At 41.8% G+C, this 72,089-nt stretch overlaps 1 protein-coding gene across 1 annotated transcript; it reads right to left on the bottom strand.

Annotated features, from left to right (window-relative positions):
* Positions 1–20,300: 20,300 nt before the first annotated feature.
* LOC126253479 (dehydrogenase/reductase SDR family protein 7-like) lies at positions 20,301–71,374 on the bottom strand. The gene is made up of 6 exons (XM_049954840.1): positions 71,118–71,374; positions 38,620–38,763; positions 27,303–27,522; positions 21,106–21,190; positions 20,863–21,023; positions 20,301–20,577 (listed from the first exon to the last, which is right to left on the bottom strand). Exons 1-6 carry the CDS (start codon positions 71,265–71,267, stop codon positions 20,390–20,392), a joined length of 948 nt encoding a protein of 315 aa, XP_049810797.1. The 5' UTR covers positions 71,268–71,374; the 3' UTR covers positions 20,301–20,389.
* Between the last annotated feature and the right edge of the window lie 715 nt (positions 71,375–72,089).

Here is a 72,089-nt window from a genome sequence, read left to right as displayed (position 1 = left end):
ATGAAGACGCGTGTCGTCCTTAGTAGTCCAAATCTAGCAGCAGTAACGATACGAGGAAAACCACTGTGAATGGGCAGAAGAAATGCAAACGTCATGCATTCCAGCAATTCGTCATCGAATAAAGCAAGCCCCTACAGTTTGATTACGGAAAAAAGGCGGCTTGTTCTTCCTGCAATGTCGGCATGTTTGTTGACTTTCGTGTCGTCTGTTCTCTGTTCCTCAATTATCCATATGCCAAGATCAGCGATCTAACACTATAGTTCAATTCTTTTATCTTGGCGGTTTGCGCATGCCCGCCCAGACACGGGAGATTGCTGCGTTGCCAGTTGTACGCGCCAAGAGAAGCAGCGCCATAGTATAGTTCGCAAACTTACGTTTAGGGGGGGGGGGGGGGGGGGAGCGCACAGTTTATGAAGTAAAGCCACCAGGGCCGCATTAACCCTTTAGCTGCTACAGAGACGTGCTCCCCGCATTCCGTGCTGTGCGCGATTTTGTCATCACTGCACTGTTCGCCTGTGCAGACACATGGTGTTTCGACTGCTTTGACACACTTTATCATTCGATTTCACAAAAACTATTTGGCCCAAACATTTGATTTTTACACTTCTTCTTGACTGATACTCCCCCCCCCCCCCCATAAAGGACTTAATTTAGTTTCGATGTTCAGCGCAGTTATTGTGCAGCATTAGATGTAGGAAACCATTGCACGAAATGTTGAAGAGTTTGCAGAGGTAAAAGTCCATAGCGTATACTTTCTGTATGGTCGATTTTAGTTGCCACTCGAAATTTCACAAAATTACATTGAAACGAATAAAATTCATGAAGTAAGACACTTCGATATTGTTTTTAAATAAAGAAAGTATTAAGCACCGTACAAGGTTTCAACTCAGAACCTTTCGCTTAGCAGCCATTCACTTTAACCATTACGCTAACGCAACTCGTCATTTAATAGATCTCCCGGAGGACTTTAAAATATCACACAAAATACCGACACACACACACACACACACACACACACACACACACACACACACACTGTTGGTATGACTATGAATTACTCACGTTTCGTCGAAGTACAACAGGAAATAAACAATTACCGCTGTACTGTATTACGAAAAATCGGTTAGTGAGAATGATACAAACACCTTTCCTTGCTATCGCCTGAATTAGGAGGCTTATTGCTTGTTTGGTTTAATTAATTAATAGAATATGAAGCAACTGGTATAAATAATGCTTTTTCCAAACTTTCTATAAAAGAAAGTCTGCTATCAAGAAATTGCTTTTGTTCAATTACTTTATTTATGAATGAACGTTTCTAAAACTGAAGACGCTCGTCCATGCTCTGCACTGCAGTTGAGCTCTGGCAACGTCGTTCTTTGTTCATTGGCTGACTGTTTTGTGACGTCAGATGCGCAGAACGAACCTAAACTCGGCCGCAGTCGTAAATGACGCGCACTTTAGTGGATGTTTGGGATCGTTGGATTACAACAGCCTTAATTTAAATTCACATGTTCTGCTACAAAAGAAGTCCGATACCGCATCTGACGGTCACCGTCTATACAATAAGTGCGTAAACCCTTGTTACAACCATTACATACATCGTAACTGCTGTATGGCACGAGGTGCGCGTATCCGTTAGTTGCCAGCACTGGCCCTTTCACCGCGACTGTCCGTACATCCTATTTCCCCCACACGGTACCCACCTGCCTTCTTTGCATAGCCAAATTGTGTATTTGCATTAATTTTTTGCTTTCCTTCCTGGCTGTTGTCTCATGCATGAATGATTATGTCCACAATATGTTGAGAGAAAAGTAATGAAACGTTTATACAATTTTAGGGTCATAAAATTTAAAATTAACCTTTTTTGGGGGGGTTCCCTACAAAGGATTTTGAAAATTGTGGCCATTATTTAATCATATGAATTCAGCATTTCTAAATCTTTCACAATGCATGTCTCAAGGTTCTGTGCTGAGCTCTTCATTGTTTCTAATTTATGTTATCATGTAAATATTTTCTTTACACCAATGATACCCCTTTCACTGAACTGGAAATGATAGAGGACTTAAAGGAACAAAGCAAACCCAGCCTAAGAATTTCCAGTATCTGGCTTGAGAAAAAACGAATTAACTGTAAATCAAAGTAAAGTCGAAAATGTAACGTTTAGTTTATGCAATACTAACACTGACTACATGGCTGTTAAACTTCTTGATGCACACTTTGATTCTGCATTAACTTGGGACTACTATAAACACTGAATTAAGTAATCAAGGGTTACATACTTATGTAAACTTAGAGCATGCGTGAGTGAAAACATGATGCTTACCTATTGTAACACCGAAAAGGCAGATAAAATACCTACTGCACCATCCAATTTTATTTTTTTTGCCGTTTAATATATGTTGATAACTTGTACTGTACTTCTAATTCTGAACCTGTAATCTTTATTATGGAAACTGTAATGTGTAATGGATGTAATAGTGTATTTATTTGTGGATGTATATAATTGATTGTAATTATACTGTAAATATTGCAAACTGCTGGGTAATCACCAAGGGAACTTCGTTTAAATGCATTGATACCAACAGCCATATGGCAGTAGCTGTGCCATTGTTTATCTTCGCATACAGTGAGTCTGTTGTGCTGTGAGCAGAGAGAGCACTAGAGTCATGAAAGAGTGCAGAAGTGTTTCTTTGGTGCTCCTGCAGATGCACCTACTTCCTTAACCTGCGAGTTTTGAGAGCAGGGTAGGAGTGAACAGGTGGAGGAAGCTTCAGTTCCAACTACTGGCTGCCCCATAATTACCTGTGGCTCTGGAGAGAACTCATAGTTGTCAGCCACCAGCGGCAACATTAGGAGCTCAGCATTGTCATCAGCTACAGTCTTTGTCGCCTGCACAGCTGTAACATCGTAATACTGTTAACCGAGAGTGTAACTAACATGGTCGATTATCCCATGGCATTTCTTTCAGTAACTTTAACTTTCTTGAATAATAACCAGCAAGAGTTAAAACTTGTAGGGCACGTATGTTGTGATTGCCCTCCGACATTATTACCTTGCAATCACAGAGTGTCAAAAATATGAACATTTGTTAATGTTTGTTTGATAAAGACCAGTTTCAGTCTAAATTTTACTGTGTCAATAACTATTCATTCTTGTACTGCATGACACAGGCTTAACAAATTTGCAATTGTAAGTATTATCTTCACTCACTCAGTAACCTAAAACTTCACTGGCCCCTAATAAGTAAAGATAAAGCACAAATTAAGAATGCCCAATGTCATTTATTCTGTATTTAGCTTATCGAGCGACTTCTGGCTTGGTACGTATTGTTGCTATGTCAAAAGTAAAATCAATTGCTCATTTGATAACAGTAAATTCAATTCAACCTTTCAATAATTAAAGGTAAACGACTTTGCCTTTTTCCAAATCTGTCATTACGTTATGCTGAGGTTACTGAAAGTCATTTTTCTACATAACGAAATTTCAGTTATAACCAAGCATTTGTTTAACCAGCAACTTCATTTAACTTTACTTTAAAAATTTAATATTTCAGAACAAGTAACTGCAAACTCGGTGCTTTCTGATTCATTTATTTTCTCATTAACTGTTGTGTTATGGAAAAGCATGACAACCTTCTGTTGCCATGCCAGTGATTACTTAATTTTCTTTACCATTACCTTTCTCAGGATTCTGGATATTCATTGCCCTAGTGGGCTGGTGACTAATTATACTTTTTTGCTAACCACTATTTTTCTGTATTCAATATTACGTGGTACTCATTTTCCCTGTGTGGTTTGTGAGTGATTTCATGAAATTTCACTCATTTCAAAATTATTACCGTATTTAGATTAGGTTTAGAATAGACTCTTCCTCCAGAAGTGTCTTTTGTACACTTTCCTCCTACTATCAAGTATTATTTTCCTTTGGTAATGATAGCCTCACTCACTGTTAAATTTCATTAAGCATACACAATCACAGTCAACTATATCACAGTCCAATAGCCCGATTAGGAAGGGGGATGTTACACTATTACAAATTTTCATAACCAAATAACAGGCTCCGTACTGCTTTGGGGCAGCTCCACTGGGGCAAAAGAGTTTTCATGAAGCAGGAAAAGGAATCACATGCGCAGCAGGTTTTTCAAGAAACTGCATGTCATGACAGTCTCATCATTATTTATGCTTAGCTGCCTAGTCTACACAAATTAAAACCAAAAGGCTACAAATTATTGCAGTCATTTCATTATCATCACACACAACACAAAGAAATCATTGATGAGTCCCTTACTACGCTTTGTAAGTGTCATATTAGCTATAAATACCTTGGAGACTCAACTGTTTGATGCACTGCCTCACTGAAACCTTCAGAACAAAACTGGCTTAAGAAGAAGGTTTTTTGGGGCATAGTGCAATACTTTGTTTGAAAAAAATCTTAAATTTTAACTTATACTCACAGTATGTGTATTATTATATTCACAAACTGCTGACATCAATAGCACAATAGGATGCAAAATGTTCGAGGATGGAAATAAATATTCAAACAAAATCAGTACACACATGTGAGGGGGAAAAACATCTCTAAATATGCAAGTAAGCACAATTCCTTTCACACTTTTAAATTTGGAATCACACTGGAGCTCTGACGTTACCACTGTAGAAGCTGATTTCATCCCTGACTCATTGTCTTTAGATAAGACACACCCAGCCCCGTTAGACTTTCTAAAGAACAAGTCACAAATGATTAATTGCAAAAGTTGACTGTCAAACATCTCTCTGAACATTGGGCTGGCAATAGCATTTTTGAATAACCACGAAAGTAATGGCCAGAATGGCTTATTTGCGAGAATACAGCCTGTCTCCAGTAAGGACTATAAGGCTGAAATTAGCTCTTGGTCAAATTTTATCTTGCTAAATCGTAAATATGTGTAACCAATAAAGAACAAATCGAGTTTACATAACTCAGTTTTCCCCTTTTACTAAGTAAATGAATATCTCAATTTTTACAAATAATTTTTTAGTTTCTATGGTGACTACTTGAGGGTTTTATTCCACACCATGGGTTGCCAACCTGTTACCAGATGTGTAGAACAACTGGCAGTTGAAGTTTGGTATGTGGCCAGGTAATCCACTACATGCTACTATAGGTAACTACTGTGTCATTGTATGGAAGAACCTCAAACATTGTAAACAAAAACACAAATTAGTACAAACAAAACTTATGAAACTTCCTGGCAGATTAAAACTGTGTGCCCAACCGAGACTCAAACTCGGGACCTTTGCCTTTTGCGGGCAAGTGCTCTACCATCTGAGCTACCGAAGCACAACTCACGTCTGGTCCTCACACTTTTACTTCTGCCAGTACCTCGTCTCCTACCTTCCAAACTTTACGGAAGCTCTCCTGCGAACCTTGCAGAATTAGCACTCCTGAAAGAAAGGATACTGCAGAGACAGCCTGGGGGATGTTACCAGAATGAGATTTTCACTCTGAAGCGGAGTGTGTGCTGATATGAAACTTCCTGGCAGATTAAAACTGTGTGCCCCACCCAGACTTGAACTCGGGACCTTTGCCTTTCGCAGGCAAGTGCTCTACCATCTGAGCTACCGAAGCACGTCTCACGCCCAGTCCTCACACCTTTTAAGTAACTTGCTGATGTTTTCTTGGTGCATTATAGTTACTGACCTTATTTATAGATTATTGTGTATCACTGCTGCTGTATCTTCTGAATTGCCTTTTCTTTTGCTGCTTTCGTTACTATATCTGCTGTAGCATTGTACTGTTGAAACTATTGCTTTTGCCAAGCTAGCTGTAGTTGAGCAAGCATGTAATCTTGTACTTTTCCAAACAGTGATCAGTTGTTTTATAGTTACTGGTCTGCAGTGCATTTCTTATTACACACTAGAAAGAGAAGTTTAAATAGTTTAACTGTACCTTTTCTTATCATAAAGAGGCTCACAACAAATATGGATTGTTTATGTGAGATATTTGAACATGAATAAACTCACTAGCAGAATGATTACCTGATGCATTCTTTCCTTTGTTGACCAATGTTTGAAAGGCAGAGGTGCCACAGATAGACTTAAGACTGTCTATATACACCTCATCATGCTCGCTCTCTTTCAGAGAATATTACACTGACCTGTAATCTTGTATGTTTTTGGGGTGTTCACTATGTTTGGTAAATTGCAACATTTTTGGCAGTTTGCATTTGGCAAATAATTTAGAAAGATGTGTCAATAACTACATATACTGACCAGCCAGAGCACCGTAAGCATCAATTATAGTGTATTAATCCATCAACTGCATGCAAATGAACCACAGTTCATCAAGACATAGACTCTACCAGCCATACTGTGTGTGCCTGTAGGTAGATGACAGTAAATGAACATACAGTTTTGGAGTTCCTGTAGTTGCAAAGTATTGTTTTGTTTTGCTGTAGGGTACAAAAAACAACTGGGGTCATATGAGCCCAAGTGAAAACTATAGAACACGAACACAGAGAAGAGTTAAACGACTCTACATCAGACCCAACGGACAAAATAGGAGACAGCTAAAAACAGGCACTTAGAAAAAGGGCTAAAAAAAACAACATGCAGAAGTGGAGGTCCAAAACTAAAAATTAAATGGGCTGCACCATATTGCTTTGGTGGATAAAAAGCAAAACATGGTCAACAGCCCTTGCGTCATTCGCCAAAATGGCTGATAAATCAGGCAGCAGACCCAAGCTGGAACGTAAATGGTTGAAAAAGGACGTTCCAGCAGGAAGTGGGGGACAGTTAAAATTTGGGTGCAATGTGTACAAAGTGGTGGGGGTAGCGCAACTTAGCAAATGACGATGGCTAAACAGGCAGTGCCCAATACGCAGCTGAGTTAAAATAAGCTCCTCCCGGCGGGAGAGCCGAGAGGAGGTCATCCAACATGCTGGGAGAGGCTTAATAAGCTGAAGCTTATTCCCCTTGGCGATGCCAAAGGGACACCACCTCCTGACAGACAGCAACGCAGCAATCATCGGAGGGAATATAGGTACTCACAGGCTGGGGTACAAGGACCGAAGCCTTGGCAGCAGCCTCATTTCCTGGCAAACAGACGTGACCAGGGACCCACAGAAACATCACACTGGCTCCTCCAAGAGTGTGCAAGTGACAGTTTCCCTGGACCCGCTGCACTAAGGGATGGGCAGTGTACAGCGAACATAGATTTTGAAGGGCACTGAGTGAGTCTGAGCAGACGACACAATTGGAAAGGCTGTGTCACCGGATGTACTACATGGCCTGATACGAGGTGAAGAGCTTGGCTGTAAACACTGAGATGTGTGCTGGAAGCTTATATCAAAAGGGTGCCAATGATGAAGGCACACCCGACCCCACTGTCAGTCCGAGAGCCATGAGTGTACACAAAGATACTATCGTGAAGTTCCATGCGAAGGTTGTGAAGCTGGAGGCGATAGATCAAGGCTGGAGTAGTGCCTCTATGAAGCGAATGAAGGCCAAGGTTAACATGGACTGCTTCACGAAGCCAAGGTGGTGAAGGGTTCACACTCACTGGGAAAGTTGCAGGTAGTGTGAAGTTAAGCCGCCATAGCAAGTGGCAAAAGCGGACACCAGGAGGTAACAGAGAAGAGGGACAAGCCCCATGCTGACGATCAAAGGAATCGTCAAAGGAGCCATAGGAGGGGTGGCCATGTGTGACAGACAAACAGCATGCATACCTGCTGAGGGAAAAGTCATGGCGATAGGACAAAGGTAGTTCAGCAGCTTCAGCACACAGACTCTTAACCAGGCTGTTGTAAAAGGCACCCATGGCCAAACAGATGCCATGATGGTCGATCGTGTTGAGATGGCGTAACAGGGATGGGCGTGCAGTTGCATACACAAAGCACCCATAGTCGAGTTTTGAACGGACAAGGGACCGGTACAAATGGAAGAGGGTGGTTCTATTGGCACCCCAGGAAGTACCATTGAGGGCGCGTAGTAGATTGAGGGACCGTGTACAGTGGGCTGCCAGGTAGGACACATGGGAGGACCAAATGAGTTTCCTATCCAGCACGAGTCCCAGAAATTTTGAAGTTTCAATGAATGGAAGGGCAACAGGCCCAAGATAGAGAGATGGTGGGAGAAACCATTTGCACCGCCAGAAATTCAGACAGACAGTTTTGTCAGTGGAAAAGCGAAAGCCACTGTCGATGCTTCAGGAGTAAAGACGATCAAGATAGTGCTGAAGACACCACTCAGTGAGACAGGTCTGTGGAGATTGCAGTAGATGGCAAAACTGTCAACAAAAAGAGAGCCGGAGGTGTGCGGTGGGAGACAGGCCATTATAGGGTTAATGGCGGTAGCAAAGAGGACGATGCTCTGGACGGAACCCTGAGGCACACCATTTTCCTGGATAAAGGTTCCAACAAGGCAGAACCCACACACACAGTGATAACTCAAGTCTTGTAAAAATGCCCACAGAAAACAGGGCAGGTGCCCACAGAAGCCACACATATAAAGAGTACGGAGATCAGTTCTCCAGCAGGTGTCCTAGGCATTCTCCAAATCAAAAAACACAGCCACAGTCTGGAATTCCTGCAGAAAACCATTCATGACATTGGTGAACAAAGTAACGAGATGGTCAAATGCAGAACGCTGTGCTCAAAATTCACACTGTGCATTTGTTAGTAAATGTCGAGACTCGAGCAACCACACCAGCTGGGCATGTATCATACATTCAATCACCTTGCAAACGCAGCTGGTTAGAGAGATGGGGCGGTGGCTAGAAGGAAAGTTTTTGTCCTTACTGGGCTTAGGTATGGGTAAGACAGTGGCCTCATGCCAGCATTCAGGAAATGTGCCCTTGGCCCAGATGCGGTTGTAAGTGTTAAGCAGAAAGTGCTTGCCTGCAAGAAAAACGGGCTGCAACATCTGAATGTGGAAAGCGTCTGTCCCTGGGGCGGAAGATCGGGATGAACTGAGTTCATGATCTACCTCCCTCATAGTAGAGATGGCATTGTAGCAATCACAATTCAGAGAAGAGAAGGGTATCACCCGAGCCTCCTCCACTCATTTCCAATGGAGGAAGGCAGGGTTATAGTGGGGAAGAGCTCGAAACTTCCGCAAAATGGCAGCCCAAGGAGTTGGAGATAGCAATAGGGTCCACGATGAAATCGTCAGCGACTGTCAGGGCGGAAATTGGGGAATGGATCTTGGTTCCAAAGAGCTATCGTAGGTTGGTCCACATGGAAGAGGAACGTGTGGAACTGTAGCTAGCTCTTTTGCTGTCCTGAAGAACATGACACTTTGCAGGCATCAGTTTATAATGAATGCAATTCGCCAGTGTAGAGTGGCAGTTAAAAACACGGAGAGCTCGTTGACGTGCATGAATTGCGTCACGGCATGCCTCAGTACACGAAGGGACTGGGACATGATGTAATAGAGAGGAAGTGCGGGGGATGGAACCTTCTGCACTAGTAAGGATAACAGTACTGGTTAAACACAGTCTACCTGAGCCCCCATCTTACTCTGTTACTCGCTCCTGTGAACAGGAACGCACTATGCAGATCTTGATGCCTCTTGCGTCCATCTAGAAAAGATAACCTGAAGATGCCTAAATAAGGCAAAATGAGTCGTTGAAAAATAAAAAACTAAAATTGCAACCAAGACTGTTTTCAACCAATACTGTTACACACAGGTTTGCTGTATGCCACATATGGATTGGAAGAATTTCTATAGTAAGGATAACATTTGAGAGATATTCCACCTGGTCATCACAACTGGGGAAATCCTGTTCTTCGAAGGTCACCAGGGTGGAGTAAAGCTGCCATTTAGGCACGCATGTGGATGGGGTAGGAGTCAGCAAACAGACAGCACATGGGCAATAGTCAGATGAGTAGGCATAAGAAAGAATGGACCACTCAAGACGACATGCAAGCTGGGCAGTGCAGAAGGATAGGTCCAAATGGGAATAGGTGTGTGAGGAGTCTGAAAGGAAAGTCGGTGCCTTTTCTTGACTCTTTGAGGGGCAGGTAAGTTTATTAAAATGAAAACACATGATTTGTTAAAATTATAGAACTTCTTACCGAGCAAAACAATTTATTTTAATACAATTTTACAATATTTTGCTTACTTTTTAAATTACAGTCAATTCAATTGTGGTTACCTCTGTTAACCAAGGCCCATAATATTCATTAGTTAGTTATTTGTTGAGAAATTTTGAGAGATAAAATTTTGAACAGTTTTCTTAGGAAATTATTTACACAAACAACTCAAGAGTATATCATTATTGAGAATGAAATGTTTGAAAGCAAGTTTTGCCTTTTCGTAGACAAAGAGGCACATTACATAAACACACCCACACTGTTATAACAGGAACAGCACGTGTGCTGCATACTGCACATCTTCTTGATGTGGCCTATTTTGGCTGATGTGCACTACCTTCCAATCTGATTTGTTTGTCCATGTGTGGTTTATGTTTACTGAGAGTTATGCTCTTCCCTTTTTTGACTTAGACCACTGCGATGGAAAATTGCTTTGGCAAGCAGTCCTTCGTATGCTTTCCTTCGGAAGTCTTTATTTGTGAATTGTTCCATTTCAATTTCTTTGTGTATGATAAACACATTCACTACACACTATCAATAAAGTGGGGAAAAATGCCTAGGCCACCATTTTTTACTTTTGCGATCACAACCAGTCTCCTTTTAGACGATCAAAATTGTCGACAAAATTCATGCTCCTATTATAGTCACTCAATACACGAGGACATGCAACTACAGTAGTTGATCCATCATTTTCCTTCCTATTTACACTTGTGGTGTCACTAGGATCATGCATAGTAGAGATCAAATTCATAGCTCGTTTGTCCATCCACTTGTAAAATGCTACACCATGATTGCTGACTTTGCTGTTAAAGTTCCCTTGTTTCATCATCTCATCTTCCTTCAGTTTTGGGAGGAATTTACGTGTAGGGTTCACAGTTCCAACTGGAAATGTTTTCTGGGCTTTTAGTAGGACAAATAGATTATATGATGTGAAGAAATTACCCATGAAAACAATATGATTTTTGCATTAAAGTCCTTCACATAAATCTGTTACTACCCATGCACCCAGTCCCAGTTCAGACTTCTCTGTAGCTAATCTTCCAGTATAAATTTGGAACTTCAAATTATATGCAGATTAATCACACAGCATCCATATTTTATAGCCTCTTTTCACAGGCTTGTCCCTCATGTATTGCTTCATTGAGCTGCTTCCTTTAAATTTTGCCATTGGCTCATCAATTGCTACTTTTTGATGAGGCTGATAGCATTGTGGAAACCTTTTATTCAACATTTCTACAAGAGGCCTTATTTTAAAAAGCTTGTCAAAATTGGCCTGTCCCCTTTTAGGCATCATTGAGTTGTCATTTGAATGGATATGACTGAGAAGAAAACCGAATCATTTTACAGTCATCAAGTCACATATATAGGACTCATTTAAATCTGGAGATGAAGGCCAATAATCTCGATAACTTGGCAATTTTTTGGCACTCATAAATAAATTGATGCCTAAGAAAACCCTTATCTCACCTTCAGTAGTTGGGATGAAAGGCTTTTCTTTTTGCATGCTGTACAAATTGGCGTGAAATGTAATGTTTTACCATTTCATCAGTAAAAAATTCACAAAATATTTTGTGGTGATGGATTTGACATCTCTGTAAAAACAGCTATAAGGCCTGTTTTTTCCACAAAATTAGGCAGTGCTTCAACTCTGAAATTTTGGCTCCATTGTGGAGGATCATCCTGAACAATGGGTACACTTCCAGATCCACTAGAGGTACCAGAATGATTTGGGATGTTTGGCTGTATATGTGAAGAACTAACTGTCACAGATATTTTTGCTTTAGCCAATGGTGATCTCTAACGTCTAAGCATGGACAGAGAAAGTGATTCAGAGGCTGAAGAATCATCATTTGATGGAATTTTAGCCATGCAAGGTTGTTCATTATCGCACAAGTGATGATTACATTCTGGTAAATTATCATCTGCTTCATTGCTACCTCTTCAGAACATGATAACAGAATAATATCACAGTCAGCATCATATGCAGGATCAATGTCAGAGTCTTCAAACAAACTTATTTCGCTATCCGAGTCTGATGGAAGATCCCCGAAAAGTTGTTTTCGTATTTCATCATCACTAAGGCACCTCCTAGCCATATTGAATGAAAGCTGTATCCCACTTGTGCGGTGGTTAGCAGCACTAACCAAGATTAAAGTAATAAAAATATGAAATAAACTTGTTTCATGTAACTATTGCACTGAAGGACATTAGCATGAACTAAATTTACATACGGAAATACTTGGAAATGAAAGTAGTATACATGTGTCAAATTTGTTCTTCAAAACATACACCAATTAAACGGCACGAAACTGCTGCAAGGCAACAAACGAACTGTGCTGTACCAATAATAGGAAAGCGAAATGCGTGATATCCAATGCCGTGCCATCTAGGAAGAACTTCCTCAATCAACTGTGTGGCTCGCAGTGATAACTGCTGCCCCATTCGGTCACCAGGTGTCGTAAAATAGGTGGTTAACATTGATTACCACCACCCTTGAAAGAGAGAATGCCTGGTGATAGCCACTGCCCATGAAAGAGTTAAGGCAGAAGAGTTTAAGTTGGTTAAGAAGGTCAGCCAAGAGGGCACCTCTCTGACAGATCCTGAGAGAACCCCAAAGGGGATGATGTACATTGAAGTCACCGAGTAGCAAAAATGGGGGGCAGTAGCTGCCAAATAAGTGGAAGGAAGTCTGTCCTGGTGACAGCAAATGATGGAGGGACATATATGAAACAGAGGGAAAAAGTCAGGTGGGGAAGTAAAAGGCGAACTGCAACAGCTTGGAGATTGGTAGTCAGGGAGATGGGTTGATTATGAATGTCATCCCTTATGAGCATCCCATGAGAGGGAATGCTGACCTCAGGGGGAAGATCAAAACAAATTGGTAAGAAATGTGAAAGCTCAAAACGGTTGTGAGGGTGCCATTTTGTTTCCTGAAAGCAGAGTATAGGTGGACGCTGCGACACTAAAAGCAGCCAGAAATCCTCATTGTGGGATCTAAGGCTGTGAATGTCCACTAAAAGAGAGTCATGATGACGAAGAGACGTAGGGGTGTTACCTCGGCGGCTGCCAAGTGACAGCTGGGGAAGAGGCACTACTACAGGGCACAGAAGCACGAGGATCCTGCTCCATGGGGTCCATAGAAGCATCAGCTTGCTTGTGCAGTCGGTTTGTGGAGTCCATCATCAAAAAACGGTTGTTGGTGTGCACCAGTGACATGGAGGCTGGCTGGGCTAAGGTATCACGTGCTGACACCATCGAAGAGGATCTTCTAGGCAGCAGGTTGGAGGGACGGAGGAAGTCTTCATGGTCTACCGGTTGTGTAGCTGATGGCTTTGCCCCTTGAGGCGAGAGTTTGACAGCTTGTTGCACAGCTGGCTGGGGGGGATGGCATGTGACCTTGACACTTGGTGATTTCACAACACCACAGCTTAATTGCAGGTTGCATGTCTGCATGGCCACGTGCTTCATGGAGTGAGGGGTAACAAGAACAGAACTATAGGTACCAGACTGTAGAATGCAGGGTTTGTGACTAGCCAGTAACTTGCAAGCGACTGGATAAGGAACCTTTTCCTTTACCCGGATCTCTTGAACAGTCCGCTCATCAAGATAAAAGGGACACTGGGACACTCCTGATGGGGGGCGGCATGGCCACCATTGCAATTGATACAGCAGGGAGAAGGAGGTGCACAACTGCCCTCGTGCACATCCCTACCACAGGTGACTCATTTGGCTGGGTGTCGACAAGACATTCTAGTGTGGTTGAAACGATGACACTGGTAGCAGCGCATCGGGTTTGGAATTTATGGCCTGACTGTGATAATTTCATAGCCTGCTTTGAGCTTGGACAGAAGCACCACTCTATCAAAGGTGAGAAAGAGTGCAGGTGGGCACTAAGGAGGAATCTACCTTTTTCATTACACGAACAGCAATGACACCCTGATCAGAGGGGTAAGATTGTATTTCAGCCTTGGTTAGACCATTGAGCAGCCTGGTGTAAATTACACTATGGGAAGCATTCAAAGTCCTATGGGCCTAGACACGAACAGTGTAACCATAGGGAAGCGAGGCAGCAAGCAGTTGTTGTGCTTGAGAGTCAGAAGTAGTCTCCAAAAGCAAAGTGCCATTCCGTAAATGAGAGCAGGATTTCACAGGGCCAGCAACTGCATCTACATCTTTATGAATAATAAACGGATTTACCGTGGCAAAGGACTGACTGTCTTCAGCATGTGAGACCACGAGGAACCATGGTGCAGTGGGAAGGGTATTTGAATCATTAGCCTCACTCGTTTACATTTGGTAGACACCGAGTGGGAAGATGATTGACTCATTGCAAGGAAATCCTCATGATTGCCAGCATTTCCAATGGTGCACTCCTTCCAGCAGGGGCCCCCTTCACAAGTGGGCACACCCGCCTTAGGTGATTGTTCACACCTCAGGTCATACCTCCCAAATGCCTGACGGAGGGAACAAGTGGCAAATTGGGAAGGTTACAGCTCAGGGAATCACCCCTCCCTGGGCATGGTCTGTACCAGGGAAGACATGCGAACCCTACCTGTCAAGCTGGGGCTGGAAATTACACATTACCCAGTCACCTGTTATGTGTCAGACACATGGGCTGGCCTTCAGGACCACACAGGGAGGAAGAAGAAAGAAAGAGGATCCTCAAACGCTGAAGCGGAGGAACGAGGGGAGAAGGGAAACAAAGAAAAGGGAAGGGTGTGAAAAACAAAGGGGAGACTGTTCGCATGTCAACAACAGAGTGCAGAACATTCCCCCAGGGAGGGGGGGGCACGGGGGAGTTGCGAAGTGGTGGCTTATGAATCATTAAATCATTAACTGGTGCTATATGACGTCCCAGTTGATATTTACCCTCTTCCTCCTTATATACAAGATATTTTTAAAGGTGACTCAGGGTGAAGGGAGTGGGGGGTGAGAAGAGATCAGGATGTCAAATAGAATTCATCATATTCAGCTTTTGTAATGTCTAAAATTGTAAGCAGTTGTTTGTTTCATTTATTAAAATTTTGTGTTTATTAGGTTTCGAGAGTTGCAGGCACACTACCCAAATGTCAGTGTGCACTACACTTTCCGTATTGGCCTGACTTGCATACGCTGTTTGCTGTAGGTTTAAACATTCCCAGTGTCAACTCACTGTCATTAACTAATGGATTATAGTCTAACAGTTTAGAATAGTCTGACCGTGTGCAACTGATAAAGGCTGATCGGTTAATATTTGCATGGGAATTGTTTCATACCAAAGCCAACAAAGCTAAGTATGATGTCAGGAAGCAATAATTGGTACACACTTTGTTGTCAAGGTGCCATACAGACTGTCTGAACAGCACGAATGAGGCACTTACTCCCTTCATATGACAAAATAATAACAGTTAACTTATCACATGTCACCTATTGATATCATCACACGCCAATTGTCTTCATGTAGCATTGAATGAGCAATCCGCACTGCAGTCAGCGTTGGTGCCCGGCGCGGGTGTCACATAATCACAGTGCACAAATGAACACACAAAACACATAAACAAATCACTCAATGCCATTTCCGTATTTGCTGGGGGTCAGGCCCATGGTGTTGGGTGACACACGCAGCCGTTAAGCCATTGTAACTGTGGTCGGCTGTCCTGCCAAAATCCGTAATGCTCGCTTGGCAGTGAACAATTACTTTCTCTGAGTCTCAACACTGATTATTTGGCGCACCAGGCACTCTACTATCCATAGTACTTACTGTGACCTGAGAGAGGCAAAGATGTATTGTACTCAGTACGTAAGGAGTGGTTGACCCCTTACAAGGTGTCGAAACTGGACATTGCTACACTACTTCTTCCTTACAGGGGCAAGGATCAGATGCTGTCATCCACATTGCTGTGACTGAAGAGATGTCCATGGCAGGGCAGAGGGCAGCAGCCAAAGGTACAAGAAGTTCCCGATTTGCCGGGACTGGTGCGTATGGATGAAAGCGAGTAGACCCTTGCCGCCTGTGGACACTGCAGCGACTGGCTGACTGGTACACAGGACAGGTGACAGGGGGTGGGGGGGGGTGGGGGGGGTGGGTGGGCGGACAGCATAGACAGTGATAGCAGCAGATTGGAGATGAGAGGCTCTGGTGACGGAGACCTGGCTTCTGTTTCCACTGATGGTGGCACCTGCTCAGCAGTGTCCACATGAAGCCCTGACAGCTGAGGTAGGTGGACACAACCAGGTCTGCTTGACCTCCGGAACCAGGGCCCATGAGGAACGAGGCATAGGGTCATGGCCAGAGAACGGACCCTGGAATACCACTGGTTGTGGTGCCATGCTAAGAGTTTACCTTTGGTGCAAACAATGAAGACGTTATGACCACGCTGGTTGTGGACGACTGGTGGAGTCCTGTGAAGGAGCCATCCAAATGCTTGATCCACACTGGATTGCCGGAGGCAAACATCGACAAAACCAGTGCAGCTGGGAGATGCCTGTCCGGCAGTGAGAGGATGAGCAACATCCAAGGCAGGTGACTGTGTAGGAGCTTGTTGGGACCCTTGGCTCCAATTGGTGTCATTCTGTAAGTTAAAAAAAAGTGAGAACTTCCATAGCTGGGGTATCTTCTAAGTACTTGTGTATCTCCATCAACATTTGGACAAGGTGTACCACCTTGCTGTTCGGTTGCAGATGGAAAGAAGGTGCCACACAATGTGGCAAATGCCACTGTGTGCACAAAAGTCTTTGAAAGATCGCACTACAAACAAGGGACCATTATCTGAAACCAGGGTGCAAGACAAGCCTTCAATGGAGAATATTTTCAACAGGGCCTTGACAGTCCCATCTGTTGTCACAGATAGGCAAACGGACAACATAAGGAAAATGAGAAAAAACATCACTTTTCAATTACCAGAAAGTGTCTAAAAAGGACTAGCAAAATCAGAGTGGTCTCTTTCCCACGGCTGTGTAGGGGCTGGCCTTTTCGACAAAACAGTGCGCAGCACTGCCTGCTGATCTGAATATTTGGGGCAGACTGCGACAAGGTGTTCACCTCCCGGCCAAAAAACATGGCCCACCAGAGGGCCACTGGAACAACATGGAGAATAATGCCATCTAAGATGGAGGGGTGATGGCACAATGCGTAAATTCTGAAGTGGGTCTGATGCTTGTACCAGTGGATGGTCAGGCTGCCCATGTTTTATCATGCATACGACCTGGTAGAGCACCAGATCCACCACTACAGCAGAAACAATAGGGGAACATGGAATGAGGAAGCGATCTACCGTGCACCTTGCCTCTGTATCTGGTTGAAAATGAAACACTTCTTCCTTGTCAAATGAGGATTCAGAGCCCATGGGGAGCCAGGGCAGGGCATCTGCATTTGCATGTAGCAGTGTGTTGATGAAAAAGGCTCCCACAATTATGTCAGGACAAGAAGAAAGCCCAATGCTTTGTCTGGTAAGCTCGCCAACAAGCTAAACAGGGAAACAAGGGCTTATCATCAGTAATTAATTAAAATTTTGCAACATTCAAGAATACATGAAATATTTTTAGGGAATGGGTAAAAGCAAGAGCCTCATTTTCTGCCTGAGAATAATGTTGCTGAGCCAAGTTGAATGTTGTCAGCACGAAGGCAATAGGCTGTTAGGAGTCATACAAATGACAATGGGTCAGAACAGCTCCCACCCGTACTGGGACACATCTGTGGCCAGGACCATGTGCTTGCTGGGGTGAAATGTGCCAAGAGACTGTTCTTAAGCTGCACAAAAGCACGCTTACAGGCTGCAGACCAAACAAAAGGAGCACTTTTCCAAAGCAACAGATGCAAAGGGTGTGCAGTAGTAGTCACTCTGAGAATAAACTTAACAGTACACCAAATAACTGAGGAATGCCTGAGGTTCTTTTAGATTAGTTGGGCTGGGCAAAGCTGTAATGGCAGTGACATTGTTCCTTTGAGTGCATGCCCTGCTGGGAAATTTCATGACCCAAATATACAATGGAAGGCTGGAAAAAGTGAATCTTAGTGAGATTTCACTTGAGGCCTGCATCCTGTATAACAGTAAACAAAGAACGGAAGTTATGTAGGTGATCCTCTGTGGTAGAACCTGCAATGATGATATCAAGATATTTAATGCAATGAGGGACAACTGTTGAAAGCTGGCAGGCACAATATCGACCACAAACATTAGCTGTTGATACTGGTAGAGGTCGAAAGGTGTATTAACCACAAGTAACTGTTTTGATATGTCACCCAACTGAATCTGAATGTAGGCTTAGGCCAAATCAATTTTTGACAACAATTGACCCCAGCCAACTTTGTGAGCAACACCTCCTTACCTGGGGCTGAATGACTGACTGTGTCTAATCAAGGTGGCTGCATAAGACTCCTGAGACTTAACCACGACAAACTGACACAACTGAGGCCATGAAACCTTACCACCAAAGCTCGATATAATTGTTGTGGCATTTTTAGAATTCAACATGTACAGTGACCACGTGCTTATGCTTGTGGGATATGACAGAAAACGACACATATTGTCAAAAGAAAATGATGCTGGTTCTTGCAGCGGAGCCAACACGCACAGTAAGTGATACATATGAGGGAGTATCCACAATAAGAAAAGAGCTTTACAGACCTCCATCTTGACCACCCAGAATGCCATGAAATGTTGATGAAGGCCTTGCTCATAAGTGTCTCAGTCTTTCATGGATTCGTCATAGGTGGGGGACAGCAGTGGGTGAACAACTGACAGCTGAGCCTGGATCCATGCAGCTAACAACTGTTCCAACATGGCCGTATGTGCCTGCTGTTGCTGCAAGAGTGAATGAAGTAAGGCCTTCATGGAAGAGCTGAACAGCAGAAAAACCACAGAATCCAGAAAATATGAAAATTTCAGTGGAATCATCACCATATAATTCATCATGAATATTGAAGAACTCTTCTGTATGTTAATTAATACTAGCTCGATAAATGGTAAATTCTTAGTTAGGACACTGGCTCAGGAATATCAGTTATACATACTGTATGTAGATGACTTACATGCATTTTACTCAAACGTAATTTTCTTTGTTATTTTGGAGGAACCTGTTCCTCTTTATTTGTGTCCAGTTGCATTATTACAATAATCTACATCTACACTTATACTCCGCAAGCCACCATACGGAGTGTGGCAGGGTACCCTGTACCACTACCAGTCATTTCCTTTCCTGACCACTACTAGTCATTTCCTTTCCTGTATCAGTTGCAAATAGAGTGCGGGAAGAATGAATGTCTTTAGGTCTCCGTATGAGCCCTAATTTCTCATATCTTATCTTCGTGGTCCTTACGCACAATGTTTTTGTGGGCAACAGTAGAATTGTAGGGCAGTCAGCTTCAAATCCCTGCCTCTCACAGTCAATGAAAATGAGATCAGGCAAATTAACTTCCTTATCATGGGAAGCTGACTGGCTTTCTTTTTAAATAAATTATGATTGCAACATAAACTCTAATAAAGCAGTGGTCAAGTGAAAAAGAAATTTATCAAGAACTTTTTCACATTCTGACTGATGATACGAGCAACACTTGACAAGGCATTTCAAAGTAGGAAAAAATATCAATAACATAAAGAAAAAAATCAGACTACAAAGGATTACACAGGGCAATAACACAGACTTATGCAAACCTTTTATGTTGCCCTCTGCAACACCCACAGCCCATGGAAATCTTATCTGATGTTCTCCGTAGCATAATACTGCCACAATGGTCCTATGTAAGTCACATTGGGACATTTTAAGATCATTGCTGTAAGGTAACAGGACAAAGAAACATAATCGTACTGTTCAATATTCCAATTATCATGTTCCCATATCTATTATGAAAAATATAGAAGATAGATTGCTACCACAAAGAGGAGGTGCTAAGCTTCAGTGAAAAAGAATGTTAGAAAAATTCACTTTCAGACAAAGTACTCATCCAGAAGAACCCCCCCCCCCACACACACACACTATTGTCTCAAGCACTAAAGTGTAATTCATATTCTAGCTGAGTCTCTTCTTTCCTCTGGTTCATCTAAATTTCAGCACATGTCAGTTCAGAGTCACTTTTTTCTGTTGATAGCTATATCACCATTTGCATTTCTCTCTCTCTCTCTCTCTCTCTCATTCTTTCTGGAGCTATTGTGATATTTAGCACATATTACAAATCTTTCGGGGACATTGACTAAGAGGCATAATATGATCAGATATACCAAATACACCTGGAGATAAATAAGAAAGTAACTTAAGGAAAAAAATCAATAATTTAATATAAAAATCTAAAAACTTCAACATTCACATTATAACTCTTACTAAGCCTTTAAACATACACTGTTAATGGGGCTTTGCTCTCTTTTTCATCAGCCAGAAGTACAGATCTGGATAAAGTGTTCTGATCAGTATTGCAATTCGTGGGAGAAATGGACATGTGATGAGTTCCTTCTTTTCTGCAGCAACAGCATGAAGTATGTCTTCTGCCACTTTCTCTGCCGGTGAACCACTTTCTGTAGTTGCATCCATTACTGTAAATATTATAAAAATGCTGTGTAAAATTATTGTATCGAGGTATTACTTCTCAATTTTAACTTTATTAAAAAATTTGGAAAACATAAGCGAATCAGCAACAGTAACGTGACAATTAACTTTGTAAATTTTTGATTAAATAGTGACTGGTTTATATCGTAGAATTTTTTATCATTTCAAAGAAGTTACATATTGTTATTTGGTTGTAACAGAAGCAACTATTTTCACAACACTACACGGCATTCAAAATAATTGCTTCCAAATAGCCTTTCTGGCTGTCTCACCTCCATAAGCCTGTCCACTTCCTGTCAATGCATTTAATGACAACTTCGTACGTATGTATCCAGGACTCACAACAGTGACATTTATATTGTGTGATGCAACTTCTGATCTCAGTGTGTCACAGAATGCTTGAAGGGCATGCTTTGATGCAGCATAGGCTGATCTGAATGAAAATTTATTGTCAAAGTTCTGTCAAAAGCAAACTATTAAGTTTCACAAGAAAGACAAATGAAAATTATCTTCACCTGTATGGAATTGCTATTTTCCCTTGGACACTGCTAATGGCAACGATGTGTCCATTCTGTTTTTCTATCATGGATGGTAAGACCGCTAAAAAGTAAAAATGAATATATTAATCCATGAAAGGCTGTTATAAAGTACTTTAATACAAAACACACACACACACACACACACACACACACACACACACAGAGAGAGAGAGAGAGAGAGAGAGAGAGAGAGGAGGGGGGGGGGAGAGGGTGAGAAACACACTGAAAAGCTTGTAAGGGTGTTGTAGGGTAGGATGTGCTGAGAAATAACTTAAGAAAAAATTCCAATACATTGTGCTGTTTTGAAGTTAATTAGCATTGAATTTAGCTAACCAGGCCATTGGGCATGCAAATTTAAATGGTTTCCTGAAACCAAACAAGAGAGCAATAAAACGTTGGACATGGGGCAGTAGTAAGAACTGAACCTGAACAAAAGGCTGAGCAATCTCTTGTGCTTTCATCTACACTATGAGAACAACAGACACTAATTGTATCTGATAAGCCACTTGAATCTGCAGGAACAATGGCCTGATTAGCTAACTTCACTACTAATTAACTCGGGAACAGCATTATGTATCAAATTTTTTCTTATTTCTCTCACATTTTCAAAAACATTTTAGAAAAACAGCAATCAGTTGCACAACTGTACTTAGAAAAAACAGTCCACATTGCACAAATCAGCCAGTCAGTTTCAGTCCAAAGGTGGACCATCTTCTGCAGTTTCTGCTCCATGGATCTGTCACTACACATCAACTCTGGAATATGGTCTGAAGATGGTCCACCTAAGGACTAAAGCCAGTCATCAATAAATGTGACCATTATGATACATTTGACAGTGGAATACATGTACTGGTACTGGTACTGTTGTAGGGTAGGCAACTTTCAGAAATGTGCTCTAAAATGCATAACGTAAAAGCTATGAGCACTTGTTCATAATCCACAATGTGAAACATATTTTGTACTAAATGAGTGCCCATAGCTCTTAAGGTATGCATTTTAGAGCCTTTGTTTACTAGGCATATTTTTCTCATTTTGGTGCATACTAACACCTCTGAAAGTTGCCTATTTTACAATTTTAGCAACAACTGTACCGGCATACATATTCCACTTTCAGAGGTATCACAATGACCTACACTTACAACTTTCCAACAATTGATACGCTTACTATTCTCCATCATCCCTGCAAGTTTGTAACATTGCAGACTTACCCTGTATATATGAACTACAAAATAAAGTGGAAAAGTCACCAACATCCAACTATCAAATGGCATAATGGCACAGCAAAATTGCAGCAGACAACTGTAGCTTTGAGCAACATACACTGTCCATCCAAAAAGTTCCAAGCCTGATTTATTTCTGGCATACAAGCACCATCAGTGCAATAACTGCTGTGGCACTGAGCAGTCAGTTGTAAGGAAGCACAGTGTTAAGCAGTGGACAAGCAGCCATAGTGTTCCAATGCCCTTCTGTCACAAATCACTATGGAGCAACATCTCAACATCAAGTGTTCAAGACATCCTCTGGAATGTTCTGAAAGAGAGAAATTGTGTGCAAAGTTTGTCCCTCACACGTTGGCTCCTGAAGAAAAACAATCATGTGTGAACGTCTGCCACGACTTGATTGAAATGCAGAATGCAGACAATTCTGTTCTGGAAGAAAACATCATGGGTGATGAGACCTGGTGTTACTGACAAAATTGTCTGCTAGCAGTTTGTGGAATTGGATGCTACAACAGCTCAAAACTAACCCACCTTTAATGTGACACCACTATATTTATACTATATTGGTGATGATTAGATGTCTATGTGTGAATAAATGAATTTACATTTCACCATATATGGTTCATCTTAACTTATTATGATGCATCTTCTAGTATCTTAAACACACACACACACACACACACACACACACACACACACACACACACACACACGCACGCACACAATTTCATTTACAAACAGTAAAACACACACTTTCACAACCACTGTTTATATTTTTGGTAATAACCAGTTTTTAGTGTTTTGTCGTGGTTCAAAGCATATTTTTCTCAAATGAAACTGGTTCCAGGGATGTTTTCAAGTCTCGAATCTTTATTATGTTCATATGCAGACTGAAGCTACGAATGAAAATTTGTACCAAGGCAATGGGAATTTGGATTGAGGAGGTAAGCAAACTAGAGTAGTCTGCGCAGTTGTGCAAAGCCACTGTGCCAGGGTCACATAGTGGTTAGCACATCTGCCTAGTGAGCAGGAGATCCGGGTTTGAATCCCAGCCTTGGTACAAATTTTCATTCGTCACTTCAGTCTGCACTTATACAGCATGCAGTATATTTTTCTGCTGGAGACATCCTCGAAGGCTATGATGATAGCTGGGTGATTCTTTGACTTTAATAACATGAATACAATCCACACTTTCCTCACTCAGCTAGCAGCAACAGCTGAACTAATATTTTTATTCACAAAACTGTGGTCATATGACCTGAAGATCACTAACTCATGTCAATATATGTTGGTGATTTATTGGCAGAAGAGAAAGTGCTGTTTGATTTATACAGACTAGGCCTGCTGTTCAAAAGAAACAAAGCAAATGTCCAGTTAACAAAATTCTCTTATTGTATTTGTCAGCCTCAGCATCAAGGATGGTATCATAATTTGCTTTGAATTTTTACCAAGTCATCATCAGATGACCTGTGTAAAAAGAAAGAAAAAGGAAAAAGTGAACTACTTGGAAACTAAAACACAAAATCAAATTAACTTCTACCCATAACTATATGCACCTGAAAATGTTAAATAGCAACCTGTCGAAGTACAACTGCTCATCCATACTTTGGTTAGTAACTATGTAATGTATTCAAGTGAGCCAAGTCATGACAGAAATTTGTTTAATTTTGTTACTTAGTTTCCTGGAATTTTGCTATCCTCTTTTTATTTCTTTTTAAATTGATCATACGTTGATGATGCTGTGCTAAGAAGACGGATTCAGTTATGAAACCATTTGTGTGACCTACACTGAACCAAGTAATTTTTGCTGTCTGTTTTATTTAATGTTACTGCCCATAAATTATCTTGTTTTATGCCTTCCTATTCTCTGTTAGACCCTCTACATACTTCTTCCACCTTTCATGTTTTCCTTCTTTGTTTAGGTGGTTTGTACAAGAGAGATGAACAAAATTTCATAGAAATGGAAGAGGATGTAGATGAAGATGAGAGAGGAGAGAGGAGATATGACACTGTCAGAAAAATTTGACAGAGCACCGAAAGATCTAAGCTGAAACAAGACTCCAGGAGTAGATAGCATCAGAAGTAGTCTGGGAGCAGATAACATTCTGTCAGAAGTACTGGTAGCTTTGGAAGAGCCCACTATGATAACACTCTTCCACCTGGTGTGCAAGATGTATGAGACAGTCAATATACACCCAGACCACAAGAAAACTGTAATAACTTCAATTCCAAAGAAAGCAGATGCTGACAGGTGTAGAAGCTGACCTCAGGGAAGATCAGTTTGGATTTTGGAGAAATGTAGGAACATGTGAGGCAATACTGACCCTATGACTTTTCTTAGAAGATGGATTACGGAAAGGCAAATCTTCATTTATAGCGGTTGTAGACTTAGAGAAAGCTTTTGAGAATGCTGACTGGAATACTCTCTCTGAAATCCTGAAGGTAGCAGGGGTAAAATGGTAGCAGGGTAAAATACAGGGAGCGAAAAGCTATTTACAATTTGTACAAAAACTAGGTGCCCATTATGAGAGTTGATGGCCATGAAACAGAAGCACAGCCTGAGAACAGACTGAGGCAGGGTTGCAGCCTATTGCCAACATTATTCAATCTGTATAATGAGCAAGCAGGAAAGGAAACAAAAGAAAAATTTGGAGCAAGAATTAAAGGTCAGGGAGAAGATGTAAAGGTTTTGAGGTTTGTCGATGACATTGTATGTATGACAGTGAAACATGGACAATAAACAGGTCAGACAAGAAGAGAATTGAAGCTTTTCAAATGTGGTGCTATAAAGAAATGCTGAAGATTAGATGCGAGATCAAATAACTACTGAGGAGCTACTGAATAGAATTGGGGAGAAGAGAAATTGGTGGTACAACCTGACTAGAAGAAGGGACTAGTTGACAGGACATCAAGGAATCAACAATTTAGTATTGGGGGGAAATGTGAGGGGTAAAAACCACAGAGGGAGACCAAGAGATGAATACATTAAGCAGATTAAGAAGGATGTAGGTTGCAGAAGTTATTCGGAGATGATGAGGCTTGCACAGTAGAGTAGCATGGAGAGCACCATCAAACTAGTCTTCGAACTCAAGACCACAACCACATCCAACTACAACAACAAACTTTATTAAAGCAATTAATGTTTTTGAATTCCAGTGGCCTGACTACATATTCTGCCATAGCAATGACTGCATCTGGACATACTATGACTGCGTATCAGAGAAACAAATTTGGTTGTTCGCTGAATACAGAGCACAATCATTTACTGTCACTTTGTCCATATCACACAGACACTAACTACTTGTACTGATGGTCCTTTTGATGGTTTTTATGTATACCTGACTGCATGTACAGAGGAAGTGGTTCAGTTCTTCCTTCACATATTACAGCTTAAAAATGCAGTGTCTGAGTTACAAATGTTTGACTGTCTCTCAATCTTTTTCAAGTAAATTGTCTCTTGTAACTGGGGAAGAGGGTGTTAGCCACAAGTAGATGCAACATGTCAAAAAATTTTCATGATGATACTGTATTCTTTTCTTTAGTACAGATAAACTTCAACAATGACTGGAAGAACTTAACACTGCAAATTTAAATAGGCTTTACACTCAGTTACAATATGACGTTAACGTAATGTATAACCAACATATCAAAAATAAGGTAGTACAAACTGACAAAGTCACAGGAACAGTTTATGTCTATATGAACAGATGTGTGATGGGGCTGTTAGGAATGGCAGAAGGGTGCAGAAATCCAGGGTAGCTTAAATGAGAAGATAAAGAAATAGCTTTGATCCTGCCATTTAGTGTGAAATTATGTACACATGGACTCATTCAAGGTATTTGCATGTTATGTGCATTAGTGATTTCCCTAGAGTGATCAATTAGAAACAGAAAGATTCATAAAATGATGTCTCGTGGAGGTACAAAGATAGAAATCTGAAACCATCAACCAACGAGGCTGGGAGACTGCACTGGAGAGAAAAAGAGGGGTGGGACAAGGGACGGGTAGAGAGAGAGAGAGAGAGAGAGATGGCTCTTCTTCTTTCAAAGAACCAATACATGACACAGTCAAGACATCACTCTTGGCAACCTCCAAGTAGGACTTAAAGAATATTTTTGACTGACTGCTCTTTGCACAGCCTGAAACTGTTCTGGAACATAGCAAAAGCTCATAGACCACTACATCTTATTCAGCAACTGAAAGAGATGTGTGTGGTGGCATTGTTGTCTGAGGGCACAGTGCACATCCACTTTGTAGCTTCAAAGATAAATCACAAACGTAGAGCATCGTTCACTCAGTGTTACCAACATACAAGCACACTGCAACAAGTGAGAAACTGTTATATTAATACGACAAATCCTTTTCCAGCCTCTGATAAAGTTAGAAATAAAAAGCAAAATGAACTACCAGAAAGGATTTATGTGCAGATACTACATACACTTAGTGACGCCTTTTCAAAATAATCTCCATTGCGACTGGAGTATTTGTGGTAACTGTGTACCACCTTTCCTATCCCTTCTGCAAAAAAGTATGATGGCTGTCAAGTCATATTGCCACTGTACCCTGCAGTTCCTAATAGGAGATTAAATTCCACCATGGCCCAGTCACTTAATTTCCACGGAAACATGAAGCTTGGTGCCAAATCTGAACTGTTGGGCACCACTGTGTGGAAGGAACACACCTGACAACAACATGCCACTTCCTTTGTTTTAAATGGATATGCATAATTTCCTACAACTATAGAGGTGCTTGGGGCCACAAATTACATAAAACCTGATGAACTGCAGGGCATCACAATGATATGGTTTGACAGACAGGTGCCAACCTTTTTTCCAGAAACAAAGGGGATTATCATATGATTGACACAATGGTTAAAAGGCTAGTATTTATTGACACAGGTATTTGCCATGAATAAAGATTTCTATGTATATATTAAATGCATGATTAATTTACCTTTTGTAAGTGCCACTTGTCCAAAGTAATTAACCAGCATTAGTTTAATATCAACATCAACAGACGTAGTCAACACATTGCCACGATAACTGATACCTCCATTATTTATTAAAATGTCAATACGATCAACTATCTCAAGGACTTTTGCAATCTTTCCTGGTAAAGCATTCAGATCAGAAAGATCCAGAGGCAGCACAACAGGAGGATGTGTAACTTTTGTCTGAAACAAATTTAGTTCCTGCTTAAGAAAGATGACTTGTGAACAAAATCAATAATGAAATGTATCCACACATTAAATGAAAATTGTTTGCCATCTTTTAGGTTGAGATACAGCTGTCTGTCCCAATAAAAGCAAGGCAGTGTGTTATTAATAGGAATAATTGTTACTAACAGAAAATGGAAAATGAATATCCTAACAAAGATCCAAATGAATGGAAAACAAATTTATTCACATGTTATATAAATTTATACCATTTGTGATTACGATCCCAGGTTATATGACAGAGGAGAGGGTGTGGTGGGGAGGTGGTGGAGAGAGAGAGAGAGAGAGAGAGAGAGAGAGAGAGAGAGAGAGAGAGAGAGAGAGAGGTGCCCTTAAAAGGCCTTCCGCTTCTTGCAATTTTCAGTGCAACAATGTAGCTTGCTCGAACTGTGCTTCTACTGTGCAATTCAGCTCAGTTGTCTGTGGGACAGCAATAATTAACTTCAGTCTTACCACAAAACAATCTCATAATTTAGTTTAACGACAATATCTAAAGAGAAATAGCACAAGTGTCCACAGACATGAGTACAATTACAAAAATGTATTTTTTGTTTATCCTTTAGAATGAACAGTATAAACAAGGCTTACCTCTTCAGATTGTGGCAATTCTGATTTTAATTTAATAATCAGTTCACACCTGTCTGGTCCAACAATAATCTCATGTGTTGAGGAAATTTATTTCCTTAGGGACGGAACACTGTCGATGCTTTGATATTTACGGTACAATGGCTTATTAAGCCCAGTGCTTTCCCATCAGACTTTACAAACAAATATGAATCTTCCCACTGAGCATTAAAGAATGGCACACCTAAATCGAACCTTTTTTGTTCGTGCTGAAAGCTCGAAAGACAGATTAACAGTGCCCCATTTGATATACTCCGAACGGCTACTCCAGCACACCGAAGACGATGCAAGAGTGAGTGCTGTCTTTGTCAAACACGTGCTGCTACAGCCACTATACAGGAGGAAAGATGGGAGGAAGGGGAAAAGCACTGGGGCAAGCGTGCACTAAGTGCCAGAGTTGGCGTGGCCTGTACCATGTAGTTCGAAGCAGTGTTCTTTCAGACGTGCATGCATGTCTGCAGGAACAGGCACTGACTTGATGATCAAGAGCCACAATCAATAAAAATGAACTCACAAATTGCAATTATGGTTCAGTATCAGTTGTAAAATTTTCATTTGTTCTGAAATGTTCTACAGCTGATGCTGAACCATAATCACAATCTGAGAGTTTGCTCCCAGGTAGCTGACTTTGTGAAGACCACAAAGGGTTTTTTAGAGTTGGCAACTCTCCATCCAGTCCATATGATAGCTGTGGAAGACCCAGAAGTATTAGTGCAAGAGAGGAAAAAATGCCTCTCCCCCTCAGGTGAGAGAAATTCCTAGTGGTTAACTGCTGAAACATTTAGAACAGAGTGACACATCTTAAAATGCTCATAGAGAACAGTGAAGTTTAGATAATACTTTGAACAGAATGGAGGTTAAAACCCAAATTGAGAGCAGTGAGAGTTTTGGGGCAAATTTAAGAGTATATCAAAAAAATAAGCTAATGTCTCGTTAGACATGAAACTCCAATCCATTCAGAGAGAAACTGCAGCTGCTTATGAGACTGTCTGGGAAAGACACATCATCAGAGGTTGGTGTAAACTTACAATTGGATACTTCTGTCAACCACCAGACTCACCTCCAGATGTAACCAATAAACTTTAGACAAAACCTCAGGTCGCTTGTACTTAAGTTTCCAAATCATATTGTAATCATCAGAAAAGACTGTAATCATTCAACAGTCAGCTGGGATAATAAGTTTCATTAGGAGTAGGCATAAAAAGAAACCGAATGCCTTTTTTGAAAACTACCTAGAACAGACAGTTCAGAATCCCACTAATGATGAAAATATATTTGATGTAATGGCAACAAACAGACCTGACATCTCTGAGGATGTTCACGTTGAAAGTGGCATCAGTGACCATGCAGTAGTTGTGGCAACAATTATTACTGAGGCAGAACTGCCATATCCCAGTGAGGAACTTTAAACTTTTAGCCCAGGACAAGACGAAGTAGAAGAACTACAGCTCAAGTTTAAAAGAACTGGTGTCCATGCATTGGATAGATAAAGATACATAGTAGAGCATTTCAAGATGGGAGGGACCTCCCACTACTGTAAAGGTTCATTTAAAGAAAACGAGATCGCTGCATAATGTGAAAAAAAAAAAATAATGCTAAAGATAGAGAGAATGAAATGAGTTTGGCTGTATGTAAAGCAATGCGAGACACATTCAGTAATTACCCTGGCAGAATATTAGTGAAAAATCTCTCACAAAACCCAAAGAAATTCTGTTCCTATGTAAAAGCTGTTAGTCACACCACAGTGTCTGACAATCATGGACATGACAGGAACTGAAATGTAGGGTAGTAGGGTAAAAGCAGAATTGTTTAACTCAGTATTAAAATGTTGCTTTACAAAGGAAAATCCAGGAGTACTGCCCCAATTTAATTCATGTACCACTGCAAAGATAAATGGAATAGATATTAGTGTCAGTGCATTTAGAAATAGACAAAATAATTAAAATTGAACAACACTCCAGAGCCTGGTGGGATTCCTATCAGATTCTATACTGACTTTGTGGCTGAGTTAGCCCCTCTTTTAGCTATAATGTACAGAAGAACCCTTAAACAAAAAACTGTGTCCAGTAGTAATATGAAGATAGCATGTCATACACACCCCAAGAAGTGATTCACAACACTATCATCTAATATCACTGACATCCTTTTGTTGTACAATCTCAAAAAATATTCCAAGTTCAATTGTAATTAGATTTCTCCAACAGAAGGACCTCCCGCATGCAGCCAACAAGCAGTCCAAAAGCATCAATCACATGAAAACCAACTTGCATTTTTTCACACAACATCCTGAAAGCCATGGATCAAGGCAGGCAGGTAGATGCATTGTTTCATGACTTCTGAAAGACATTTGGCTCAATAGCAGACACATAATTATTATCAAAACAAACACTTACTATCAAAAGTACAATCACATTGGGTATCAAGTGAGATTTGTGACTGGTTTGAGGATTTCTTGGTGGAGAGGACACATCGTTATCTTGGAGGATAGGGAATCATTGACAGATGTAGGAGTAACAGCACCTGCTGTTCATGTTTTATATTAATGTGCTTCCAGACAATATTAATAGTAATCTTATACTTTTTGCAGATGATGCAGTTATCTGTAACTAAGTACATTCTGAAAAAAGCTGCACAAGTATTCAGTCAGATCTTGGTAAGATTTCCCAAGCTGTGCAGAGACTGGCAACTTGCTTTAAGTATTCAGAAGTGTAAAACTGTACACATAACAAGAAAAGTATTATCCTATGACTGTAACATCAGTGAGTCACAGCTGGAATTGGTCAACTCATACAAATGCCTGGATATTATTATTTTATTTGAACAGACGAAAAATCTACTCAACAAGCGGCGCCAGAACACACACATAAAAGGTGGTTGTGACTGGCAAGCTTTCGGAGCCAGTGGCTCCTTCTTCAGGCTGTTGGCAGAAACTAAATCTCAATCTGTGCTATGCCTGTTGATGCAATTGGGAGGTGGGGTTACACTAGTCATGGCCTACACCTGAATAGGAGGGGGAAGAATAGATTAGTTTATCTTCTTGCAGAAAATGTATGGGAGAGGGGGGGGCGCACATGCACACAAGATGAAATACTTGTCATTACTGGAGTCAGAGGGACACATTTTTTAGGTTAGAGTCAGGTTACAGACAGAGTATTTAAAGAGATTAAAACAGAACAGTGCCATAATGTCTGTAGCAGTATCCAAAGAAATAAAATGTGTGTGTTTCATCAGAACATTAGAGGATTGAAAAATATTATAGATGAACTTCTTGTATGCCTAGAAAATGGGGTAAATTCTGAAGGTACAGACGTTTTGTGTCTCTCTGAACACCATGTAACCACAGGGATGGAGAAGTTAAATTTAAGGGATTACAGATTAGCATCTTATGTAGAGTCAACATGGAAAGAGGAGGAGTTACTACTTATATAAAAACTGGACACAAAGTCAAAAATATTGAAATAAATAGTTTTTGTGTAGATCAGATCCTTTAAGCATGTGCTTGTGAGTTGCTACTGCAATATACTTCTGTAGTAATTGTAACAATTTACAGACCCCCTCAAGGTAACTTTCAGCTACTCATGAAAAATCTAGAGGCACTATTGAGCTACCTGTCAGACAAAAAGAAGCAGTTAGTGAGTGGTTTGTGGTGATTTTAATGTTGATTTCTTAAAAGATTTGGATAGGAAAAATTAGCTAGAATCTTTGCTTGGTTGTTTCAATTTAGTATTTGTAGTAAATTTTCCAACTCGTGTGCAGTGGGATAGTAGGTCACTTATCAATAACATTTTCATAGACAGTGCTCAGGCACCAACAATTAATGTGTACCTAGTTGTTAATGGGCTATCTGATCATGATGCACAGTTAATGGAAATAACATATATAGCACCTCACAGGCTTCAGGCAGGTTCATACAAGGCAGGGAGGCTTATTGATGCGAACAGGGCACAGAGTTTTAAGATCAGCCTACAAGAGGTAGAATGGGATGAAACATACCCAGAAAATGATGCTGATGCCAATTTATTCCCCTGCAAATTTGTCTAAATATTTGAGAGTTGCTTTCCTGAAATATTATCCAAAAAAGCCATTACAAAGTCAAGTAAGCCATGGATTACTAAGGGAATAAAGATATCGTGTAAGAGGAAGAGGGAAATATATGGACAGGCCATAATAAGTCAGGATCTGACATTACTTGCTTACTACAAAATATACTGCAATATTTTAAGGAAAGTCATTAAGAAGTCTACAAGCTTATGTGTTCTGACAGAAATTAATAATGTGGATAATAAGATTAAAACTATATGGAATATTGTCAAATGGGAGACAGGGCAGCCTGACAGTGCACAGCATACCATAGCAATAAAGCTGAATGATGATGATGATGCGAGTGATAATTCACAAGTTGCAAGTATTTTTAACAATCACTTTCTGAATGTAGCAGCAAAAATCAGGTTAAAGGGTTCAGTTGAAGAAGCAAAAAAGTATGTTAAAAATGTCAGTCCCCAGGACTTTAGGCCTTTAGAAATAGCACCAACATCCCCCACTGAACTTAAGGGAATTATAAATATACTGAACAACAAGATCTCATGTGGTGGTGTTGGAGTCTGTAACAGAATTTTGAAGTGTTGTTCTAATCTAATAAGTAGAGTGCTTAGTGATATATGTAATGCTTCGTTGGCACATGGAATTTTTGCAGACAGACTGAAATACGCAATTGTCAAACTTCTTCATAATAAAGGGGACAAGAGTGACTTAAATTATAGACCAATCTCACATTTACCCATCAAATAGTACAAGCCCTAAATAACAAATTATTGCCAGTTGGTATTTTTTTTTATCTTTCCAAGGCATTTGAATGTGTGGATCATGTCACACTCTTAGAAAAACTCAGGTTTTATGGAATTGAAGGCTATACACAATGCTGCTCTGAATCACACTTAACAAATAGAAAGCAAGAAAGTTATGCTGAATAACACAAATAATTTTGGGAGTGTGGTAAATTCTAGTGAATGGGGAATTATCACAAAGGGAGTCCCACAGGGTTCAATTTTGGGTCCTCTGATGTTCTTTATTCATGTGAATGACCTCTCACTTAACGTTCAGGAAGCAGACCTAGTACTTTTTGGAGATGACACGAGTGTTATAATAAATCCCATTCCAGAAAAAGCAGCTGAAGATATTGTTAAGGATGTCTTTCAAAGAATTATTAAGTGGTTCTAAGAAAATGGACTCTCCCTTGATTTTGGAAAAAAAACTCACTATATCCAGTTGTGTACACTGAATAGAGTCATAACGACAATTGGTGTAGCAAATGAACAGGGCTCAGTTAACAGGGTAGATTTCTCCAAAATTTTGGGCCTTTACATTGATGACAACTTGAACTGGAAGAAGCATATTACTGAGCTTCTCAAACAATTAAGTTCAGCTTCTTTAGCTCTTCGTATAATCGCTAGTCTTGGTAATACACAGATCAGCCTTCTAATGTACTCTGCATATTTCCACTCAGTAATGTCTTACGGAATAGTTTTTGGGGTAACTCACCACTTAGACAAAAAGTACTGAATGCAAAAAAGAGAGCAGTGAGAATAATTAGTGGTGTTCACCCAAGGATGTCATGTAGGCACCTATTCAAGGAGTTAGGTATTTTAACTGCACCATCAGAGTACATATATTCACTAATGAAATTCGTTATAAATAATCCATCTCAATTTGCAAAGTACAGTGATGTTCATCCGTACAAAACTAGAGGAAAAAATGACCTTTCCTATCTGTTATTGAAGCTGTCACTTACTCAAAAAGGAGTACATTATTCAGCAACAAAAATCTTGGATCACTTGCCCAACAACATAAAGTGTCTGGCAGGCAGCAGCTCAAGTTTTAAATGTAGCTTAAAATCATTTCTTTTGGACAACTCCTTCTATTCTATGGACAAGTTTCTGTTTCAGAACTGGTAGATATTGATAAAATAATTGTGAAAATGGTCTATGGAACATGACATAACTGAACTAGTGTGACCATGACTGTGACCCATCCTAGTGTATTGCTCAAGTGGGTGGACCTGTACCAAATAGGGCTAACAGGGGATATTGACTAGATGCAGAGAAGGGCAGCACAAATGGTCACAGATTTATTTGACCCATGAAAGTGTGTCATGGAGATGTTGAAATAAGTTAACAGGCAGACTACTGAAGATAGACATAAACTGTACTGTGAAAGCCTACTTAGAAATTTTCTAAAACCAACTTTAGTGATGTCTCTTGGAATATGCTAGAACCCTCTATATTACTGCTCCCATAGGGATCATAAAGGTAAGTTACAACATAAAGACAGACTTTAAGCATAATTTTTCCTGTGCTCCATATGTGAAGGGAAGGGGAACAAGCCTTAATAACTGGTATAATGGAAAGCAACCTGCACCATGCAACTCTCAGTGATTTGCAGATTATAGATGCAGGTGGTTAATGGAATTTGTAACTGTTCTGCAAATTTTTTTATTTCTTATTTAATATTTTCTATATTAAAAAATTTGACCATGTGCCTCCGGTGTCCTGTGAAAGAACTTTTATAAATATCAAATCCACTGATGTCGATTACAATGCATGTAAATGATATTTTGGGCATTCCAATTAATTTAAATAAAAGAAGTAGGAATCTTTATTTAAGAGTTGGATACAAGCTGTAACAGGTGTCCTAACTGTTTTTTAGTTTGCACACTGACAAACCCTCATTCGGGCCAACTTGTGGCCTTATTATGCAGCAGTTTCACTTGTTTGTTGTGGTACTTATTTTGTCGTTCTTCATCTCGATGTTATCTACCATTCGCAGTACTAATATCTGTGGAATTTGAACTATCTGTCATGCTACCCAAAAATAGTAGATCTCGTTTGACAATGATTATATTGATCTAAAATTCTTTAACGAAACTCACAATAACAGACCAGAATACCATAAGGTAACAGCTATTTCTTTACACAAAAAATAAATTTTGCTGGCACATTTTCACCACGATACCATGGTTTGTACATGATTTTAGGCTTTCTCACCACCCAGTTGAATATCTGAGAACATTACAAAATGCCATACATCGTGAATTAAGGCACAAGTTCTCAAAAAATACATCAAAGAAAAGATTTTCTGCATGACCTTTGGCAGTTTCTTAAATTAGTACCTTGATTTTTGTATTTGGAGCTTTGAGCCCAGCACGTAACAAACAGATTTTTTAGGATGAAACTTTCACTCTGCAGCAAAAAGTTGATTTAAATGAGCAGCTGAAAACTGAAATTATCCTTCCCAACAGATTAAACCGGTGTATTAGACTATGGCCCAAAATCAGATCTTCGATTTTTCATAGGAAAATTCTGCTATGATCTAGGTTTGGTTCATGATCTGACCACACAATTTCAATCTGTCGCAGGGAGTGAACCATTTCTTGTTTGATGTTTTAATTGCCTCTCTCTGGAATGATTTTTAGGTAATGCGTGAAGATCCTGTTTCCTTCCTACAACATTTTTTGTTCGTCACTTTTAGGGGTTACTGGAAGGATAGTAAAATTACTCAATGTGTTCCTTTTCTTTTTGCTTGTCATTGTGCAATCAGTATTAATTCCTGGTAGGAGAACACATGCCATCTTGCGAGTTTTGATGTTTAAGCACTACCTCAGTGAACAGATACATCATCCTATCATTTGTGTGTCTAACTATTGTACAATCGCTTTGGAAAGCACCCTTCGGCGAAAAATCACTCACTGAAAAGTTACTGTTGGTACCCCATAAGAAAAATATTTACTACCAGCAACAAGAAATGATGTGTGACTGCTAAATTGTTTGGCTCTATATTTACTAAGACGGTATCTGTTCTTTCGGATGTTTAAGCACTACCTCAGTGAACAGATACATCATCCTATCATTTGTGTGTCTAACTATTGTACAATCGCTTTGGAAAGCACCCTTCGGCGAAAAATCACTCACTGAAAAGTTACTGTTGGTACCCCATAAGAAAAATATTTACTACCAGCAACAAGAAATGATGTGTGACTGCTAAATTGTTTGGCTCTATATTTACTAAGACGGTATCTGTTCTTTCGGACATGTCCGAAAGAACAGATACCATCGGTGACCAAGCAGCTCGTTAGAATTAAATTACAATGAAATGAACACCCTTAGCTGCTTACAGGTGTTGACATACGTCAACGGGGACACGGGAGGCATGCCAGAGATAAATCCCTGCAGTCGTGCTATCCTCTGTGCCCTCGGTGGCTCAGATGGATAGTGTGTCTGCCATGTAAGCAGGAGATCCCGGGTTCGAGTCCTGGTCGGGGCACACATTTTCATCTGTCCCCGTTGACATATGTCAACGTCTGTAAGCAGCTAAGGGTGTTCATTTCATTGTAGTTTGTTTGGCTCTGTTGTCTATGGGAGCAGCCATATATCGTCAGAGACCGTTCACTGAAGTTCAAATTTCTTGCCTCTAGTACTTGTGATTATTATTGAAATACACGAAGTGGGCAATCAATAAATCAAGGTGATATGAGAATGTTTTTGATGTTCTATTTATTAAACATAATCCAGCAATAAATATTGGCACTCTGTAGCACAGAATGGGCAAATAAGTATCTAGTCTAGTATAAGACTGCATGGGAGTGATGTTATCTTTCAGATTTATGTTGCAGTCTATGCCCCATAATTATTCAGATCTGAACACTGTAAACTAATCTGAAGACTATCACCACTAACCAGTAAAGCTCAGAGTTCCAACTGTTCACACTAAATCATTCAAGTTTGGTACCACTTTTCCAAAATTCTGCTGTGCCCAGCATGATATGTCCACTGTGATGTTCCACTGTATGGCAAGTTTTACTAACAAGGAGACCACATGGCAAATGTAATTTTTTATATTTATGGTGCATGAAGTTTTTGTGAACATCTTTAATTCACTAAATCAGGGTAAATTTTTCATTTGGCAGCTTTGCAATTGCTCTGTAATAGAATGCTTGACTGCCAGGCAGGCAGCCTGGGTTTGATTTCAGGTGGATGCAATTATTCCACACGCATTTTCATGAAGCATAAATTTTTTTCATCAAAATGACAATTAGATATATGTGTTAATTAGCAGGAATGAGAAACCAGTGATTACCAGTCTCAGCCCCACCCCTCCACCACCACCAAATCTTTATTCATTTTATGCTTCAAGAAAATGCTCATGGAATGTCCACCCTCGTTTAAAAATTTGCATTGGCCAGGAATCTAATGCAGGCTGCTGGTGTGACGAGAGTCAAGCATTCTAAAACAGACCCCAGCTGCCCAGCAAAAACCTGACCAAGCTCTAGTGAATTAAAGACACTCAGAAAATTTCAAAGCTGATTTTCTCAATATTTTTTTGCAAGTTGCACTGAACTACTCTGAATGATTAATATTCGATTTCTGAACTTCACATACCACGAATATAGAAAATTACAAAAATCGGTTTTGCTGGGTGATTTCCCTTTCAAGTCTGGAGCTATAGCTTCTGCACCGAAGTGTGCAAGGTTCAATGCTGTGGCTTTCCAGCTGCCCACAGTCCATCTCCGTAACTTCCAGACTACAACAACATGTGAACCTTTTTAAGATAATGCCTGGTTCATACACTGTTCCTCACTCTCTGTCACCACTTGTTATTTACCGTATCCCCACTCTGCCTCCAAAGCCCAAGCTTTTACTGACCAAATATAGAAAAATTTTGGTGAAACTACATCTTATAATCTCCATTAAGACTATCTGCCTACACTGTGCTGCTTTTAAACCTGAATGCGCAGACACCAAACATGCCAGTCTTTGCATTTATTGTTCAGCTTTTCAGCTATCATTTATTAAATTTCTCTTATCGCAAATTATTATACTTTGATTAATTTAAAATAAATCATTGACAGTAAGTGTGAGACCATTAACCCCAAAATATGACATACTGTTATATGTTGTCTAACTGTTGTGTCTCTAACAGATGTAAATCTCCTTTTGTGCATAAAATTTATTTACAGCCATGATAACAACAGTGAATTTTGTCATTGTGGGTTTCAGTTACTCATTAGCCATCTTAAGATCCAAGTTTCTAAGCAGTAGTTCTGCCTATGATGACAAGTTAGCAGGAGCAGGGACTGAAATTAAATAGGTGTGTGTGTGTGTGTGTGTGTGTGTGTGTGTGTGTGTGTGCGGGGCAAGTTTTTTGCCTGTGACTCATATGACAAGATATCATATAAATTATGATAGTGATTCTCTATTTTTCCAGTTGTTCACTGTACTCAGCTATATAAAACACTGTAATACTGCAAAACAAAACTGTTTATGCAATAAGCTCCAAGAAGCTTATTTCCAGTTGGAGAAGAAATATAATAATGAAAGTTTGCTACAAGACAATAAAAGAGCCATAAATAGATGAAATAAGCATTTTTTTTCTACTTACATTGTGAGTAGTTAACAAAGCATTCTTGACTCTTTGGAGCTCATCTTCACGTCTTGCTGCAAGAACCACCCTGCAACCAGCCTGATAGAAAGCATGGGCCAGTGCCTCACCTAAGCCAGAGCTAGCGCCTGTTATAAGAACCACCTGCAACAACAGTCAACAAATCAGACTTATAATATTACTTATGTCTATAGACACCTGCAGTTTTTTTTTCGAGGGGGAGGGGGATCAACACTCTAAAATTACCTTATTTGATATAACTGATTCAGTTAGTCTGAAAATGCGCCATGTCCCAAGCCCTAATTTTGACAGGAAGTATACAAAAGTAATTGTATCTAACACAATAATTATCCACTTAGAACCTTTAGGGTAGATTACTTTGATACCTACACAATATGCATATTTCAATAGTTTATGCAACCTTTTGATGTTATTAAAATGAATATGCATGCTACATTTTTTGCTCAACAGTCAAACTATGCCGCCATATTATTTCATAGAGGGTAACAATAAGTTGTAAAATATAGGTAAAAAAATTTGCACAAATAATGTATTTTATTCTAATGATGATAGGATGACAATGAAATTAAAAATCAGAAATATAAAATTTCAGAATGATTCAGAAAATCCTTCTGGACATCAACAAAAGTGGCACTTTAATGTGTAGTGCTTCGAGAATTTCCACGTAAATTCCAGAACCACTCGTCCTTTTGGCATCTCGAACACATGATATTTTAAAAATAAGTGTGAGAGAATGTACATGCTATGTGACAATTTTGTGTGTGCAGGCTGAAAAGCAGTCACGAGCACAAGGTAGACGCGACGGTCGACAAGATTTTGCCGCTCGTGCCACAGATATAGTATTGGGAGAGCAAGAAGTAATTGTGTAGTATTCCTTGCTGTTTTAGTGTCTGTGATTATTGCTAAAGAAAAATGAACAACTGATTATAGACATTTAATTGTACTTCATGTGTTGGACTTGCTAGAAGCAAGACATGTTCATAAATTATGTGGTTGTAAGAACTACGCTATTGCAGATGTATTTTATCGAGTTTAACGTGAGACAAATTGGTTGACTTATAAACATTCGAATATTGATGTGAGAAATATTGAATTTGTTCTCTGTGGAAGTTGAAATATACTATGCCTGAGTTAAAAGCATTCTTCGAGTATTAAATTATTTCAAAAATAGAGTGTCTTATAAATCCCGTAACCAGCATTATTCTTCGGAGAAGAAGGTTTTGGAGAATGACAGAGCCGGCAATCCAGAGAAGAATATCAGCTGCACAGATCAAGTAAGTCAACTGATGTGAGAGAGGTATGGATTTTGCTTGCAATCCGAAGTCACACTGCTTCTGAAGTAGTAAATTTAATCAAAGCCCAAAGGGCAGATTCAGAAGCTTTAAGAACGGAACTAACTGCTCAAAAAACTTCTTTGAGAAATGAAATAAGCGCAACTCTAAGTGATAATTTTAAAATAGATCTGAAAGAGGAATTAACTAGTTCGTTAAGCAGTCATGTAAACCACCTGTTCAGTAACCTTAGTCAGACACAGTCACCAACTTCACGACTTAGCTAAAAAGTTAGAATTGGATATTAAAGATAAATGTAATAATGTAGAAGTTGAACTTGGTGAAAAATTAGGATCGTTTCAAAGTATATGTAATGTTATATTTGATGTGGTAAAGCAGAGACTACACACTTTAAAGGAAAGTGTCGAGTGTCGAGAAACAGGACAAGCTAATTCCTATAGTCCAATCGCAAATTGCAGGCATCAGTACTCGAGTAGATTGTAACAACAACAACTGTACATATAAAAATTTTTTCTTCTGACTTTCGATAAATTACTGTAATCAATATTCTGAATCCATTTCTTTTCTTGTCATGTCTTTATGTTAAAGAAACTGTAAACACATTTCGATGTAAATTTTTATATTTATGTTAAATTTCAAGTAATGTTATAATAGAAATGAAGTTTAAATAATGTCGGGAATATTGTAAGATGTGAAAGTTGTAATTGTACGCCTGGTCCATACGTAGGCAATGTATTAGGATATGTGGAATGTAAAACCTTTGGTGAATACCCTATCTGTAGGGGAGCGGTAAAAGGTGGATGGCAGGCGAGCGCGGGAAAATGCACACGGGCGCGGTACGGCATAACGGGCTCAGTAGACAGTCGGAGTTGGGCACCGGTCTGAGGAACACGTTCCTGATCGAGGAGGCTATCCTGGAAAAAGTGGTTTCATTTGAGCCTCGGATGTGCCATTTCCGACGACTATACAGCATGGCTATATCCAATAGGCACTGAATTGAAAAGGATTACAACGCCAAGAAGAAGCAAAGTGCCGATACAGCAAGAGCCATAGCTGTGATTGTATGTGTGCTGTGCGCCTCGCCATCTCGCTGCCCGCCAACCGCCGCATCGACTTGCACAGGTCAATTCTTTACAAGTGTATCCGTATGGACCAGTGTTAAATTGGTTCCTAACTGTTCAATAATAACTTGACTTTTACCAGAATTGCCCTATTAATTAATGATCCTAATCACTAACCTGGACAGGGTCCTTTCCGCATATTGTGCAATCCGAGTGTCCCAAAATGAAGAATTAAAATTAATGTTAATAAGAATTACGTGCAGAACTATCTATGCTAGAAAGATATTTAAAGAACTTTGTTGTTAATGAATATTTTGGTAAATAATAGACCTGACAAATTTTGAAGATAATGTTGAAAGTGGTTTAGTAATGAAGGCTAATTAAACAGAAACAAAAATAATGGTAGTTAAATGAGGAATTAATAAGACAAAAAGAATAGTAACCCATACTTTGTAAATCTTGAGTGCTTCATGTGTCCAATAATTAATAGTTTCAACACAGTGACCATAACAGTTTCAGGGTCCCCCCCCCCTTTTTTTTTCATTCTTTTCATTTCTATTCATTTAAATGCTGAAGTGCACTGAACTGATTTAATCTGCAAAGTGAAAGTCAATATAAAACATAAATTTATCAATGTTTTTTCCTTATTAAGATTGACATTGTATGTGTGTTTCAAAAGTGCTATTTCTAGGGCAACCTATGCCCGATTTCAGTTGGATCAATAGACAAAATGCAGTGTGTAGTAATCATTGTAGTGTAATGTTGTGTATTTGTAGCTTGTCCAAATCAGTACAGAAAGGGAAAATACTAGTTCAGTAGATTTTTCGGGTTCTAACATTTTCCATGTAATGCAGTATTACTACGTGTTATGTTTGTACGTACATCCACTTGTACAAGAAAAAAACTCACGTAATGCCTAATTAGGCTGGCAACCGTATTATTAATAATTGGTAGCATCTGCTGCGTAGGTTTCTTGTCCGTATTAACGTGTAGTTGCACTTATTACTAGCTTGACGTATCATTGTTGTTACTGACTGGGTATAAGTCCGATTTTGCTTCCATTCAGGTACACGTGGTCATCATATTTAATAAAATCCTTTCTTATAAGGTGAAGCCCGTCAACTTATCATAGTACAGGCTTTAAAGAGTTAACGTACGCACGAGCAGAGACGTTACAAGATAATGTGGAACAAAACTTTAAGGAGAAACTAGCAACTTCAGATATGATAAATATAAGTAGCCCGGAGGAACAAGTAGAGGAAATGATAGACTGAAAAGTTGCCGCGAGAGTAACCCCCAACAAAGTGTCTCCAAATTTGTCTTCTGAATACCAAGAGAGGTATAGATAATTTATGGAAGGAATTCAAACTTATTCAGGACAAAGTAGATAATAGGGTGGCTTCTCCTAATGTGGTATTGACTAGTGAGATAATGAAGGATTTACAATCGGGAGCCAATTCTGGATTATCCAGGCAATTCCCTATGTTTAAGCCAGACGAGGAAGAACATCCTACCCATTTTTTGAGGAGGTTCAACCAAGCCTTGCCCAAGAACTGGGAGGATTCGAAAAAGTTTGACTTTGCTGTGCGGTATCTATTAGGGGAAGCCTCAGAGTGGGGTAAACACTGAAAACTCTTCCTCTTGGGAAGATTTTCAAAAGAAGTTTAAAGAAAAGTATTGGTCAGCTAGTGCCCAAGAAAAACTGTTATTGGACTTGTGGGATCCAAAGTATTACAGTAATATGTGGGGAACAATGAGAAAGTATTTCAACTGGCATTCAATACAAGCGAAGTACTTGGATAAGCCAATGGAGGAAGAGGGGTTGGTTCAAATTTTAATAAGACAATTGCCCATTTACATGAGGAAGGATATACTATGTAGTGGGTGGAGAACGGTTGAAGAATTATATCTTTTGTGGACATATTTGATGCCTTAAATAAGGACCGCAATGAGAGCGTACACCAAAGTGAAAATCAGAGTTACAAAACGAATAGTAATAAAAACTTTAAAAGACATGAGGCTAACTTAGCTAGAGTACACCAGTGTAACAGGAATAATGTTAATGATAATTATCAGAAGAAGCATCCACCTTCGAATTTAGGTCCAGTAACTTCGCAGGAATTTGTGCCAAGTAATAATAGAGCACAAAGTGGTAACATAGTGCGATCTGGATTCAGGGCCAGCGCCCAGGTCGTGGAGAGACACTAGGAGGCCTGGTTTATTATAAGTATGCTAATTTCACACACAAAATACCGACAAAAGAATGGTTGTTACTGGAAGAACCAAACTTGACTACCAATAATCCACAACCAATAATAGTAGGAAACGTGGAGACTTTTGAAGTTAACATATTTATAGATTCAGGGAGTGAGGTGCGCTCATTTATAGCACGTTCTTTAACTTATTACGAACTCAACATCACCTATCTCTGTTACCAGTAACTGGAGTTTACACAGTTGGTATAACAGGAACGAAGAGCAAAGTTGTGAAACATGAAACTTAGGTGAATTGCAACATTGGAAATAATTTGTTTCATCAGACATTGTTAACAGTAGAAAATATCAATAGAGATGTATTATTTGTGTTAGATTGGTTATTAGAATTTAAAGTCATTTTAAATTTTGAAGAAAATCTATGTTTTGGGAAAGGGGACAGTAGATATTGGATACCATTTGTGACAGACAGCTACATTGGTAAACAAACAACTGAGAGTCAATGTCTCCGATTAGCAGCTACAGCACAACTGTCACTGGAGATCTATAATGTAGACCAATTAGCATATAGGATTGACTTACAAAACAAAGTAAAAGAATCCCCAATATTAACTAATGCACAAAAACTAGATTTATATAGAATTCTAATGGAATACGAAAAAGTATTTTCCAATCGTTCCAGTAATTTCAGCGATTATATACGCAAGTTAAAATCAAAGATGACACTCCATTTTTCTGTAAGCCATATCCAATACCGGTAAGATTGAAAGAAGCAGTTAAGGAGGAAATTGACAAAATGATTGACAATAATATAACAGAACATAGCTCTAGTGTCATGAATAGCCCTTTAGTAGTGGTAAAAAAGGTTACACGAGGTGTGCGATTAGCGCTAGACGCGCATACATTGAATAAGCATACAGAAACAGAACGAGATAGACCAATTAACATCAATGAACTGTTATCCAAATTTGAGAAAGCAGTTTTTTAGCACAATGGACCTGACTGCTGGATATTGGCAAATTAGGTTACACCCAGAGTCAAAAAAGTATACAGCATTCCTGTCCGATGGTAAATCTTATCACTTCAGTGTGTTACCTTTCGGACTTAATATCTCCATAACAGTATTTATACGTGCTCTGGATGAAGCATTAGGAAGAGATTTAATGAAGGATTTAGTAACATATGTAGATGATATTCTTAAAATCTCATCTACCTGGGAAGAACATTGCCTAACACTGAGTAAGACCCTTGAAAAAACTTAAAGGAAAAGGTATTACAGTGAAATTGTCTAAATCATACTTTGCGAGGCAAGAGCTTAAGTTGTTAGGGCATCTTGTCGGGGTACAGGGGATTAGACTGGATCCTGAGCACATAAAAGCTATTAAAGAATATCCATCCCCTAAAAACGTGAGACAATTTAAGGGGTTTATCAGAATGGCTGGGTACTATAAGGTTTATTAGGGGACAAGAACTAAATGACACAAGAATTTTACGTTTGTTAAGAAATACCATGGGTTTGGGATCAAGAGGCAAATAATGTGTTTGAAAATGTAGAAAGAGCACTAGTAGAAGCACCCATATTGCAACATCCGAGTATGGTCGAACCATTTAAAATTACAACCGATGCATCTGATTATGGGATCGCAGCAGAACTATTCCACGGAGAGTGGGGTATAGATAATGTAAATCACAGATCTATTGCTTTTGATAGCTGTAGTCTTAATAAACATGAATTAAACTACACAGCTATGGAAAAAGAACTGTTAGCAATAGTATGGAGTACATCCAAAAATTCCAAACACTAGTATGGAGGGTCAGAAATCCATATCTACACAGATCATCAAGCTCTATCTTTTTTGATGAATAGTCGTTTGTTACATAGTAGATTAATGCAATGGATGTTGTTCCTACAAGAATATGACATTATAATACAGTATGTAAAAGGTTCTGAGAATATTGTACCAGATGCTTTGTCTAGGTTACCTATAGGTATGGATGAGTTCAAATGGAAGGACCCGGTGTAATTTTGCAATTAATTTTCTGACAGGAGAGTATCCACACACCAGGGTACAAGAGATAGCACAAAGAGTAACAGAGAACATATATCATGATCCCTATTTTACCGAGAGGTTTGCTATGTGTATTCGGAATTCCTTGCCTCCTAATCAAGCAGGAAAGTGGAAAATTATGGGTCACAATTTATTTTGGAGAGATAGTATAACATCACAATGGTGGCATTTATGTATTCCGAAGTTAATGAAAGGCGAAATTGTGTGGTATGCTCATACAGGGTACGGACACTTCGGAATAAAGAAACATATAGCTCATATGAATAAGTTCTATTACTCCTGCCTGGAAGAAAGAGACACATAAGTTTATTCAGAAAAATGAAGGACCTTACCAAACACAAACAGTAATACATCCCAAAGTCTTATTCTTAGTAGATCCTACAACTGGATCAGAGAAGGGAAATACAATGTAAAGGACATAAAGATGTATACCCCCCAGGGACGTTAACATTCTGAGTCAACGGACAGAGTGACGACTGTCAGATCCAGAGTTGTTTTTGGTGTTTCTTCCAAGATAGTTTTCTTGCACCAAATTCCCTTCAAATTTTAAACTATTCTATAATCTATTCTAAAATCTTAAACTGTCCTATAATTTTAGTACGTAGGAAACCAGATACGACAGTCAAGTAGAAAACTTAAGAGAATCACAAATGAACAGTGATCTCTAGACATTAAATGAAACGAACAGAATGTTATGTTAGTGAAAAGTATAATATCTTGGTACTATTTAAACAGAGTGATATTGAGATGACAAGCTGAATAGAGGATTTTATGTGTGTATAAGAAGATAATTTAAAGTGACTAACTACACAACTATTTAATAATAGTGTATAATTTTCTATTTGGTATAGAATATTTTATACCTTTTATGAAATGTGATGTAAATGGGAGGGTTTGTATAGCTTTTGGAAGGGGTGGGTATCGTAGATTAAAACATGATTTACACCAACATATAAATCATGGCTAACACAGAACACACACCACACCTTTTCAAACAACCCTCACAGCAAACAAGTGCAACTGATTCTTGATCATTTGCCGTTCCATAGGAGTTGCTAAGATTTTCATGGGGGACCTCAAGGGTGAAAGTGAGAATGTCCATTCTTTAGGAGATGATTAGCACCATTTCTCCTCCGGCTTCTCACTCAAGTACTGGCAAGGTAGGGGTCCTGGGGAAGGGTGGGTGGGAAGGGTTTCCTGTCTTCGGGGCTATCTTGTTTTTCTTCTTCAATCTTAGCAACCATTTCCATTTTTTCCTTTCTTACTTCTCTTTTGAGTACCTGCCTATTTTTTCCACTCTTTCCATATTCATCTACTTCTATCGCAGGAGTCCTTCATATTCTCTGTGGTTTACAATAACCTACTACTTATCTCCAGATAAGAATGCCGAAGAATCAGGCTGCACAAACACATATCACCATACACACAAAGATACACGAGTATGCAAACAATGAAACTTCTAACTGGAAAACTGTCGAGAGGTATGAACCATCAAATGTTGTAGGGAAAAGGGATGTGTACATCAGGAAATATGCACACATTGTTGTTTATTGTGACAGTTCTACATCGCATGTACACAGGTATTTTGATAAGGACACAAACAAACACACACACAAAATTCAAGCTTTCGCAACCCACGGTTGCTTCATCAGGAAAGAGGGAAGGAGAGGGAAAGATGAAAGGATGTGGGTTTTAAGGGAGAGGGTAAGGAGTCATTCCAATCTTGGGAGCGGAAAGACTTACCTTAGGGGGAAAAAGGGACAGGTATACACTCTCACACACACGCATATCCATCCGGACCTGGCTCCTACCCTTGTAACCGCCCCCGGTGTAAAACCAGTTCGATGCACCCTCCCACCACCTTCTACTCCAGTCCTGTAACCCGGAAGGTGTACACGATCAAAGGCAGAGCCACATGTGAAAGCACCCACGTGATTTACCAACTGACCTGCCTACACTGTGAAGCTTTCTATGTGGAAATGACCAGCAAACAACTGTCCATTCGCATGAATGGACACAGGCAGACAGTGTTTGCTGGTAATGATGATCACCCTGTGGCTAAATATGCCTTGGTGCACGGCCAGCACATCTTGGCACAGTGTTACACCGTCCAGGTTATCTGGATACACCAACCTATCAGAACTCCTGAGATGGGAACTTGCCCTTCAGTATATCCTCTCTTCCCATTACCCACCAGGTCTCAACCTCCGCTAATTTCAAGTTGCCGCCACTCATACCTCACCTGTCATTCAACAACATCTTTGCCTCTGTACTTCCACCTCGACTGACATCTCTGCCTGGGCTCTTTGCCTTTGCATATGTCTGCTTGTGTCTGTGTGTGTGCGGATGGACGTGCGTGTTTGTGCCTGTCCTTTTTTCCTCCTAGGGTGGGTCTTTCCGCTCCCGGGATTGGGGTGGCTTCTTGCCCTCTCCCTTGGGGCCGCATCCTTTCGTCTTTCCCTCTTTCCTGGTGGGGCGGCCGTGGGTTGCAGGGGCTTGAGTTTTGCGTGTGTGTTTGTGTGTCTGTCAGCATGCCGGTGCTTTTGTTTGGTGGGTTGCCTCATCATTGTTTTTGGATATGTTTTTCCCACGTGGAGTGTTTCCCTCTATTATGTTTATATATATATAGTGGGGGGGGGGGCACTCCACGTGGGAGGAATATATCTCGGAGCAGGGATGATGTGACTTGCCAGGCGGGGGCGTTGGTGTGTTGGTGGAGGCGCTGACGGGCACGGGCACACACGTGAGGTTCGGGCTTTCTCAGCCCATGGTTGCTTCATCGGGGGGGGGGGGGGATGGGGGTTGTGGGGGAGTGGGTGGGGGTGGGGAGTCGTTCTGGTCCCGGGGGCGGGGGGACTTGCCTTGGGGGTGGGGGGTGGGGAACAGGTGGGTGCTCTCACACACGCGCATGTCCATCTGCACATGTGCGGACACGGGCGGACATATTGTGGGGGCGGGGATTTCAGTCGAGGCGGACTCTGCCCAAACTCATTGCCTTTACAATATGTCTGCTTGTGTCTGCATGTGTGTGTGTGTGTGTGTGTATATATATATATATATATATATATATATATATATATATATATATATATATATACACACCTGTCCCTTTTTCCCCCCTAAGGTAAGTCTTTCCGCTCCCGGGATTGGAATGACACCTTACCCTCTCCCTTAAAACCCACATCCTTTTGTCTTTTCCTCTCCTTCCCTCTTTCCTGACGAGGCAACCGTTGGTTGCGAAAGCTAGAATTTTGTGTGTATGTTTGTGTGTCTATCGACGTGCCAGCGCTTTCGTTTGGTAAGTCGCATCATCTTTCTATATATATATATATATATATATATATATATATAGGTCGATAGACACACAAACAAACACAATCATACACACAAAATTCTAGCTTTCGCAACCAATGGTTGCTTCATCAGGAAAGAGGGAAGGAGAGAGAAAGACGAAAGGATGTGGGTTTTAAGGGAGAGGGTAAGGAGTCATTCCAATCCCGGGAGCGAAAAGACTTACCTTAGGGGGAAAAAAGGACAGGTATACACTCGCACACACACCCATATCTAACCACATATACACAGACACAAGCAGACATTTGTAAAGGGAAAGAGATTTGGCAGAGATGTCAGTCGAGGCAGAAGTACAGGGGCAAAGATGTTGTTGAAAGACAGGTGAGGTATGAGCGGCGGCAACTTGAAATTAGCGGAGGTTGAGGCCTGGTGGATAACGAGCAGAGAGGATATACTGAAGGGCAAGTTCCCATCTCCGGAGTTCTGACAGGTTGCGTTAGTGGCAAGTATCCAGATAACCCGGACGGTGTAACACTGTGCCAAGATGTGCTGGCCGTGCACCAAGGCATGTTTAGCCACAGGGTGATCCTCATTACCAACGAACACTGTCTGCCTGTGTCCATTCATGCGAATGGACAGTTTGTTGCTGGTCATTCTCACATAGAAAGCTTCACAGTGTAGGCAGGTCAGTTCGTAAATCACATCCACACCGGCTGTTCAGAGCATCCTACTACAGGCCAACCGCAAATTAGAACAGTATGCCACCCTCCACCTCAAAAAACTATCCAATCTCCTGGTTTCCCACCTCCGGAAAGGCAACTCAGTCACCCTTCACAACCTTTCCAGCAAACCTCAAATTGCACACAAACCCAGTCTCTCCCATCTACTCAATCTCCCACTTCCAGCTCCACTCCCTCCAAAACCTCAAAATTCCAATCAACACAATCTGGAACCACAACACCCCAATTCAGTAGTTAACCTTTCCTCCAAACCTCTCTCCCAATCCGAAACCTCTGTCCTATCCAAAGGCCTCACCTTCAGCCCCACTCCCAGATTCAACCAAACAGCCCTCATCAAAGATTTACTGTCCTACACTCATACTCTCTGCTGGAAATATCACTTTGCCACGAAGAAAAATGATCCTGATCCTACTCCTAATGATCCAACTCCCCAAGACACTATCCAAATTGAACCCTGCCTGGAACAGTTCCGTCCTCCGTCACAGCGGGACCCACCTCCTCTTCCTCAAAATCACCCTCTCCAAACCTTCCAGGAATTTCTAACTTCCAGCCTTGCTTCTCAATCCTTCTTAAAAAACCTTAATCCTACTCTCAACATCACCACCGCTGAAGCCCAAGCTATCCGTGATCTGAAGGCTGACCGATCCATCGTCATTCTTCCGGCGGACAAGGGTTCCACGACCGTGGTAATTGATCGTCGGGAGTATGTGGCTGAGGGACTGCGTCAGCTTTCAGACAACACCACATACAAAGTTCGCCAAGGTAATCCCGTTCCTGATATCCAGGCGGAGCTTCAAGAAATCCTCAGAACCTTAGGCCCCCTACAAAACCTTTCACCTGACTCCATCAACCTCCTGACCCCACCGACACCCCGCACCCCTACCTTCTACCTTCTTCCTAAAATTCACAAACCCAATCATCCCAGCCGCCCCATTGTAGCTGGTTACCAAGCCCCCACAGAATGTATCTCTGCATACGTAGATCAACACCTTCAACCCATTACATGCAGTCTCCCATCCTTCATCAAAGACACCAACCACTTTCTCGAACGCCTGGAATCCTTACCCAATCTGTTACCCCCGGAAACCATCCTTGTAACCATTGATTCCACTTCCTTATACACAAATATTCCGCACCTCCAGGGCCTCGCTGTGATGGAGCACTTCCTTTCACGCCGAACACCTGCCACCCTACCTAAAACCTCTTTCCTCAATACCTTACCCAGCTTCATCCTGACCCACAACTTCTTCACTTTTGAAGGCCAGACATACCAACAATTAAAGGGAACAGCCATGGGTACCAGGATGGCCCCCTCGTATGCCAACCTATTCATGGGTCGCTTAGAGGAAGCCTTCTTGGTTACCCAGGCCTGCCAACCCAAAGTTTGGTACAGATTTATTGATGACATCTTCATGATCTGGACACACAGTGAAGAAGAACTCCAGAATTTCCTCTCCAACCTCAACTCCTTTGGTTCCATCAGATTCACCTGGTCCTACTCCAAATCCCATGCCACTTTCCTTGACGTTGACCTCCATCTGTCCGGCCAGCTTCACACGTCCGTCCACATCAAACCCACCAACAAGCAACAGTACCTCCATTATGACAGCTGCCACCCATTCCACATCAAACGGTGCCTTCCCTACAGCCTAGGTCTTCGTGGCAAACGAATCTGCTCCAGTCCGGAATCCCTGAACCATTACACCAACAACCTAAAAACAGCTTTCACATCCCGCAACTACCCTCCCGACCTGGTACAGAAGCAAATAACCAGAGCCACTTCCTCATCCCCTCAAACCGAGAACCTCCCACAGAAGAACCACAAAAGTGCCCCACTTGTAACAGGATACTTTCCGGGACTGGATCAGACTCTGAATGTGGCTCTCCAGCAGAGATACGACTTCCTCAAATCCTGCCCTGAAATGAGATCCATCCTTCATGAAATCCTCCCCATTCCACCAAGAGTGTCTTTCCGCCGTCCACCTAACCTTCGTAACCTGTTAGTTCATCCCTATGAAATCCCCTAACCACCTTCCCTACCCTCTGGCTCCTACACTTGTAACCGCCCCAGGTGTAAAACCTGTCCCATGCACCCTCCGACCACCACCTACTCCAGTCCTGTAACCCAGAAGGTGTACACGATCAAAGGCACAGCCATGTGTGAAAGCGACCACGTGATTTACCAACTAACCTGCCTACACTGTGAAGCTTTCTATGTGGGAATGACCAGCAACAAACTGTCCATTCGCATGAATGGACACAGGCAGACAGTGTTCGTTGGTAATGAGGATCACCCTGTGGCTAAACATGCCTTGGTGCACGGCCAGCACATCTTGGCACAGTGTTACACCGTCCAGGTTATCTGGATACTTCCCACTAACACCAACCTGTCAGAACTCCGGAGATGGGAACTTGCCCTTCAGTATATCCTCTTTTCTCGTTATCCACCAGGCCTCAACCTCCGCTAATTTCAAGTTGCCGCCGCTCATACCTCACTTGTCTTTCAACAACATCTTTGCCCCTGTACTTCTGCCTCGACTGACATCTCTGCCGAATCTCTTTGCCTTTACAAATGTCTGCTTTTGTCTGTGTATGTGTGGTTGGATATGGGTGTGTGCACGAGTGTATACCCGTCCTTTTTTCCCCCTAAGGTAAGTCTTTCCGCTCCCGGGATTGGAATGACTCCTTACCCTCTCCCTTAAAACCCACATCCTTTCGTCTTTCCCTCTCCTTCCCTCTTTCCTGACGAAGCAACCATTGGTTGCGAAAGCTAGAATTTTGTGTGCATGTCGACCTGCCAGCACTTTCATTTGGTAAGTCACATCATCTTTGTTTTTAGATATATTTTTCCTACGTGGAAAATATATATATATATATATATATATATATATATATATATATATATATATATATATATATATGATGATTTTACAACAAGTATACGTACGAAGGAGGCACGAGTAATGAAGGAGAACACAAGCCAGATTGGAGTTAATTATGATGCTTAATTAAGGAAAGTTAGTGTAGCAAATACTCTGATGGAGTGAGGAGTCATAGAGTAGTGGGATTTGATCATTAGATGTAGACATAGTATCTACAATGAGTTGAGTAATATGAGTAGACATAATATCTGCTAAAGATTACAGAAGTTGAGAAGTAGAGGAGGACTCTGGGGTATGAAATGAAGTATTAAGAAGTGAGTGTGAAGTATGAAATAGATTTTTATTTCTTCTAGGAAATATTTAATTATAGTGTACATAAAGATGTATACTAGGACAATGAACCACGAGGCCTACTCGGGAAGGATAAAGGGGGGGGGGGCACCCAGCATTTATTGAATATAAATGGCAGATAGGCAGACCTAAGAAAAGCTGACCTCTACTGTGCGGACAGGGGCACCAAGAAAGGGATTGACCTGTACCATAGGAGTATAAGAATTAAGAGGGGTGTACCTACCAAAACTCATGTGCACTCATGGGGTCAACCAACCTGTAAGATCGAGGTACTGATCCTAGGGGAAAAATACAGTGTCGTGACAGAAGTCACACATTTAATAGGAATTATTCTGGTAAGTTTGAATTCTATATTCCACTAGCGTTATTATGTTTTATGTGAGTTTACAAGTGTTGGGAAGAATACTTTCATTTGCCCAGAGTTCCTCCAGACTACGAACAGTCTACAATTAATGAGGCTATTACGTACTAAAGAAGCAGCACAAATAATTAGAATGAAGAGTAAAATACTCAAGTGTCATGAACACCTGGAGCTTATGATTGGATACCCAAAGGTTTAGGCCCCTCGACTCCTAGACGGAGTGAAATACTCCCGTTTTATAATCAAAGTAAAATGAATAAAGAAAAGCTATATAGTAAATAAAAGGGTTATGCGTGGTTAATAAAAAATGTGGAATTATGAATTGTTATTCTATGTAATACTAATGTACATAATGAGTATGTATAAAATATCGGTTATTCGAGCTAAGGGGAGGGATACGTAGTGCTTCAAGAATTTCTGTGAAAGTTCCAGAACCACTCATCCTTTTGCCATCTTGAACACATGACATTTTAAAAATGAGAGAGAGAACGTACATACTGCGTGACACATTTGTGTGTGCAGGCTGGAAAGGAGTCATGAGCACAAGGTAGATGCAACGGTCGTATGACATCGACAACTGTTGGAAGCTCATGCCACGGAAGTAGTATTGGAAGAGCAAGAAGTAATCACGTAGTATTCCTTGCTGTTTTAGTGTCTGTGATTATTGTTAAAGAAAAATGGACAACCGATTATACACATTTAATTGAACTTCATGTACTGGACTTGCTAGAAGCAAGACACGTTCATAAATTATGTGGTTGTAAAAACTACACTATTGAAGATGTATTTTATCGAGTTTAACAAAAGACAAATTGGTTGACTTATAAACATTCGAATATTGATGTGAGAAATATTGAATTTGTTCTCAGTGGAAGTTGTAATATACTATGAGTTAAAAGGATTCTTTGAGCACTAAATTATTTCAAAAATAGAGAGAGTGCCTTATAAATCCCGTAACCAGCTTTATTCTTCGGAGAAGAAGGTTTTGGGGACAACGGAGCCGGCAATCCAGAGAAGAAGATTGGCTGCGCAGACCAAGTAAGTCAACCGATGTGAGAGAGATGTGGAGTTTGCTTGCAATCCAAAGTCACACTGTTTCTTATCTTCGCACATGGTTAGAAATGTTGTATGAAGTGGAGAAACAAGGAATAAACTTTAAGAAACACTTACTCAACTCTGATAATACCTACCCACTCTGCTTAGGAAATTTCACATCTGATCTTGTTAATGGATTTATTGCATTACTTCCATGGTTTCTATTTTTAAAGTTGATTTGCATAAGTTGAATAAAATCTGTTGAGAAATCTACACCTTGGTTAGTTAAGGCCAGCATTTGGCTGGATGAATGGGGGATATCTTCCAAAGCCAGCCTCAAATTGGCCGATAGAAATGACTTAACAGCCTAGTGCTCAATCAAGACAGTTCTCATCTCATTGGTTTGTCACATTATTGTGCAGGTAGCCTAACTGGACTACAGAATTTTTAGCTCTATGGCTGCATTTGGCTCAGTGTTATACCCTATAGAGTTTGAGAATATCCTAGTCCCTAGAGAGAACATCTTTTCGACCTTGGTTGGTTGGTTGGTTTGGAGGATTAAAGGGACCAGACTGCGACGGTCATCGGTCCCTTTTTCCAAAAAATTAAAACCACCCAGAAAGAAGAAAAACGAACAGCAGGAAAAACGTCAGACGACACAGGACAAGAAATACTCCTACAGAGATCAGACAAGACAAATTAAAATCACACAGAGTGTGACGGTGGTTGGCCGACCATAGAGATAAAAAGGAAAAGCCAACCAACGAGAACACATTAAAAACTCAGCGTAAAATTGTAGGCCAATGGCCAGAATCAACACAAAAGAACAGAACAAACACTCAGAGTAAACGATAAAAACCCCCTACCCGAATAAAACGTAAAACTAAGCCAGCCATAACAGGGTCATCAGATAAAAGGGCAGGGAGCGTATCAGGCAGCGCAAATGTGCCTGACCACAGCTAAAAGGGGGCAGGCCAACAAAATGTGGGCCACTGTCAAAGCCGCCCCGCAGCGACATACAGGACGGTCCTCCCGGCGCAGTAAATAACTGTGTGTCAGCCGGGAGTGGCCAATGCGGAGCCGACAAAGGACGACTGAGTCCCTGCGGTTGGCTCGCATGGATGACCGCCACACAGTTGTCGTCTCCTTAATGGCACGGAGTTTATTGTGCGTGATCCGATCGCGCCATTCAGCGTCCCAAATCGCAAAAACTTTTCGGCGGAGGACTGCCCGCAAATCAGTCTCTGGGAGGCCAACATCCAGAGACGGTTGTCTCGTGGCCTCCTTCGCCAGGCGGTCAGCATGTTCATTGCCTGGGATACCGACATGACCGGGGGTCCACACAAAGACCACAGAGCGGCCGCAACGCGCAAGAGTATGCAGGGACTCATGGATAGCCATCACCAGACGAGAACGAGGAAAACACTGGTCGAGAGCTCGTAAACCGCTCAGGGAATCGCTACAGATAACGAAGGACTCACCTGAGCTGGAGCGGATATACTCTAGGGCTCGAAAGATGGCGACTAGCTCAGCAGTGCAAACACTGCAGCCAGCCGCCAAGGACCGTTGTTCGGAATGGTCCCCTAGAGTTAGCGCATACCCGACACGACCAGCAACCATCGAACCGTCGGTGTAAACAATTCCAGAGCCCTGATACGTGGCCAGGATGGAATAAAAGCGGCGGCGGAAGGCCTCTGGAGGGACAGAGTCCTTCGAGCCCTGTGCCAAGTCGAGCCGAAGGCAAGGGCGAGGAAGACACCACGGGGGTGTACGCAGAGGCGCCCGGAAAGGAGGTGGAACAGGGAAAAACCCAAGCCCGCAGAGAAGCTCCTTGACGCGTACGGCGATCGGACAACCCGACCGGGGCCGACAGCCTGGCAGACGGACGACCGATCGCGGGAACAGGAGACGATAGTTTGGATGCCCGGGCAAGCTTAGAACATGGGCAGCATAAGCGGCCAGCAAACGGCGTCGTAACCGCAGTGGAGGGACACCTGCCTCCACTAGTACGCTGTCCACAGGGCTGGTGCGGAAAGCACCAGTGGCAAGGCGTATCCCGCTGTGGAGAATTGGGTCCAGCACCCGTAACGCAGATGGGGATGCTGAGCCATAAGCCAGGCTCCCATAATCCAGACAGGACTGGATTAACGCCTGGTACAGCCGCAACAGGGTAGATCGGTCGGCGCCCCAGCGGGTGTGGCTCAAGCATCTCAGAGCGTTTAGATGCCGCCAATACGTCTGTTTAAGCTGCCGGATATGAGGCAGCCAAGTCAACCGGGCATCGAAAACCACCCCCAAAAACCTGTGGGTCTCCACCACAGCAAGAAGTTCGTCGTCAAGAGAAAGCCGCGGCTCAGGATGGACCGTTCGGCGCCGGCAGAAATGCATAACGCGGGTCTTGGCAGCCGAAAACTGAAAACCATGCGCTGCAGCCCAAGACTGCGCCTTGCGGATTGCGCCCTGTAGCTGACGTTCGGCAGCTGCAATGCCAATAGAGCTGTAGTAAAGGCAGAAGTTGTCAGCATACAGGGAAGCGGAGACAGAATTTCCCACGGCCGCAGCAAGGCCGTTAATGGCTATTAAAAACAGGCAGACACTTAAAACAGAACCATGTGGCACGCCGTTCTCCTGGACGTGGGAGGAACTATATGAGGCTGCGACTTGCACGCGGAAGGTACGATACGACAGGAAATTGCGGATAAAGATCGGCAGAGGGCCCCGTAGACCCCATCCATGAAGCGTAGAAAGGATGTGATGACGCCATGTCGTATCGTACGCCTTCCGCATGTCGAAAAAGACAGCGACCAGCTGCTGACGGCGGGCAAAGGCAGTACGGATGGCCGACTCCAGGCTCACCAGATTGTCGGCGGCGGAGCGGCCTTTACGGAACCCACCCTGAGATGGAGCCAGAAGGCCCCGAGACTCCAGTACCCAATGCAAGCGCCGGCTCACCATCCGTTCGAGAAGCTTGCAAAGAACGTTGGTGAGGCTAATGGGGCGGTAGCTGTCCACCTCCAAAGGGCTCTTGCCCGGTTTCAAAACGGGGATGACAATGCTCTCCCGCCATTGCGACGGAAACTCACCCTCGACCCAGAGACGGTTGTACAGGTCGAGGAGGCGTCGCTTGCAGTCCACTGAAAGGTGTTTCAGCATCTGACAGTGGATGCTATCTGGCCCGGGAGCGGTATCAGGGCAAGCGGCAAGGGCACTGTGAAATTCCCACTCACTGAATGGAGCGTTGTAGGATTCAGAAGTGTGGGTGCGAAAAGAAAGGCTCCGACGTTCCATCCGCTCTTTAACGGAGCGGAAGGCTTGGGGGTAATTCGCAGAAGTGGAACTCATAGCAAAATGCTCTGCTAAGCGGTTTGCAATGACGTCGGAGTCAGTACAAACTGCTCCATTCAGTGAGAGCGCAGGGACGCTGACAGGTGTCCGATAGCCGTAGACGCGTCGAATCTTGGCCCAGACCTGCGATGGAGTGACATGGAGGCCAATGGTGGACACATACCGCTCCCAGCACTCCTGCTTGCTTTGGCGGATAAGGCGGCGGGCCCGCGCACGCAGCCGTTTGAAGGTGATCAGGTGTTCAATGCAGGGATGGCGCTTGTGACGCTGTAGCGCCCGCCGGCGATCTGTAATCGCTGCAGCGATCTCAGGCGACCACCAAGGCACAGTCCGCCGCCGAGGGGACCCAGAGGAGCGGGGAATGGCAGATTCGGTGGCAGTAACGATGCCGGTGGTGACCAATTGAACCACCGCATCAATGTCATCATTACAGAGAGGCTCAAGAGCGGCAGTGGAGGAGAACAAGTCCCAGTCAGCCTTATTCATAGCCCATCTGCTAGGGCGCCCAGAAGAGTGACGCTGTGGTAGTGACAGAAAGATCGGAACGTGGTCACTACCACACAGGTCGTCATGCACACTCCATTGGACAGACGGTAAGAGGCTAGGGCTACAGATGGAAAGGTCAATGGCGGAGTAGGTACCATGCGCCACACTGAAGTGTGTGTAGGCACCATCATTTAACAGCGAGAGATCGAGCTGCGACAATAAATGCTCAACGATGGCGCCTCGACCTGTTGCCACTGACCCACCCCACAGAGGGTTATGGGCGTTGAAGTCGCCCAATAGCAAGAAAGGAGGTGGCAATTGGGCTACCAGTGCAGCCAGGACATGCTGCGAGACATCACCATCCGGTGGAAGATAAAGACTGCAGACGGTAACAGCCTGTGGCGTCCACACCCGTACAGCGACAGCCTCTAAAGGTGTCTGGAGAGGGACAGATTCGCTGTGCAGAGTGTGAAGGACATATATGCAGACGCCACCAGACACCCTTTCATATGCTGCTCGGTTCTTATAATAACCCCGATAGCCACGGAGGGCGGGGGTTCGCATTGCTGGAAACCAAGTTTCCTGGAGAGCAATGCAGAAGAAAGGGTGAAGGCTGATAAGTTGGCGGAGCTCAGCTAGATGGTGGAAGAAACCGCTGCAGTTCCACTGGAGGATGGTATTGTCCATTGCGGAGAAAGGCGTGACGGGACTGGGAAGGCAGATTACGCCGCTGGGTCACCTGCCGCATCCGATGGAGCACCCGTGCAAGTGCTATCCATTGCGTCTGAGGGATCGGCGAGATCGAGGTCCTCAGCGGACGCAAGGATCTCCACCTCATCCTCAGATGCAGAGCTTTTAGGTAGCGGTGGAGTAGGTGCCACCGCAGGGGTCTTGGTCTTACGGGTCTTAAAAGTCGTTTTCTCTCGCTGTTCCTTTGGTTGCCATTGGTGAGAGGGCTTATTGGAGTCAGTCTCTGGGACCGAAGAGGATCGCGAAGCCCGTCGACCAGCGAACTGTGGCTTCTTCAGCCACTGGCTGGTGTCTGCTGTGCCGCTGGTAGGAACCTGGGAAGGGAGTGACCCAAGGGATCCCTTCCGAGCGAGAGAAGCCGAAGAAGACTTACGCTTCTCCGGCTTAGAAGTGGGGACTGGTGTCCCCGATGGTTTAGTGGGTGCTGCTCCCGAGGTAGATGGTGTGGGAGCAACAGCGAGAGAAGGGGCCCCCATTGTCAAGGGGGCAGTTGAGGTCCTCTGATTCTGAGAGCTGACTGTATAACTTGCAGCTGAAGGAGCTGGAGCAGGAGTGACAGTGGAGGCATAAGATGACATCATGCGCACGGGATGTAGCCGTTCAAATTTCCGCTTAGCCTCAGTGTAAGTCAGTCGGCCCAGGGTCTTATATTCCATGATTTTGCGTTCTTTCTGTAAGACACTGCAGTCCGGCGAGCAAGGGGAATGAGGCTCTCCACAGTTGACACAGACGGGAGGCGGAGCACATGGGGTATCGGGATGAGATGGGCGTCCACAATCTCGACATGTGAGGCTAGAAGTACAGCGAGAGGACATGTGACCGAACTTCCAGCACTTAAAGCACCGCATCGGGGGAGGGATATAGGGTTTGACGTCACACCTTGACCTTCTCTGGTAAGATATCACCTTCGAAGGCCAAGATGAAGGCACCGGTAGCTACCTGATTCTCCCTCGGACCCCGATGAACACGCCGGACGAAATGTACACCTCGTCGCTCTAAGTTGGCGCACAGCTCGTCATCGGACTGTAAAAGGAGATCGCGGTGAAAAATAATTCCCTGGACCATATTTAAGCTTTTATGGGGGGTGATAGTAACAGAAACATCCCCCAACTTCGTACAAGCGAGCAAGGCTCGTGACTGGGCAGAGGATGCCGTTTTTATTAAGACTGACCCTGACCGCATCTTGGACAAGCCCTCCACCTCCCCGAACTTGTCCTCTAAATGTTCGACAAAGAACTGAGGCTTCACAGACACAAACGATTCCCCGTCAGCTCTGGTACAGACGAGATACCGGGGCGAATACCTGTCGCTCTCATTCATAGCCTTTCGTTCCTCCCATGGTGTGGCGAGGGAGGGGAACGATTTGGGGTCATGAACGCTACCTTTAAAATGGGCCCTCGAACGCTTAGAGACTGCTGGTGGCTGGCCACCAGCAAGAGAAGATGTGCCACGCTTCATTGCGTGTCATCCACCCTGATGCCACCTACTCCGACCAAGGGCCCTCCCCACAGGCACCACCCAGCCACAGCAAAGGCCACCTGGCAGGATGGCCATTGCCGGGAGTCCCGATGCCCCAGGGAGATGGGCATCTACTCCTTGGCATACGTGGGGAGTTAACGGCGCAGGCATCAGTAGAGCGATCCCTGTGTTGTCAGGGGGCTACAACCAAGAGGGTACATGGCGGCCCCACCACAACGGACTGGCTACCATGCTGGATGTTAGGTGACATGTGGTCCATGGTCGCCGTCAGTGCAGAAAGTGGCCCTGCACATCGCTTGGCAGAAAGTGCACGCAGGAGCGTATCCATGCCCATGAGATGTAGAGCGGGCAGGACTGCAACGCAACGACGAAAAAGCTGGCGAAAGTTCTCAACGCAAGATGGACACAATGCACCAAGTAAGGCGCCCTTCCCCAATCGGCTCGCTCTTCGGAAAAATTTTGAGATATGGAGGTCAAACCCGACAGGGGACCATCACATAAGGCCGAAACGTTGGAGACTCCTTTTAGTCGCCTCTTACGACAGGCAGGAATACCGCGGGCTGATTCTTACCCCCGTACCCGCAGGGGGTTTTCGACCTTGAAATTTGACACTTTCTTTCCTCTCTTCTATAATAGAAAACATTATATCATGTTAGACTGAAGTATTTAACTCCCCTATTAAGTATAAATATACATACCTACACTATAGCATGAAGGTTCTTTAGATAGCACTAACGTGACCCTGCTATGTAAAACTGAGGGGATATTCAGCACGTTGTAATAGGTTGTCTTCACCCACAGAAAACAGTAAACTACTACTGCCATTCAGTTGTGCAGCAAAGGATTGAGGCATTCTTATGGAAAGTGGGGACAGATAAGGAGCACGCTATGTTGCCATATGACATTGTTCTGGGAACTGGCATCTGAACCCATGTACCAAGGTATCTGCAGTTTGATAAAGGCTGTATGAGGAAGTGATGAAAGACTGAGAGGATACTACTTTGGCACAATTCTACAAATTTTTGCATCAGTCTTTATTGCAGAAGAGCACTGAAATTGCTGCTGCTTCTAGGTATCTGCATAACTTTCAGTGGATGGTGTAGAACAAAAATTGAGAGGTGGAAGACACATATCAACTGCTAAAGTTAACAGTGTGTCCCATTGGGCGCAGCAGTTCAGTACAGTCCCTGAGAATCACTGCTAGTAATATGCAAGAATTGTATAATTAATAAAATGCCTGTACCCATATTCCAGATAGTCCTCTTTTGCCTCCACCCCTCCCTCCTGTAGACACCTATGCTTATGCCCACAATATAATAATACAGTAATATAACAATATACAACAATAAATAATAACAACAATAACAATAATAAGCCACAAATAAGAAGGCAGATCAAAAGCAAATGTGTTTCTGTATTAATTTTTTGCAGTAAACACTGAACCAGCACTTAGTGATTTGGAATATTAAATGACAATAATCGCTTAGTGACGTCCGTATTTGTAAACTGCTTGTGTTTTATATCAACAAACATCTGTCTGCTGCATAGACAGCAATGACACTACCTTTAAAAAATACACAATTATCTGATGTGGTTGTAGTGCTCACCAATGTTTACAGTTCATGACTGGTTGTCAAAAGATAGAGCACTACTCATGACTGGAACTTGCCCAGCTGAAAGAACGCATAGAGAAATGTTTTGCCAACAGGAATAATCCTAACTGGAAGAAATTTGTCGCTACAGATAGAAACTTACAAGAAACTGGATTATTCAAGTGACAGCTGTTCTTCACAAAGAACTGATGATGATGATTTTGGATGTGGGGGTGCTCTCAATCATGTTCAACAGTGCCCTGACAAAAAGTCAACATGCCATTCTTGTTGGGGTTAAGAATGAAGGGTTGCCCCCCACATGAGGTTTAGTTTAAGATGCATTGAATTCTGCCTCCCCTCCCCAGCACTTCAGGGATGAGGCCTGACAGTTCACAAAGTTTCGGAACCTGTCTAACACTAGAGCCAAGTATTGACAAGGATGGTAAGCAGATCTCCATCAAAACTGAGGGTCCATTCATTAATTAAAACTTCCGGGCTGAATTGCCGTGGTCCGTATATAAAACTACTTCTCCTTCCTGACGTTTCGTTGGCGGCTGAGGGCAACATCATCTGAGGTGAGTCGGCGAAAACTGAGGGTGTCTTGATGTCAACATATAATACACACATAACCAAAATATGCTGAATCTAAAGTGGCACACCAAAAACTTCAAGCTTCACAGAGTAGTGCTCGTTCTGCCTGTGGAGGAAACAATGTGTCAAAGGGCTATGTCATACATGCAGTCTGGTGAGCAGCATGTCTATCAGTGAGCACAAAGTCCACCATACCTGTGAGGTTGATCTGAGTGACTGCAGTTTCCTTCCTGTCCACCACCACTAACCACAACTTTCTCAATAACACATGATTTGCCTGCCACATAACGAGATGATGATGCGCAAGAGAATGGCACACAGACACACAACACCATCCCAATATGCTTCTTTGGCTGCTTTGTTGGCTATATTGTTTCTCTGTATCCCAATGTGTCCAAATACCCAGCAAAAGATAACCTCCTTGCATGGTTCTGGAGCCGCTGTAAGGAGTCAGACGTGAGCTGAAACAATTGGTCAATTGGATACATTTGGTGGACCACTTGCAGCACACACAGTGAGTCGGAACAGGCAAGAAATCTTGTACTGTGATGCCTGTGAATTCACTCCAGTGCCATCATAATCCTTATAACTACACAACATAATTTGTAAATTATTCTGGAAGGCACACTTTGAAAACCCTATCAAGGAACACAGTTGATCAACTGAGTGCTTTCTCTTGATTGGATACATCTGTATAAACAATGATAAAATTGTGGTACATACTTAAAAACAGAGCTGTAAAAACATAATATGGAGTACAAGTTTTCTTGTACTGCATCAAGCTTAAAATCTCCTTAGGCCTCTGAAGATGCCAAGGTGGCAATTTGTTCCATCCCTGGCACTGTATTTGGAGGTCTGATGTATTCAGATCCTTGATGGAGTCCTTAGCATGTATCCCGAGTGGCTTGATCACCCACCACTGATTCCTGAACAGCTGTTCCAAACTGGGATGGACTGCTGCACTAAATGCTAATGACCTAGACAATGTTGACATTTTCAGAGCCAGACAAGCCAGAAGGATGCACAGCCAAATCCAGAATGGTGGTTCATCAGCCTCTGCACACGGACACTGCTGGTCTGATAGGCTCACTCCAGTCAGTGTCCAAATCCCCTTGTGGTGGACAGCACCTAACATATTGAGGTAGGAGGGCTGGTTCTTAACCAAGTTGCCGTAATCTAACTGTGATCTGACAGCTGCCCTGTAAAACAGCAGGAGGTGGGACCTGTCGGTTCTCCATTCCTTTTTGCGGAGACATTTCAAAATATTCAGCGATTTGAAACCCTTTGTTTGCAGTCTTTTAGGTGCAGGAACCAGGCTAATTTCAAGTCAAATAGTATGGCCAAAAAGTGCTTAAGATGTACAACTACACTCCAATGACTGTTAGGATCGGTACAATCCTGACTGAAAAGAAATAGGAGATTGCCTTTGGCTTCAGGGCACAGGTGATGGAAGAGGCACACCGAAACTGATCAGGTCCAGGAGCAGTGTCTCTGGCTGCAGTCAGAACTGATTCTAATTCCCACATGGAGAATGGAAGATTGTAGGTCTCTTCATAACATGAGGAGAAGCAGAGCCACCTCACCTTCACAGTCCTACAGAACACTCTGAACACAGGAGTTTGTCTGGATGATGCAGTGACTGTAAGAAGTGTTAAGCTCAACTCTGAACCATGCCTTTAAGCGCATCCAGCAGAACCCCATCTCTCAACAAGGTCATAAGAGCAGGTTATCTGGAATGGACCTTATTGAGTACCAAACATGCCAGTGGAAGAACAGTGATTAATGGAAATCACTAGCTGCTTCCAGGAGTCCCTCTTCCATTCTTTTATCACTCACCTTACTTGTGTAGTTGGATGGGGTTTGAATTTCCATAGTGCTGTGCAGCTGGCTCTGGTTACTAAGTGACATTCGTCATTCCACCAAGCTCCAGGCAATTGTCTGAGGTGACTGCTAGACTGGGGAATGGAATCTGCAGAGCTCGGTGAATCTCACAGGCCATATGGTCCACCATTTTTTTTTTTTTTTTAAGATGGCTTGCTGACTGTATCACAATCAATTTGCCCTTTGAACCATCCACTTCGTGGTCTTCTGTTGACTATAGTCAGAGTCAGAAGATGAATTCATGCAGGGATGTGGTCACTGAAATGCAAATCTGTGCGCCACTTCCCACTGAACTGAGTCTGGAATAGCTGGGCAGCACAAACATAGGTCAATGGTTCAAGATTAAGGTGTAACTGTGGAAGGGTGTGTCATCTGACAAGAGTTCAAAAGGCATATGTCCTCTGAATGGATGAGGCACTAGATAATTTGACTTCTAGAGCAAGTGGGTAGCCGAGCCCATCACATCAAATTGTGTGCATTGCACTCCCCTTTTGTCTGTGTCTGCATCTAACAGATCATGAAGTGGAATGTACAAAAAACATACTGTATTCTGAACTTGTGTGAGGACTTAAATTGCATTTGCTTGTAAGGCCATGGTAAAAGGGAAAGGAGAGGAATAGCACCTGTCACTGATGAAAACAGCCATCAGGGTTGTCTCCAGAAACACCACCCTTCATGCAGGGATGGTAGCCTCTTAATGCAGGTGTGTTGGTGACTAAAATAAATTTCTTGTAAAAAGATGCAGAACAGTCTCTCCTGGACCAGGATATGTAATTCTTCCAAATGTGATCAGTATCCACTTAAGTTCCACTGCAACAAAGAAGTCCCTTTGGAAACCATTCATTAGCAATGGTTGCCCTTGTCGTCCTCCCTCAGCAGCAGTGATTTATTTGAGAGAGGTCAGGGGGAACATTAGATGGTGTCTGACTCTTTGGTTCCTCCATGTGGATACCAATATCCTCGACAGTAAAATCATCTCTGAAAAGGGAGACTGCTCACCACTCCAAGGGTTTAACTGCCACTTTCTTTGATTTTTAATGATTTTTTGTGTGACATTTTTTCCTTACTTATGGGAAGAGTTGCTTGCATGGTTAGAGAGGACAGCTTAGTCAGCTTCTGATGGTGTGCAGCAGTATGAGGCTGAGGTTCCAAGTCCATCTTCAATGGCTTCTGAATAATTTTTGGATTCAAGTGTAACTTTTCCCCCCACAGGTACACTGACAAGTGCATGTACACATATTTGAATCTGTGGTCTGCGTAAGTGTGGAGGCATCACACTTAGCGACTGACTTCTTACGGGATGATGCAAAAGAAGTAGCAAACATCGGAGGTTGCACAGCTTTGAAAGCTTTTTTAGTTTCACCATAGGGTGTGTGTCTCAACTCTCAACTCCTGAATTTTTCTTTCCTCATTCTAAACACACACTTCCTGCTCCATACTGGGTGATCCCTGGAGCAGGTTATATATTTCAGAGGAATTGTACAAGAATTGCTTGATTCGTGAGCTGAGTCTCCACAATTTCCTTACGTAACCCTCCTGTCACAAGCCATAGTGGTATGACCAAATCTTTTATATATGAAGCCTCACACTGGGCTTGCAACAATTGATTGAACCTTAAAATGGTTAAAACCTGGAAGAATATGTTCCAATAATTCTGGAGTGTTGAAGGTTTGGAGGGGGGGGGGGGGGGGGAAACTTGCAACATTTATCCCATGTGTCACTGACTCTCCTCATAGTTCCGCACTTCTGCGACACTCACATATTTTCATTCTTTATGTAACTCCTCAGGGTCTATCTCCATTACATCAACATGTAACCATGTAATCACAGAAGTTCAAGGTGTTGCGCAACCCTGCCACAACAGAATTTTCAACCAAGGCCTTGCATCACAGAAGCTTACATGCTTACATACTTGGTCTGACATGACAGTTTCAACTACAAGTGTTCCATTACAAAGCTGTTTTAATGTTTTTAAGAACCCAGCAATACCCTCCAATGCCTTGTGAATATGTGTGTGTGTGTGTGTGTGTGTGCGGGGGGAGACTTTCCCAAAAAAATCCCTTTATGGCAGATTAGTGCCCTATTGTGTAATACTGAGACTACTACTTGGGTGGACTGGGCAACTGAGCTCTCTTTCTTGATTGGGTGTAGGTACTACCTGATGCAAAAACCATCCCATCCTGCAGTAGATGTGAATTTAGGTCACTCTACAGGGATCCCACAAGCCACTAGGGAAACAAATGTTGATCCAGACAAAGCCCTGCATGTCTGAGGCAGCCATAACACTTGGGGTGGGGTGGGGAGAGGGGGTGGTGCCTCAGACGTTGCGCACTAGAGACTTTTTTTACCTGATCAGCATGTGGCACACCTTGAGGCTAAAGTTTTTTTTTTTTTTTTTTTTTTTTTTTTAATTATAGAGCTGTGTATCTTCCTCACTGTCTAGATGGTGAAGCCAAGGGCCCCGTCCTCCTAAACACACAACATCCTACCACCGTTCCTAATGATGGCCCCTGAAGTACATCCAGAATTTATGACAGAAGAGATTGGGTGATGCTGGTGAGTCCACAACTCAGGAAACCCAAGGTCACCCTACCCGTACACAACCACTGTTGGTGAAGCTCCCTGGGAAAAACAGTGCTCCCTTCCTTAAGTTTTGGGACATTCTTTCTCAGGTACCTCTGAAGAGGCCTGTGCAGCTTGAGTGATCATGCCAGTAGCTAAGCTACCACTGGCATAGCTTTCAGCATCACTGAGTCATTCAAACTCTTCCACTCAGCACTAAAGATGGTTATCATACGGTAGTGTTCCCTGGGAGAGAGAAATAAATGTTTGCTGGGCAGAACTTGAGGAGTGTGTTGGAATCTGTGGGAGACGATTCATGAATAGGCACTCATCAATTTTTCTATGAAGTGCACACATTGTAGTATACAGTGAAGTACTAGTGAAGCAGCAATTGCACTCTTTTCATTAACAATGGGTACAAGAGTACAGTTCTGTCACTGGATCATCCAACACAGTACTTCAAGGCTCAAGTTTTCACATTTTGTATTATTCTAGGATGAGGCCTCAATTATTATACTGCTTTCAGCAACACTTTGAATTTGCAGTCGTTAAACTAACAAAGTTAGAAACCTATAAGGAGTTAATCATTCTGTGTGTGCGTATGACTCACTCAATGGCAATGGGAACACTTTCTTCTGCAAATTAATTGAAGTCCTTCGAAGCCAAAGTCCCCAAAACCAATGTAGTAATTTGTGGAGACATGAATATTAACACAAGTGTTGAATCTGATATTAGTAACAACATCCTAAACATTCTGAGCACATCTGGAATGGCAGAAATGCCAAAACCACTACTGTAAGCTTTCAAATAGTTCAACATCAGACTTAGAAAATGTACTTACAGGTATCAACAGGGAAAATTGTTACACATTTATGAGATCTTGGCCTTTTGGATCATTACTGTCAGAAAATGAAGCTAAAGGCAGGTCTGGTAAAACACACAAAAACTGCATGTCAACATAAGGATATTCTCAGCATATAAAGTGCATACTTTTTATAGGGCATTGGAAAATCAAACCTGGGATGCATTGTATATGGAAAACAATGTAGCTGCTATATTTTTGAAATTCTGTGTATTGCTTAAATTAATTTTTGTGGAGACATTTCCAAAAGTAGCCTAACCAATTCAACAGTAGCAGCTAAGGCAAACAGATGTATAACTGCAGATATTATATAGATTAGCGAATTATACTAATAAATAGAATCTATTTAATGAAGCACAGTTTGCTCTCCAAAATGGGAAAAATACAATATCAGCCATTACAAAACTGGTAGCCTGCTTGAAGCTGTTAACAAGGCTTGTGTTACTGGCATATCCTTTGAGTGGTCAACAGTTTTTGTTAATGTTGGCCATAAAATACTACTAACAAGTTAGAAGCACTAGGTGTAAGAGGAACAGCAAATGATTGTTCCAGTCTTACTGGGAAAATGGGTACAGAATATAAAAATATTTCACACATCTGATAAATTTTTATGTGAGACAAGCAGACAGTATGATGCATGGAGAAGTAGTTCTCTTTGCTAATGACAGCAAAATCATAATCACTTATAAAACATCTGAACTCCTCTTAGGGAAAGAAAATGAAACCTCCAATGATGTTAACAACAACGCTGTATGTAATAAATTAACACTGAACATAAAGAAAACAAATAGCATGCAACTCAGCATAAACAGAAAACAAATTCTGTGACATTAACCATATGGGACATATTTGTAGATTGTGTAACAAGCACAAAGATTTAGGGATGAACACTGATAATCAATATGGAATGAACAAAAAAAAGATGCCGACAAAGAATGTCTTCAGCACATTTTGCTCGTAAGGTTCTATCATCAGTTTGTAACAGACAGCCAATGCCTTGTGGTGACATCATTCCTATGTACACTCATTTCTTAGCTGTGGGATTCTGTTTTGAAATCAAAGGTAAAAAAAGGTAAAATTTTAAATAGGTGAAAAGGACCTGGAGAATAGTAACTAGTAGCCAGGCTCACTGTAAATAACTATTTAAAAATAACTGCATAAATACACTGGACCCACAGGAATGGTTGATACAAGTCATTGGCTTTGGCCAGTGACAATGGTAATAGATGCTGTTACATCACCTTTTGATGCACATGTTCACAGTTTTGTTGTTAGCTAGTGAAGAAAAAATGTGGTTGTGGTTATAGATTGATCTATAGCTTTGCCTGAGATATAGGTTAGGTTTGAACACAGTTTGGTTACAAGATGGCAAAGCTAACGAATGTGATAGGCTACTAAAAAAGCCTGGTTGTGATGACATCAGATCTGTAGCTTAGCACACATGGAAAAAAAAAAAAAATTTGCCAGTAATACACGTTATAGTCACCATAGTTTATAGCATTTGTCGGATGTTTTCTGTTTCACTAATCAAAGCCGATGACTCGTATTGAATATTCCTCTATATCCAGTACAGCTATCAAACTTTTGTATATGTCACAGAAAACATTACTTAGTATTTCACTAACTGTTCTACATACAATCCTAGAACAAGAGCCAGTTTGGACTTACATTTATCAAGAAAAAACAAACAAAAAAACTCAAAACTGGGCCATCCCACAAAAAGTGATGGTTTGCCTGTAAGGCTTTCTGTTCCTTTGTTCAGAGGCAAATCAATACAGCTTGCATCATCAAACCTTTGCTGTATGTTTTTCATATTCAGGTCTATCCGTGTTCTTTTGCTTTCATGCTAATACTTCAATATCAATTGTACATATTTTACATCCATAACCTTGGATGGACCAAACAGCACTTCCTATCAAGAAATAAAATTGCATAATAAATTGTCCAGTGAGATTAAATTACTAAAACATCTCTTTAAATAGGGAGCTAAAACGTTTTTCATAAGTAATGTGTACTACACAAAAGTGAATAAATAAAACACCTTGTCACATTACAATACTGTAATGCTTTTGCAAGAAAATCATGTGCCACGATCTACAGTACACTAGAGTAATGCCGTATTTTATGAGCATGGAGTCAATTTCCTGATTAGAGTTAGTGCAGGGGGCACAGCAGCAAGTTTATGGTCCTGGATCATCAATGAGTGTCCTTCAGAATCACCAGTGAGTGTCCTCCTGTGCAGCAATAAACAGCACAACTGAATAAGGCCATGTAGCTCTCAAGGCATTGGCCCCATATTTGGGAGGATAAAATTTGTTCTATCCGATAATTCTAGCTTAGGTTTTCCCAAATAATTTCAGACAAAAGCTGGATGGTTCCATCTTCATGGCCACCCTAGCCTCATAAAAGCATACTTGCATAGTCTGTGTTTAAATGTACATTATAGAGCTACTTATTTTCATTGTAAAATAAGACAAACCCATTACCATAGTATGATGATACCTGGATAAGTAAACAAGTAAAATGCACAACAATGAAATAAAATCGCCAAGCTGGTATTGTACAACATGGAGTAATAGAACATTATTTACTGCCATTTAGCTTGAGTAATGCAAATTATCTGGTATTAAATATAGGTAAGCTGCCACTGTTATTGGAAACTATACATCTTTATGTCCATGGGAAGAGGGAGTTTCAACATATTGATGCACCACCTCCTTCGGGATTAATGTGTACGAGTAACACAACATGTAACTTCAACTGTTAGAATGGACAGGAGGGGGGTGACAACTTCTGCGCAATGCAGTAACCAGCTCTCACGCCTACACGTCGATACTGGAGGTTGTTATTTTGAGCAGTTGTTATGCCAATAAAAAAAAAAAAAAAAACTACTACTCATTTCTGAACATTAGTTTCTAACCCTGTAGCCTCAGTTTAGGATCTCCGACCTAACATTTTCTCCCTTCTTGTCCTCTCAACTGGCAGGTCCCTTCGAAACAAGGATGACTCCTATACAACCAAGCCTGCTTTCAAAGCTGAAGGATCATACTCATTCTCAAGGCTAGGATTAGTATCCTCTACTAATTATTAAAATATTTCTATTAGCTGTAATAGAATTATTCTGCTGACAGTAAACAGTGACTTGCTATTTGGCTCTGAGCACTATGGGACTCAACTTCTAAGGTCATCAGTCCCCTAGAACGTAGAATTACTTAAACCTGACTAACCTAAGGACATCACACACATCCATGCCCGAGGCAGGATTCGAACCTGAGCCCATAGCAGTCGCGCGGTTCCGGACAGAAGCACCTTGAACCGCTCGGCCACTAGGCCGGCACTTGCTATTTTCTCTATCTCTAAATTAGTGGTACATTACAAACACGCTAAACTATATGGATTCAAAAGGAAACACCAGAAAGCAGCCATACCCAAAAGTTTACTTCTTTCGTCAAGCTGGCTGAAGAAACACTCGCAGTGACAGGCGATAAAAATGCGGAAAACTTCCTATTGTGTATTTCAAAGACACATAAGAGCACAGGACGAATTATTGTGTACATATGAGATTACTATGCCGCAAAACATAAAGCTTCTATCATTAACGTCAAAAATTTACAAACTCTGCCATACAACATACCTTGTCTCTTAATCTATGTTTAAGACGGCGCCTCTGCATTGCATCGTAGGCAGTGAATATCGAGAACGGGACAAATGTAACTGAAGCGCAAACAGCAGCCAGTATTCGCCATAGAGACATGTCTTTTATTTCACTAACTATATTTCTCATTGTCGTGGCCCTTTGTTGCTTGCTTTATGACATGCACCTCTCATTCATTCTTGTACTACAGTCATCAATCATCACGATGGGTAACCTTAACCTAACTCCGTTTTTGACAGATCATATTGTTTGCAATTAATCGAAATTTTGTTTCATATCGATGTTCATTTTCCTCACAAATCGATTACGGAAAACGGAATAGTAAAGGCCCGTCCACACGCAACGATCTGTCTGCGCAAATGTCTGCGCACATCACATCTGCGCAGACAGATCGTTGCGTGTGGACAGAAGATTTGCACCAACCTGAGGTGTGTGCAAACCTGGAAGTTGGAGTTGGAGGTTTGAGCGAAACCTCTCAAATCTGAGGGTTCAAACCACATCTGCGCAGACAAGTTGAAACGTGTGGAGAGGGGATCGCCGCAAATCTTGGCGCGAAACAGCTGTTTGCTCAGTCTAGTGTTCAATTTCTGCGCACAGGGCGTTAAAATGGCTGATACTGGTCAGTGTTCTCGAGAGTTTGTAAGTGAATTCATTGATATACATAGAAACCACCTTCGTTTGTGGAAGATTAAAAGTAAAGAATATAGTGACCGAGACAAAAAGACAGCAGCATACAATGCTCTAATTGAAAAATTGCGGGCAGTTGACGCCTCGGCAAACAGAGAAACAGTAATAAAAAAATTAAAAAAAATTGTTGCAAACTGTTTACAGAAAAGAGTTATCCAAAGTTCAGAAATCTAGAAGATCTGGTGTGGGAGTAGATCAAGTATACCAGCCAACGTTAAGGTATATTGATCTACTTGGCTTTCTTAGTGATCAAGAAACGCCAAG

This window comes from Schistocerca nitens, chromosome 4, assembly GCF_023898315.1.
Source record: "Schistocerca nitens isolate TAMUIC-IGC-003100 chromosome 4, iqSchNite1.1, whole genome shotgun sequence".
Classification (NCBI taxonomy): domain Eukaryota; kingdom Metazoa; phylum Arthropoda; class Insecta; order Orthoptera; family Acrididae; genus Schistocerca; species Schistocerca nitens.
The sequence above is the reverse complement of the archived record's forward strand: the minus strand, read 5'-3'. Positions and strand labels throughout refer to the sequence as shown.

Coding starts and splice junctions, on each gene's coding strand:
- LOC126253479 (XM_049954840.1), bottom strand. CDS start 71,267: ATGAGAAATATAGTTAGTGAAATAAAAGACATGTCTCTATGGCGAATA. Junction 21,191..27,302: donor ACAAGTGGCACTTACAAAAG/GTAAATTAATCA, acceptor TTTACTTTTTAG/CGGTCTTACCATCCATGATA. Junction 21,024..21,105: donor AAAATAGCAATTCCATACAG/GTGAAGATAATT, acceptor ATTTTCATTCAG/ATCAGCCTATGCTGCATCAA.